Source organism: Brachypodium distachyon, chromosome 4 (genome assembly GCF_000005505.3).
Source record: "Brachypodium distachyon strain Bd21 chromosome 4, Brachypodium_distachyon_v3.0, whole genome shotgun sequence".
Lineage (NCBI taxonomy): Eukaryota > Viridiplantae > Streptophyta > Magnoliopsida > Poales > Poaceae > Brachypodium > Brachypodium distachyon.
In genome coordinates, this window is record NC_016134.3 from 10,923,376 (window position 1) to 10,984,323 (window position 60,948).

The 60,948-nt window shown below is 44.3% G+C and overlaps 4 protein-coding genes and 1 long non-coding RNA gene across 5 annotated transcripts; 2 read left to right on the forward strand and 3 right to left on the reverse strand.

Annotated features, from left to right (window-relative positions):
• The first annotated feature begins 738 nt into the window (after positions 1-738).
• Positions 739-4,910, forward strand: LOC100846127 (probable polygalacturonase). The gene is made up of 6 exons (XM_010239159.3): positions 739-1,022; positions 1,443-1,754; positions 2,569-2,689; positions 2,783-2,957; positions 3,050-3,120; positions 3,728-4,910. Exons 1-6 carry the CDS (start codon positions 1,008-1,010, stop codon positions 4,396-4,398), a joined length of 1,365 nt encoding a protein of 454 aa, XP_010237461.1. The 5' UTR covers positions 739-1,007; the 3' UTR covers positions 4,399-4,910.
• A 3,330-nt stretch (positions 4,911-8,240) lies between these two features.
• Positions 8,241-10,734, reverse strand: LOC100834843 (MADS-box transcription factor 7-like). Its single transcript, NM_001301384.1, has 10 exons — positions 10,550-10,734; positions 10,105-10,164; positions 10,004-10,022; positions 9,842-9,906; positions 9,719-9,734; positions 9,556-9,617; positions 9,185-9,281; positions 8,984-9,034; positions 8,388-8,891; positions 8,241-8,300 (listed from the first exon to the last, which is right to left on the reverse strand). Exons 1-10 carry the CDS (start codon positions 10,732-10,734, stop codon positions 8,241-8,243), a joined length of 1,119 nt encoding a protein of 372 aa, NP_001288313.1.
• A 24,358-nt stretch (positions 10,735-35,092) lies between these two features.
• Positions 35,093-36,835, forward strand: LOC112268849. Its single transcript, XR_002960338.1, has 2 exons — positions 35,093-36,105; positions 36,558-36,835. It is a non-coding gene; the product is annotated as an uncharacterized LOC112268849 (long non-coding RNA).
• A 9,458-nt stretch (positions 36,836-46,293) lies between these two features.
• Positions 46,294-49,535, reverse strand: LOC100846434 (E2F transcription factor-like E2FE). Its single transcript, XM_024454534.1, has 10 exons — positions 49,312-49,535; positions 49,061-49,181; positions 48,843-48,920; positions 48,477-48,539; positions 48,265-48,358; positions 48,100-48,167; positions 47,759-47,831; positions 47,597-47,658; positions 47,190-47,523; positions 46,294-46,499 (listed from the first exon to the last, which is right to left on the reverse strand). The coding sequence occupies exons 1-10, from the start codon at positions 49,533-49,535 to the stop codon at positions 46,414-46,416; spliced, it is 1,203 nt and encodes a 400-aa protein (XP_024310302.1). The 3' UTR covers positions 46,294-46,413.
• Positions 49,536-59,461: 9,926 nt separating this feature from the next.
• LOC106866674 (protein FAR-RED IMPAIRED RESPONSE 1-like) lies at positions 59,462-59,964 on the reverse strand. The gene is made up of 2 exons (XM_014902296.1): positions 59,711-59,964; positions 59,462-59,603 (listed from the first exon to the last, which is right to left on the reverse strand). Exons 1-2 carry the CDS (start codon positions 59,962-59,964, stop codon positions 59,462-59,464), a joined length of 396 nt encoding a protein of 131 aa, XP_014757782.1.
• Between the last annotated feature and the right edge of the window lie 984 nt (positions 59,965-60,948).

The following is a 60,948-nucleotide window of genomic DNA, read 5'->3' on the forward strand; positions in this document are numbered from 1 at the left end:
CCAAGATTGATGTTAGTGTGTTTAATTAATGAGAAATTACACACTTCTTCCTGCAGTTTGAGTAATAGCAATCACAAAGTGGAAGCTTAGAATAATGCTGGACATACTATTGACATAGCGTAATATTTTTGGGAGAAATTAGCAGTTCAATAACTTGAGGGAATACAAAGTTGCAATGCCCATCTATATTTCATTTTATCTAAACAGATGACATTGTCACAAACTGAACTGTGATGTCTGCCAAGTTAATGAAAGAGAATTAAATTTTTCGACCTGTTTGAAACAAGAAAATTTATGGAAATCCCATTATAGACAATAATTCTCACGGGGTCTTTTAAGACTAATAGTTTCATAACCTTCCTGCCATGCTAGATGATTGTTAAACAACTGCTCCTCTACCTCCAAATGCCAACACAGCACACACATGAACAAGAAAATACACCCAAAATAAAATAAAAAATCCTGCTTCATTTCTTTCTTTCCTTTGAATCATTCCTCTCCTTGCAATTGCCAGCTCATTCCAATTCATAGTCCATATGCTGATCCAGTACATACATACATACACCAAAAAATACTTTTCCTTCATCTCCTTGCAAATCTTAACACCTAACCAATAAGACCTTGAGTGCTGATATATCTTTAATTTGTTTCTTCTTTTATAATAAACAACGATTACAATAATAATAAGTATATATAGCAAGAATAAGAGGAGACACAGAGACTTGACAATAAAAAAACCCAAGGTGTCTTTGCTGCTAGTACCAGCAAAACCTCCCCTCCTCCTCTGCTCTCCCCCCCTGCTGTCCTCGCTGCTGCTGCAGCCGGGACTCCTCAGTCCTCCTCCTCCCATATCCTCCGCCGCCGCCCTCCAGAAATCCCAACGAATTCTACCCGAAAATTACTCCTTTCTTCGCGCCGTCTCTTCGCCTGCCGCCGCCACCGCTGTCCCGTGCCTCTCGCTTCGGATTCCGCTACTTCGTCTCTCGCCGCGGAAGAGGGGAGACTTCATGATGCTGAGGCTAGTAAGTACGTTGTGCCCCGGAATTTTCGCTAATTCGGTCGCCGTGGTGGAATTTTGTTTTGCCATGTCTGTTCGTTGTTGCGCAATTTTTGCAAGCTCTGTTTGGCTTACTGCCCTGCCCCGTGATGGGTGTCTAAGTTCGCTCTTGGATTCTTGTTCTGCTGCTTTATTTTGCGTTGGTTCTTGATTTGGGCCGTCTCCAGTGTGATCCCTGCCCGGCCTGGGATCTCTCCCCGGGGAATGGCGTGTCCTCTTCTTGCTTCCTGATCGCCTCCCGCTGAGATCTTGCTGGCGGAGATGCGTTTTCTCGTGCTTGTTGATGTGTGCCTCGCGAGTATGTTTTGGAGCAGAGTATGGGGCTGTGATCTGATTTAGTGTTGCTTAATGTGTTAAGGAGTGCTAATTTTTCCATGTTCATCAGGTGTTTCTGGCATTGACGCTCGCCGTCGTCCTCGGCTCGGCCCACAGCGGTGGGGGGCGGCAATGGAGGGAGCAGGCGCCGCCGGGGTCGCGGCCGCACAGCGTCACCATCACCGAGTTCGGCGCCGTGGGAAATGGCAGGACCCTTAACACTCTGCCCTTCCAGAACGCCGTCTTCTACGCCCGATCCTTTGCCGACAAGGGCGGGGCGCAGCTGTATGTCCCCAAGGGGCGGTGGCTCACCGGCAGCTTCAATCTCACCAGCCACCTTACCCTGTTTTTGGAGGAAGGCGCCGTCATCATCGGCGCAAAGGTAATGATGGATGGCATTGATTTAGTTAGATTAGAGTTCTTGTTTATTTTTTGCTGAAATTGTTATTGTGGTAGTTACAGAATCTGCTCTGCATTGATTTTAGGAGAGGGGGTGTGTTAGATGAGGGCTTTGGTTGCATGAATCTGAGGATACCTATCCTTTTCAGCTGCATTTGCATTGAATTGTTAGTGATTAGGATGGGCATCACTGATCAGTTCATCTTAGTTTGTTTGAATATGGTTGGTGGATATACCTGATGAAGTAGTGATTTTGACATGTGCAATGTGAGGTCACAGGGTATGGATTCATCCAGAAGGCTGAGTTTTGTTTGATCATTTTCTTTTTTGGTGCTTTGGATGGGAAGAGGAAATCCTAGGCAGATACCCTGATCAGAAGGGTTCAAGTTGGCTGAGGCTTTTAGTTTTTTCCTTCTCCTTTGCCCATAGAGAGGGAGTGTTTGGAAGGTGAAACTTACCTGTTTGGTGCGAGGGGCAGTGGCTACAAAGAGACAATATCCTTTTTGCATTGTTTTGAAGTCAAGCTGCATCCTTAGGTTATGCGTGAACAAAGCATGGGCGTGCTGCTATGCATCTGCCACAGATTACGATTGCTTGTCTGTTATATATAAATTCTTTTCATGCCTTGCGGCTATCTTTTGTTCTTGTACATAATTTGTTAGAAGAAAAAGATCTTTAGTTATTCTCAATTAAAATGCATATCCTTTTTTTTAAAACAATTCTTTGTTCTTCATATGTGAAGATTTTTCCATCTTTTTAGTACTAACGGCATGCATTTATTTTTGCCGTCAATGCAGGAGTCATCACAGTGGCCAATTGTGGAACCTTTGCCATCTTATGGCCAGGGACTAGACCTTCCAGGTCCTAGACATCTCAGCTTAATAAATGGATATAATGTAACCGACGTCGTTATTACTGGTAATCCTTCTGTTACATATACGGGCTGCACTACGTCACACATGTGTTTTTTCAGTTTTGACGAGCTTTATCTGCTTGATCCACTAATTCCAGGGAATAATGGAGTTATCAACGGCCAGGGCTCAATATGGTGGGATTGGCTTCACTCCCATGAGCTGAACCATAGTCGGCCTCATCTCGTGGAATTTCTACATTCTGAAGAAATTGTTATCTCAAACTTGACATTCCTAAACTCACCAGCCTGGAGCATACATCCGGTGTACTGCAGGTGCATTGGAATTGATTAGCTTCATGAGCGAAATGTGATTTGGCCAGTGCTAATTGGGTATGTACTAATTACTGTTTGTTTTTGTTGTCCAGCAAGGTAAAGGTCCATAACGTCACAATTAAGACCTCGTCGGATGCTCCACTCACTGATGGTATAGTTCCAGGTATGGTTCATTCTAGTCTGGATGCATCGTTTTATCTTCACTTACTGTTTGATGATTGATCACATATTTTTTTTCTATTAGGTATGGTTAGGCTCAGTAGTGGGTACTAATTTTAAGATTTCATATCCATATGAGTTTATTTCCATTTGGTACTGTACACCAGCATTAATATCCCAATGATGAGAACTACTCAATCTTTAGGATACCGATGTCATATCCATATGAGTTAATTTCTAATTGGTACTGTGCACTAGCATTAATATACCAATCTTTTTAGGAAACCGGCACATGTTTTTGCTTTCTGCCATTTGTCGTTGCCAGTATGTAACTTAGATACATATGTTGATTTTAATCATTTTTCAAGAAACATGAGTATTCAACTATTCTTAAATCACTTGTATGCACCAGATACTGACATTGGCTTTTCAAATTATAGTTTTAATTAATTTGGTGTTTAACTGTTGTCTTCCTACTCTTTTTGTCTAAATAGGTCCTCATAGCCATGACAAGTATTTTACTCATTTTTGTAACTGCATCATTCTGTCTCCAATCATAGCCACCAGAAGCAAATTTTAGTTCTTTTACTAATAGATGATTCCTTATCCAGATTCGAGTTCAAATGTGGTCATCGAAGACAGCACCATTAGTGTCAGTCATGATGCCATCTCAATCAAAAGCGGCTGGGATAAGTATGGCATTTCTATTGGAAAGCCGGCCTCGGACATTCATATCAGCAGAATGGATCTGCAAGCATCATCCGGAGCTGCACTTGCATTTGGCAGCGAGATGTCTGGTGGGATCTCAGACATTCATGCTGATAATATTCAGATCCATGGTTCCAATAAAGGCATTTCCTTCAAGACCACCCCTGGCCGTGGAGGTTACATAGATGAAGTGGTCATCTCTGACGTAAAAATGGATGATGTCATTGTGGCCATTGAATTCACAGGTAACTGGTCAAGCCACCCTGATGAGGACTTCGATCCATCTCAGCTCCCTGTGATCGGTCAAATCACCCTAAAAGACATGGTGGGGACAAACATCTCAGTTGCTGGAGTTCTATCAGGAATTGATGGCGATCCATTCACTGCTATCTGCCTCTCCAATGTCAATTTCTTGATGGCTGAGTCTGCTCATTCCAGTTCCTGGTCTTGCTCCAATGTTTCCGGATACTCTGAATCCGTCTTCCCTGAGCCTTGCTCGGAACTTCATACACCATCCTCAAACTCTTCAATGTGCTTCTCCCTTGTTAGTTACAGTGCCCTTGCAGTGGCGTGATTGCATATATAGAGTATTCATGTGTTCATCCTTCCTTTTTCTTGTCGTAGTCCTTGTACAATTTCAGAAATATCGAGCCTCCAAATCACCTTCTTTTTCTCAATTCTTTCCCAATAAATGCATCCAAAGAGAATGATATCATACCGCCCCCTTCCGGGGCGTTGCTTGGATCACCAGCTGCATAATGATCATGAGGAAGAATCAAGTGGGGTTGTGGACAGCGAGGTGCTTGCTTGTACAGTTGCATTTCTTGATTCAATCTGTAAGAAGTTTTTTTTCTTTTCGGTAGGGTTTGGGTGCACAACAGTTGCCATTGTCGTTTGGTTATAAGTTATCCCATCAGGATTAAATTATCTCTCTGTATATTCCATCTCCCTGCGAGCATCAATCAATCTAATAAACAGAGTCGCATGTTTATCTTGGAATTTGGCAGCCTGTCTATGTATGTAGTAGAGCCAGAGGTCTCTCCCTGGTATAAATAAGTTTGCTGTCAAGCGAGTTGTTAAGCTGCTGATGCTGATTGCTCCTTTGTCCTCTCCTTTGAAACATTATTACTGGCTTGTCCTCCTCTTTGCCATGCTGTACTCCAATGGGGTCATGTTAGGTTGCCAATTGTGCAATCCCCAACAGCCACCTGCTGCTGAACAGCTGATACATACATGTTCTGGTGTTGATGTAGAGCTGGTCATGCTGGCCTTTTCTTGTACACTTTTTGGAGGAATCTCTTGATGTCAAAAAAGGTTGTTGGGGATTTATTATATTCTGTATGGCGGCAAGAGGTGTTCTATATAGTCCTCACCAAAAGTCATTAGGCCTTAACAAAAAATATTTATATTCTACAAAAGTAGCATAAGATTCCACTAGGGCTATATTGAAGTACATCCTTACTCTTGATTAAGTCCTTATTTGGCCGGTCAATATATTACTTTAGCCTTTACCTATTTTATAATGAGGAAGATACTCTTGATCAAAGCCTTGTTTTGTTCAAATGTCCTATTCCAACCAACTAACAGGCATAAATGTATACTCTCGATTTCTGATTCGATAGCCTGATCTTCTGAATGTTGCAATTCAGTTACTGAATGGCAAGTGACAATTCTGTGAACATATCTCTGCCAGTATTTACCCAAAATACGTTGAAATAAAAGTGTCTTGTACAAGGTTGTTGTCATGATTTGACAAATAGATGTGCCAAAAATGCTTCTGAATTTCCATTCATCAGACAGACATAAACCGAATCTTTCCATCTCAATCAAATCCAGTTCCCAACTCAACTACCTTGTTCTGACATGATTGCCATGCCAAGCAGAGACAGCAACCAATACCTGCCTCCCATCCCCATGCCCAATCTTATAATACTTGTCTTTGCCTGATAGGTTAAGCTTAACCGTCAAGCTTTTCGGGCTAGCTTACTGACAACATCATAAATCAACCGATACTTGCTGAATAAACAATACAGTGTATTTAAACCGAGATAAGCGTATTGGATGTCATTTCTTATACTATGTTGGGTTTCTTCTAGAACCTTGTTCCGCCGGTATTTTCTTATGGCAGGACGTCCATTGTGCTACCACACATAGAAGAACCATCTGACGAAGTAGGCCCCAGCTGTGTGTGTGGGAGAGAGGGGGAGAGATGTTGGCTTTAGGCCTGAGATGACGAGCGTTTACCAGCCACGATTTGATCTGCACTGTTAAAACAGGGAAAAACATACACGCGCGCGCGTACAGCTTTGGCCAAATTTTTTTTTTTTGTTGCCTCTCAACTTATCAAAAATACATAAATAGTCTCTCATTTTTCTTCTGTGTGCTTTTAGATTCTAACGGTCCCTCATTCCTACTGAAGTGGTATTAGTGCTGACATGGTATGCTTTGGCGTAGGACTTGCCACGTTGCCGGGTAAGGTGGCATCTGATTGACTAAACAATTGGAGGCATGTCATCTACTCAGTTGTGGGCAGAACATCAGCCTCAGTTATGAGCTCAACAGCAACGACCAATTGTCGGTTCGACCACAGCCAGGGGTGGATACAGGGCCGGGGCTGTCGGGGCTATAGCACCGGTCCAGTCCATCATATCTAGGTATATTTACATGGCTTGTTTGAAAGATTGAGACTAAAAAATGATAAATATGTTTAATCAGCCCTCTCCACACAATATGTATTGGATTAGATTCCCTTTAACCCAATTTCTAGATCCGCCACTGACCACATCGATCGGGATGGCGGCTGCGACTCAACGGCAACGACTACTGGAGCAGTCAATTAGTAGGTACTTTATTCAAAGCGTGTCATGGATCTCCTCTGTTGCGGTGCCACACCCATCGTCGAAGCTATCGTTGCTGGTGCCGCTACCCATGCCCCTGCCGAATTTCTCTGTTCTTTGCGGAAAGAAATCACGACAGGGGCTAAAATAGAAACTTCACCTTGACGGACAAGCAGCAAGTCCCAGGCCAAAACCATGACATGTCAGCATTATACCACTTTGCAGGGGAGGAATCTTAATAAAACTCGGTCACAACCTAGAGGTGATCTCTTCCATGATTGCTCCAAATCCTTCAGAGTGTTTAGGTTCCCAAAAATAAACTAACCAACAAAAAAATAACACAAAATGTAATTACTTGTGTCCATAGAAAAAACAAGAGAGGGACGAACTTTTCACGTTCTTCGTGTTCCATGAAAAGAAACATGGCATAGATGATATTTGTTTCCACATTTTTTGTGTTCTACAAAGACCTAGAGTTTGCTAGAGTCCAGGTAAGATGATTTTATATAAGAGTGTTTATTATAAAGGGTTCGATAGTTTAGGATTCAAGTAGCACCAAACACAATCGTTCAAGTTTCAAAATTGTTTCTAAAAAAACTCAAAGTAACCGGAAAACATTAACTAGTTAGTAAAATTTTAAAAACTAATAAGTTTTATTACAAAATTCAGAAAAATAAAATTATCATATGACAATTAACAAAAGGACCTAAAAATCATAAAATCGTAGTTACGGCAATAAAACTTAAAAATGTTAAACTCAGCTCTAGTTTTAAAATACTAGAACAATAGGAACAACAATCTAGAAATATTCATAAATTATTTGTAAATTAATATCTTATTTTAATGATAATAAATGATTTAACATGTATCATGTAATGCAAAGAGAAAAATATATTATAATCTTTTAAAATGGTGACACACACGCAACACACATGAGAAATACAAAAAAAAACACATGTCTACGGTGGAAGGGCAAACGATGACCAGTGGCTATAGCCGAAAAGAGCCAGCATGATGATCGGTGAAGGTAACCGACGGGAAATCAAGCGGCGTTTACGTAACGGATGTGAATAACAAAGATGACCGTCGTGTTTTTGTTATCTCCGCCAATATTTGAATTGCAGTTCGATGTGATCTCCATAGTCATCCAACACTTCACATATCATATACAAATTTTGTTTTGAGTCTGGGTAATCTTCAACCAATTATGTATTAACATAACTGTGCACAATGATACATCTTTTATGCCTGTTAGGCACAAAACTTTTCATGCCGAATCCATATTATAGTTTACATTAGAATTAATAATCAATTCATCATATTGTACAAGTTGAATTGGCTATGGTCAGTATATAATTTACACTGACAATTCAATCCCTCTATACATCATATTTCTTTTCCTACAAAAATATGTTTGGTGATAAGTAAGCCGATTCAAGAAATTTCTTTTCTTTTGTAATCAGCGATGATAGTGCACCTTTCATTGTTGATTCCATCGCTAAGAGATGATCAAATCATCAACATTTGATGGCGAGAATACAGCAACGTTGGAGTAGTAGTTGAATGTTGTTGTTGCTAATTAAAGTTGTTGTTGTATGGAGCCGACGGTCAGAGATTCAGTCATGTTCTGAACAATAAGCTGAAACCAACAAAGATCAAGGTGTAATAAGTTTTGACAAAAACATAATCATTTCATACTACTACACATCATTGTCCAAAAGCTCACTTGGGCAGATGCTGGTTGCTGCTGGTGGTCGTACATGGTGACGCCGCATGTCGCCGAGGCCCAGTTTTGGAAACTGGCCTCGTCCCCGGGCCTCGGCAAGTGGTTGTAGTGGCCGCCAAAGTCCATTGCAGCAGAAGCATTGTCAACGTGCAGCTCCATGTCCGGTCTGAAAAGCCTATCATTGAGCAAGCTCGTATGGTCAAATGAAGACTGGTAGGGGAATTGCCCCGTCAGGTGCAACGATGTCAGGCAATCGGCCGCCTGCTGGCTGAACTCCGGCTGGTGTTGCGCCGCCACCGCTGCCTGCTGCTGGTGCTGGTGTTGCTCTCCCCCGGTTTCTGTGGACTGCTTGCTCATGCTGAAGTAGCCTGGGTACCTTTGCAAGCCGGCTTCGTCAGGTAGCATCATGGTTTGCTGCCCATCACTGTTGCTGCTGCTGTGGAACCACGACGAAGAGTTCGGGTCACCGGGTATCCCCAGAGGCAGTTGCATGTCATTCTGGAACTGAAATAAAATGGCAATGGGCAAAAATGTGATAAGATACTAATCTGAACCTGAAATTAAGATGTTCTGAAGTTTAAGCTCAATCTTGCTACCTGAGCAGCAGCACACTGTAGGCCCATTAGATGCTGCTTTGCAAAGTTTTCCTAAACATATCCAAACATTGCATTATGAGATTAGATTCTTAGTTCAATTACATGATTTTACTATGGGTTATACTTTGGAGGCTAAACATCATGCTAATTGCATATTAAGATGGAGCAGAGTTAATTAGAAAGGTTTAGGGACATCTCTACCTTATGAATGCCGATGCGATTAAGAGATTCTTTGAGAGACTGCTCCATCGCTCTTATGTGGTCAATATTCTCAACCTTCTCAGGTTCGCTCCAATAACTGATGAAACAGTATGCCACACCGATTACATCCTCACTTTTCTTTGTGAAGGGCTACAATTAACTCTACCATGAATGCAAAATATGTGTAAAGAAGGCCCCTTATGAAGATCATGTGCCATGAAAACAATACTATAGACAGCACTGAATGAGAAGATTTCAGCAGATATGCTCTTATTTTAGACAAGCAACAAATATTCCTCTACTTATTACATTGAATCAATAATGCAGCCAAATAGTGGTGCTGATTAAGTGAATTGATGCTAATTAAATACCTGAGACGCTTTTGAACATCTGCCATTTGACATTGCAAAGCGCCAAGATGGCTCGCTAATTCCTGTAAAATAATTGAAACAATGAGCCTCAGGTACCAAAGAACAGAAAGAAGAAATTCCATGAGCTGTTCATCGTTCTAGCTGTGCATATGTCGAAATGTACCTCGACCGTCTGACCCCTGCAATAGATCAAAATAAGTGTAGAGTGATAATCTTTCTTTACAACAATGCAGTTCTGCTACTATGTATCTCTCCTGATAGACCATATAAATAGTAGCAGAATTACCCGGAGCCTAAGAAGTCTTGAATATTGACATCATGGTCCAGTTTTTTGAAAGTCTTCTTTAGGGCCTTTTGAGAACAAAAACAGTCTGGTCAGCTCATCTAAAACTTACTTCGCTAAGCAAAAATGTCTTGATAAATAAATTTAGTAGTTGAGACAACATACTTCTAAGCTCTCCAGCTTCCTGCAGTTCATAGAAAGGAAAATTTCCAGTTTATTTATCAATTAAGAATATAAACAGAAAAAGGATACAGCCCAAGTACTACCTTTTAGCCCTTTCCTGAGGAGTTTGTTGTGCATATTTTGCTATGACTTCCTCCAAGTTGCTGCAAATGGAACGATATACAGTTCTGATTAACCTCAGGCATTTTAAATATCATTAGTATTAGTATCGGATATGTGAAAACATGTCTAAACTACCATTGCAGAAATAAGCTAATAATTCAAATGGCAAACTTTGTTAAATTGAACAGGGCCCGATTGAGAACTTGGTATCTATAAGGTTTAAATTCAAACGGGAGAAATGCACCGAAAGCGAAATCGACCGATTAGAATAACAATTAAGTAAAAGCATGATGATGTTGATAAAGCACCTACATATTATGTTCTAGAAAAATAAAATAAAGAACAGAGGTATGGATTTGTTGGTCTGAAAATTAACCGAAAGCACAATTGAGATGGATATATATATTAAAAAATAATCAATTTTACCTTCTGTCGCCGACGCATATGGTGGGCCTCCCGCTGGGGGAGAACATGAGGAGGATGAGGTCGATGTCGCAGAGTATGGAGAGCTCCTTGGCCTTCTTCAGGATCCCCGACCGCCGCTTCGAGTAGGTCACGTGCCGCCCGCTGATGTTCTCCAGCTTCTTGATCTTCAGCTTCACCCTCCCCATCGATCCTCCTGCTAGAGCACAGAATCCTCCTCCTCCTCCTCTTTGTCTCCTCGTCCGTCCTCAGAGATCACCAGTTATACGATGCAATCCGGACGGGGAATCAATGTCCCTATGATTGAGAACACGGCGTTCAAATCTTGCATGCATGGGGGAGTCAAGGACGGCGGCCGGATTAATCGCAACAAAAAAGAATCCCCCTCCTTGTTCTCCTCCTCCTGCTGCTGCTCAATTAATCGATCGATTGATCGAATCAGAACCAGGAGACGCCGGGGATCCGGGGATAATTAATAAAAATCTTTATGGCCAAACAGAAACAGAAACAGAAACAGGGGAATTGGTCGATCCCCAGGAGCTGGGGGCGAGAGAGAGGGAGAGGGGAAGGGGGGGTATGATCGGGCCAAGAACCGGCGCAGTTCTTGGGTGGATCGGGCGGGAGAGAGAGAAGGGGGCGAGGAGAGAAAGAAGGAGGGAGAGAGTGGTGTGTGTGGAGAAGAAGGGCAGAGAGAGAAAAGCGCGGGATGGAGGTCAGGGTCCAAACGAACCAACCGGCCGGCGCGAGAAGAAGGGCCCAGGCGGTTGGAAATGTTTTTTTTTACACGCTCGTTTTGTTTTCCCTTCTCTCGCGTTTTTGTTTTGTGAAGCAATTGGTCATTGTATCTCGATTGAAACTTAGATCAGATTGTGTGAAAACCCAATGAAACTGCTCAATTTGCGTCGCGATCTCGGTGTATTATTGTGCCGGATAAATATTTGGAGTAGTAAAGACGCGTCCATGAGTAATTAATAGTATTAGATCGAGCGATAATATTAGTTACAATAAGCAGGTAATCTGATTTACTTACTGCAGATTGCCACATGTGTGTTTTTTCGGAAAAGGGGAATGTCGAGTCCTTTGAATCGATTGATACCATTTTTATTACAATGAAGAGAGAGAGAGGAGGGATGAAGAAGAAGAAGCGAACTGCATCGGCCGGTGACACCTGAATCGGTGACATAGCGTGTGGATCAGCATCTATCGCTGATCAAAGTGGACGGCCCGGATGCGGCACATATACACTTTCGCCCAGTGTCATTTTTAGACACTACACAAACCAATTGTCGTTGTCGATTGTCCCAATTAAACAATCCACATGCCAATCTTTTGTTTTTAAATTTGTTCATGTATTTACTTGGCTAGATAGTGTACGTTTTAAATTGTGTATTGAGTTGTACTATTTAACCCAAACTTATGTACTCATAATATGGCAATATGCCAAATGTTATTATTTTTGGATAATTTTTAATTATTATTTTATTTTACTTTATTTCGTATTAAATAGCTCTAGAAAAGTGTCAAATAATTTTTTTACAAACAAATGGTGATTTTAATTCACATTACTCATCACTAATGCTAAATGAAGGCATATAAAAAATTCTAACTCAAAAAGTGGCCAATTTGTTACAAAACTATGTTAGGTCTTCAAATTTTGTGTTAAACAATAAGTTTGGGTACGTATTGATTTGTCATATTTTTTGAAGTTCATGCAGATTTGGTATTCTGCTGTTTCGTCACCAGACATTTGGAGAAATGTTAAGATACGAACGACGCAGTTAGAGAAGTTGGATTTAAAGGTTTTTGATGTAATTTTGGTTTATCTGAAATATTTATTGTCGTTTTTATTTTTTTGATCAATTGTACTCGGTTTGCTAAATAAACAAAGCCAAATAGTCATGCTAAAAATAAAATAAAAAACTGTGTTTTCCGGTAGGAATGAAGTATAAACCTAGAATCAGGTAATGTGCGTATCCTAACTAGATTGGCATACAACTATTTATCTCATTCTAAACGAAAAATGGTGATTTAAAAAGTTCACGCTCGGTTCCAGCCTTCCAGGTAACTTAATTGAAACTCATTCCCTGCTGCTCGTGGTCCATATAAATTGGATAAACCCCATAAAACCCTAACTCTAACAGAAAAAAAGAAAGAAAAAGAGCTAGATCCCAATCCATGGGCGCGCAACCCAGAAGCACTGGTCGATGGACAACCCATGCGCGTTACAAAGCACTGAAGCTGAACGGGTCGATGGCCCAGGGCGATTTCTTCAGGCGCAGGGACTCGTCGGCCCAGAAGGACAACCCAAATCCCAGGCCCACAAGCCGTCGTTTACCCAAGTGATTTCAGAACCCGGCCCAGATCCAAGTAGAGGCAGATCAGAACTTGGGCCAGGAATACTTGCTGCTTTAGCTATTCCCAGACAGATTCTACCATACCAGACAGGCCCAGGATTGCTGTTCGCAGCTCGCCTGCATAAATCGAAGGCGCCAAGCCCCGCTCAAAAAATAAATAAATCGAAGGCGCCAAGCCAATCAGCAACAACGCTTGGCGAGATCCCCATCCAGAGCTTAGCTTTAGCTTAGGGTTCCAAATCGATCCGCTTTGTAACACAGGATCCTCCACTGTCAATTTCGAGGAGGAGAAATCTCAAAGGCTATACGCTCCGAACAGACTCAAACATAGAAGGTTCTGCTGTCATATTTATAGTAAATTTCACATACTCACAGGTTTTAGACTTTCTTATCACTGAGCCACCATTTTTGCTAATTTGTCCACAGAACCACATGTTGCGCTTTTAATTATCTCACATCACCCAAAATAACGATTCAAGCCATTTTGACAGTCATTCTTACGTGTGGATCTGCTTGTCAGGTCCCGTCTTTTTCATTGGACCCTGTATTTTGCTTTTTTTTCCTCATCGCCTCGTCTTCTTCTACAGATAGCAGCAACAACAGGGCGGGAGGCGCAGGCGACAATGCGGGCCGGCGACGCGGGCAGGTGATAGATAAAAAGGGCCACCGGATCAATCGAAACAGCAATGTGCACAAGTAATCGAACAAAAAGGACCATAAAGCGTGGTTTGTAAAATTTAGTCTTAAAACTAGAATCCATATACAAATAAACTAATGTCTCGAAAGTAAATTTCGAGAACAATTTCTCCCTCAAAAAATAGTTAGAACGGTAATACCAAAAAAAATTGATCTTGTCACAAAAACCGAACAGCTCTACGTACGTACGTGCACCTCCGATGCCTAGAAGCTTGCTAGAGTATCTAGGAGTATCTGGACTCATATGTGCAGGGGCATAAACCCTCTCCGATCTTGGCCTTGCACACAAGCACCGGCTGAGACGGTGGACAGACCATCGAATGACACGGTGGTTCGTCATGGGTCATCGTCGCGTCGAACACCGCCTCGCCGCGCTCCAGCTCCGCCGCCAGCTGCTCCCGGAGGAATGGCGGCACGCCCACGTCGACGGCCCACGCCGTGACGTTGAGCTCCTGCGACGGCCCGTCGGCGCAGATCTCGGGCACCAGGGAGCCCGCTCGATCGGCCAGCAGCGCGCCACCGTAGGACACGGCGAGTTTGTTGTGCGGCCCGCCGATGCACGAGTGACAGCTGCAGTCGTCACGCTTGGTGATCCGGAAGGCGAGCTTGAACACCGGCGTGAGCGTCGTCGCCGTCGTTGTCGGGTGCCGGATGAGGTCGGTGGCGTTGTCGAGCCCGTCGGTGCCGGTGATGGTGACCGATAACTCGGGCTCGAAGCAAGGCGGGATGGAGCAGATTAAGTAGACGATGGTGCCGAGGATGGTGAGCGCGGCGAGAGCGCCCGCGATGTGCTGGGCGCGGCGGCCGGTGCATCGGTGGTTGGAGCGCGCCAGCAGCGGGAGCCGCTCCGTGGCGCCCATGATTTTTGATTGATAATTGATTGGTTTATAGATCCTCTTCATGGATCTCTACGTATATATAGAAGGTGGCTAATCGCCTGTCCTAACCGGACACGAGAGAGCAAAAACGAAAAAGACTCCAATTTCGGACAGTAACCAACTCCAACTCAGAAAGAAATTCTAATCTTGTTACTTACGAAAACCTAACTGCTGTGGGCCTTGGATGCCTAGGTAGCAAGATCTCGTATTCGCGCCGCCCGGCCCATTATCGGTCACCACCACATCAAAACACCGCCTCGCCTCTCTCCAGCTCCCGTAAAATCCACGGCAACGCCACGTCGACGGCCCATACCGTGGCGTTGGGCCGGCCCGGCTCGTCGTCCCATTGGCGCCGATGCACGCTTTGACGCAGTAGTCGGCTCGCTTCTTCCAGGCCTTGCTACTAATACGTAGTTTGATTTAGTTTCCTGATCTCTCAATCGACCGATCAGAATATACTCTCCATGAAAAGAGATTCAGAACGTGAGCAGGAACGAGACGGAGAAACCCTAGCCGCAGGAGAAAATCTCGTTTCTATCTTTGTCGGTTTCCCTCGCCTCCGATAGCCTATTGGCCATCAGGAGATGAGGGAAACCACGGAACAACATCTGGCATCGTTTTAGTATCTTCTTTGTAAGGTTTTTTTGTGTCCTTGGCGGCGGCGACGACATGCGGATTAATGGTCTCCCAGCTCCATCTCCGTTCTAGCGTGGCTATCGTGGTCTACTTCATGGAGTTTTGGGATCTCACGGCTCGTAATTTCGTGATTTTGGTCATCTTCCTCATCGGTTTGATGATGATTTAATGGTTCAACAACCTGTCTTGCGAGATGTGTGCCCCTGGCCATCACGCGTTCAACGATATTAAGTTCTCACCCGTTGGGATGGGCAGCTCATGCGGCTTAGTAAAACCTACAAGATTAGTCCAGCTTATGCAGGTTTGGTCTTCTACTGTTTTGTAACCAAAGATTTGGAGAAATATCAAGATGCGATTGGCGCAGCTAGATAATTTGGCTTTAAAGATTTTTTATGTGACCTTCGGTTTATCCGAAATCTTTGTTATCGTTTTAGTTTTTTCGATCAGTCCTAATACGCTTGTTGAATAAATAAGGCCAGATCGTTGTTTAAAAAATAAATACTCTCCATGCGTATGCGTGCATTGAAACGTGCTGAGACCACACCGAAAGTCGATCCATGGATATCTGTTCCCCGTTTAAACGAAGAGATAAGTGTTTTTTTAACAGATGCTAGTTGCGTCCCTTTTGTCGGTTCAGATAAGTAAGATATGGTTTGTGCTTTTAACGTTCGGAACGATCGATGAAAAAAGAAGAGCGTCCAAATAATAATCCAAAGCATCTAATATGTTAGCTGAGATTTAACCCTCCTGTATACTAATCAGGCAAATGAGATATATCCACATCTTTTTCTCTCTCTTGCTTAACTATTGTGTGTGTGCTGAGTTTTGTTCGTTAACTAATTTTTTATTCGAACTCCGTCCTTCCACTTGCAAAACCAGATCAATCTGATTTATAGTGCTCAAACCTGGATTTGACTTAACGTGGCAGATTATAGGCTACTTTGTTACAAGTCTTCTGAGGCCTGCGATCCCATACCCACATACACACTCTCTCCTCCCGCACGAACTTCAGGGACTGTCGCTAGTTATGCATGGTTCGTCACGAGAAGACAAGGAGAAGACTGTGATAGAGGGGGAGAAAGAGATACTATGAAACTTGTTTCTTTGATTACAATCAAGATGTCTGTAAATTACAAATGCCCAATAAATCTATATATATACTAGTACTAATCTTCAAATTTGCATGGGAAAAAACCGTCCCCAATCTTAACCTTGCACACGATGGTGGACCCCACGCCAATCAGGGACCCACCAATCAGTCGTCTGCTCGTCGTCGGTCACCATCACGTCGAACACCGCCGCGTTCCGCCCCATCTCGGCCGCGAGCCTCTCCCGGAGGAACTCCGGCACAGGCACGTCGACGCCCGACGCGGTGGCATCGACCCCACCCACATGCATGCCGGTGTTTGATGCAGGACCGGGGCAGCAAAGAGGGGCCCTCGCCGAGGAGGGGCCCAGCGTAGGACACCGTGAGCTTCGTCTTGCTGCCGCCGATGCACACAAGATGTCCGGCGTCCTGGTCGGCGCTCTTGACACGGACGGTGAGGTTGAACACCGGCGAGAGCATCGGCCAGCCGCGCCGGAGATCGGCATCGACGTCTAGCCCAGCGACGCCGGTGATGGCCGCCGAGTACTCGGGCGGCCTGGGGTCGGTGCAGATTTGGTAGACGAACAAACCAAAGAAACCCAAGCCAGCAAGTAGCATCAAACCGAGAACGGTGTTCGGCACGACATCACAGCAAATTACCCGTGGCCACCCTTGACAACCCGGCGATGCTCGTGCTGCGGGGATCGCCTACGGGAGTCGGCCTTCATCCGGCGGCGGCCATGCTTCGGCGGCGAACATGGCACTACGTTGCTAGCTTAATTGGCTTGTTCTCAAGAGGGCTAGCTCTGCCAGGTACCGTAGGACGTGCTGATGGTCCAACTTCAAACTTTCTCCTAAGGTATTACGTTAAGAAGTATAAATTGTGTATGGCATTATCGTTCAAGGATTCATAATATATATGTACCAAAATGATAATGAAGTATTAGTCGTAGACAGCATGTGCATATTCATAGAATTTTAACATACCTACTATGTATTCCGTCCGTTCCAAAATAATTGTCGTCGTTCTAGTGCAAATTTGAACTAAAACCACGACAACTATTTAGAAACGTACGGAATAGGAAATGTACAGTACGTGCCAGAACTACAATTGTTCCTAATGTGTACTAACCTTCAACACCATGTACATATTGATATAAATCGTACGTACATAGCATGTACCAAATATAAAATCGAACTACAAGTTACTCCTAGAATTCGTACATACATAGTATGTACGTACCAAACTTAATTTTATGTACAAGGGGCCATACAAAATAGTATAGTTGACGTGATTCTACGTACCAGTCCTAAATACATGACAGTACCAAACTTTAATACATGTACAAGGGAGCATAATAAACCTCTCATTGGCACATGCTATACTTAATAAATAGTACTCTTTGTAAAATAAATCAGGGCCAACAATGTAAGGTACATCGCCTTACTAGCCAAAACGATGCAATGAAAGAAGTATGTACCCAAAAAAATATGCAAAATCTGTTAAGCTCACCTTCTTGAAGATGCCGAGACGCCGCTCTCATCCACGGATGCCCCAACCTCGCTCCACTCTTCGTAAGAATCTTCAAAAAATGGTGGAGGATGAGCGCTGCCTCCCGTGAAATCTGTTCGTCCATGGCAAATGTTCACGTGAGAAGGATGAGCAGCACTACAGGCGGAAGACTCTTCCTCGGGCGGATCCATGAACCTGAATAACATGAATGTCAGTGATCTTGTACCAATATTTCATCATGCAACTTAGTGTCGTGGTCGTGTCACGGCAGATGCCATAGGATGCCTTAACTTGGAGCCGATGGACGATGGTGGATCCGGAGGAGGGAGGACGTGAAGAAGAACACGCACAAAACACGCAAGAACACCCATATCTACCCAGGTTTGGAGCCCTCTTGTCGAGGTAAAAATTCTACTCCTGCCTTGCGGTATTAGCCGAGATAGAGAAGCTCTACAATGGTGCTCCTTGAGCTGTATTCTTGGGGAAAAAGAAGAAGAAGAAGAGAATGAAAACCCTAGAACTGCTAAGCTCCCCTTACCGCGGGGGTAGGGGTCTATTTATAGGCGCCACATGGTACACTGCTATGTGGGCCAAGTCCGACGTCGCTATCTACGGGCCCTGCCGGGCACGCGGCGTTGCTCCCTCTAGGCAGTACTATGGAGGACAAGACAACTTTACTTTTACTGTCTATCGGCAGCAGGTACAGCTATCCTCTGCCGGCTTCGTCAGGAAATCTCCTTTCGGTGCTTCCAGCGCGTGGTCACCTGACACCGTAGTGCAGGCACTGACTGCTTTTCCGGGGTGATGATGGCTTCGCTTTACTCCGCACCGCTTGGTCAGGATAAGACCGTTGAGGGATCCCGGCTCCTACCGAGGTTCCCGTAGTCATCTTGATCCTGCAAGCTTTACGAAATATAACAGTCGTGCCGGCATACACTGGGTATGCCGGTTTAGCCGACTTAGCGTTAGTCACACTCGGAGATGCCGGCATGTTTATCTAAGCCGGCCTAGCCTCCGTTATTTCGGCTAGAACTGTCTTTGTTAACTCGGTTAGAGTTGTGTCGACGTGACCCTACCCGGGGTCAACCCCCCGACACTTAGGCTTCTAAATTATGTACCACAAAGTACAGTATCAAGTTTACAAAAGAAAAACTAAGAGATCATCGGACAGATCTTCAATGGTGGGCGGCAACAATGGCTTCCAGTCCCGGGACGGGTATAACTTGGGAGGAAGAAGAGAACTAGATATTTCTTTCTCGCTCCTCTCTCCGTTCGTTCAAGTCAAGTCACGCAAGTACAGTGCAGGACAGGGGTGGGCCACCTAGTCTACTACTTCTGCTCTCCCCACATGTGCTGACAGCCTAGGACGTGACATATTAATCCTTTTCTGTTTTATCCGATCGTTAAATACATTTCTGACACATATCCCAATGGAGGATCGTGCGGTTATGAAGATACGGCGAGATCGCGTTATCGGTACCATCTCCGTGTTAAAGGCAAGGGGCCTTGGTGTGCGGGAGAAGATAAGGCAAGGGAAGATATTTTGGTGTCGTTGGAGTTTTTGACCGCACGATGAAAACCAATCTAACGGCCAATGAACCGGCCGACGCTAGGTATGTATCTGTCGGGCGGATAAGATCGTTTTCCATCTATCTTATGTGTAAAAAGTGTCAAGATATATGTAATATTGTGACAAGAAATTAATTCCGGCCGGACGGAGTACTATATTTACTTTTTGACGGAAGATTTGTGATTATATAGACGGCACCCAATGCATCGGAAGTGCTCCGCGTACGACGAACCAGTGCGTCCGACGGTCGTACGACGTGATATCAACCACAAGATGATTTGATCGATGGTTCATGTTTTGCGTCGGACGAGAATCGTACGTGAATCTGCCGTACGTATAGCAGTGTGCTCCCAATGCATTGCCCCGTGCCCCGTCCTGATGGGCATGCAACTCCAAACCGTCGGAGTCTCAGGAAAACGAGCAAACGAGAAAAAGGAGGAATTTTTTTTCCGGTGGTTAGTGGGCTGCGTTTAGAGGCCCAAAGAGACGGCCCAGAAAATTAAACCCGTTCACAAACCCTCAATTGCGTCGCTGCGCGAGGAGAAGGGGCAGCCGCCGCAGCGTGGATCTGGGCCAGGCGGCGGCCGTCCGTGCCAAGTTGGGCTGAACTCGGAAACATGGGTCCGGGCCCTCCGTGCCAAGTTGGGCTGAGCTAGGAAACATGGGCCTCGGCCCTCCGTGCCAAGCTGGGCTGAACTCGGAAACATGGGCCTGGAGCCCAGGATAAAAAATCCTGATCTGTGGCCCGCGCTCTAAACGCGATTTCCGGCGATTTCCCCACTTGTTCGTCGTCGTCAGGCAAAACCCGGGGCAGATCGGCGCCGCCGGCGAGCGCCATTGCTCGGTAAGCACGTGCCATCCTCTCTTTATTCGATTCCTCGTAGACACATTTTAGAGATCCCCTGCGGATTTCACAACCCGACTCGGAATTTACTGCAGATCGACTTGCACCAACGATCCGACTCGGGGTCCGTCTCGTCTTGTTGTTGCCTGTCATAAATACGTACAGCGCCTAGCCAAACTTGCTCGATCAAATCACCACACACGTACCCTGAACAAGCTTGCACAATGACAATGGAGGAACCTTTTGAGCTCAAGTGGGTGCCCAATTTCACCCAAGAGGAGGAAAAATGCTTCGACTGGTTGACCATCGGCAAAGGATGGCCAGAAGGGTATGTGGAGAAAGAAGAGGATAGGTTGAGACAGGACAAGGAGCATAAGCCTTTGAAGGCGTGGCAAGCCGACATGAATCGTTTCCTTTCCTACAACGTGATGCCTACTTCGGCCCTAAGTGTGGCTGGACGGGAGCCCAAGAGGACGGGGGAACACCATGAGGAGATGATCAAACTGGAGAGCAAAACAAGGGTAGAAGTAGCGCGGGCCGCCGAGCCGAAGATGATGGGGGAACAAATTCAGGCCTCCCATGAGGAGATGATCAAACTGGAAAACAAAACAGAGGTCACCTTTACAACAGGTAGAATTAGCTGCAGTTGTAGTGACAGCTTATCCACGAGGAAGAGGCCGAAGAAGATTTAGTCTTGCTGTCTTGTGTGTGTGTCTGTGTATTTTAGTTTTATTGTTGTATTAGTTAGTCGCAGCGTGCCGGTGCTGTGTTTAAAATTTACTATTTGGCAGACTCGATTGTACAATAATATATACTGTTTGTAAGGCAGAGTGTCCATATTTACTTTATCCTATATATTGTTTTTGAGAAATAAATCCGTAAGTTGGGAGAGTGGGGGCTTGGAACGTAGGCGTTTCAGGCTAAGGGTCAAGGTTTTTATTATTCATGATTCGGATCCAAATTAAATACTTTTGAATTTGTAAAAATCTTTCAACGTTTGGATAGTCATATTAATCCACTCTTTTGTTTAAAATTCAAACTTGGTGTCAAAATTTCAAACAAGTTCTGAAAAATTTAAAATTTCTCAAAATTCTCAACCAGAATATGTTCAAATCAAACAAATTAGATAAAATAATTAATATTAATTAACATTCCAAAATGGGAAAGATATTTCCTCCTGTCGATGCCGGCGGAGATGAAGAGCGGGCAATGTCGATGCCTGCACAGCTCAAAGATAGCCAGACCACAGGGTCGGCACAGGCTGGAAGCGTCCCTCCTATCTTTTCTCTCTTGGGTGCCGCTGAGTCCATGGGTGGCCGCAAGATCGATGACAAGTACAAGGCAGAGGAGCAGAAAGCATGAGACAATAAGAGGAGGCATAAAAAGAGGAGGCGCGGCGGCAAGACCATCAAGGAGTCCTCCAATGTCACTCAAGATGAGATGCACTATGTGCTTGACATAACTGAAGTCTGGGAAGACAATAGGCCTGACATTCTCATAAAGAACCCCATCAAGGCCAGAGATTCGAAGACGGATCCTGTTTCGTGGCTAGAGAGTTTGACCGGGTGCTTATTTTACTATCCTGGAAGACCGATGGTCACGGAAAATTCCCTGCGTGCCGTGTCCAAAGAGATGCAAGAGCTTCATCAGTTCTACATGGAAGCATCAGCTGGTTCTCAACAGTATGCCCAACAGATCAATGTTCGAATCCCAAAAGACTACGGCTTCTTTGACCAAGAACCGGAAACATTCAGGAACGTCCTATCACCTTTGGTGTGGAGTTCAACGAACTGTTCCACTTCTTCAACCACCAAAAGCTTGATATCAACCTCTTAAGACTGTGGTCTTCCTATCAAATAAGAGAACTGCGGCGAATGGAGGTAAAAAAAATAGCCATTCTAGACCCCGCGATGTTCAACTACGGTGACATCGGTCTTGAGCCAGAAAAAGATGCCTCAAGAACCCTTGCATCTAAATACTTGGTGGCATGTCTCGAGAAATATGCGGACCATGACTTTATCCTCTTCTTCCTTTATTTATGGAACTGTTTGTTTTTTCTAATTCAGTCTTTCTTATACACCCTTAGATACTAAAGTCTTTTGAAAACAGAGACCATTCGGTCACACTACTCATTTGTTTGCCTTGGTCCGTGGTGTAATACTTCGATTCACTACTTCTGAAGAAAGGTGTTCGAGGTAGGTTCTGGAAACCCATCAAATCACTCACTAACATTGCCTGGAAAGTGGCGACCAAGGGAAAACTAGCTGGTAAAGGATATAAAGATAAGCCTCATCACAACCACAGGTTTCCTTGCCAGCAACAGCCGCCCGACAGTGTGTTCTGTGTCTACTACTGCTGTCACATCCTTATGGAGAATGCCAGCATGTTCAAGCCTGAGTGGAAGGGGTTAGTCGCGGCGATGAAAGAGTACTGACGGTCCCGAATGACAATGGGACACCGACCTAAATGGGTCGTCTATAACATTCAAAGGGAGTTCTCCCATCTCATCAACAGTGATGCCATTAAGCCTAGTGGGGACTTCTACGAACGCGTGGAACAAGTGGTGTTTAGGGTTCACCCACAACATTAGGACCTAGCTTGAAATGAAATACATTTGTATTCTTTATATGCTTCTATGAAATTTTGACATTTTGTAATTATGCTTCTATGAAAATTTGACACTTTGTAATCAATGTCGTGAAGTGAGATACTTTTGTATTCTTTATATGATTTAAATGATGCGACTTTATATACATTTGTATGGTTTAAATGATGTGATGTGATGTGATGCGGCTTTATATGCATTTTTATGTACTGTGCTGTATATACAATTCTGTGTATTTCCTCTGTATTTTTTGTGGTTTTAGTTATTTTTTTAAATATCGAAAATGACGTGGCAACGCGACCGTTACTGATGATATATACATCAGTAACGGTCGTGTCAGCCCGTCCGCCACTGATGTATATATCATCAGTAACGGTCACTGCAACCGTTATTGATGATGGCACATCAGTAACGGTCGTAGCAACCGTTACTGATGATACCCATCATCAGTAACACGAAGTTAGCAACGGCAGCCCCGACCGTTACTGATGTTGTTTTTCGACCGTTGCTGATAAGCCGTTCTGTAGTAGTACAAGAGTTGTTGGATTCATCTCCTATTTTCTGTCCAGGAAGCTGCGTTGGTTGTGTACTTCCTATCCGTGATCTACTGTTCGGATGACGTTTAGCCTGCTGAAGTCTTCGTCATCCCCGAGGGGTTTTCCAATGTCAATATCTACATCAATGGAATCAAACAATTAAGATCATACTACTCCAATGTTTGTACTGCTAGTCTTGTACTGGCACCCATCCACCAATGCCCCATATAGGATGTCATGAACAGACAGCTGTTGCACAACTGCGTCGATCTGAAGCACGGCCAGCTTGGCCTGCTTGACTAGAACAATCTTTTCCGTGCGAATTGATGTATTTTCTCCTGATACCTCTCAGGCCTAACATATAGATCCTCTTTGTGTGGATAGAAATGTTGGCGTGTGGTGATACAATGGCATGTCATTAAGTTCCCGCGACCCCGTTCTCTTCTCAGATGTGTATTTATATATGCCTGAGAACCCATGAACATCACAGCATTTATCCTGCACTACGTACTACTATCCTAGGCATGCACTTCAATGCTTGGTTGGTCTTAGGAACCTTCAGCAAAGAGCACATGCATGCATATATATAGTATCCTCCTTTTTCATTCGTTTGGCAGGTTGTGTGCTACAATGAGGAGTAATCATGTCGTGTCCAAATAATCAAGATCAGCTAGCTAGCTACAATAGCATAACTGAATTAGCATGATATATCCAACAAATTAGACTTGATTTGTAACATGTAAAAGCTCAAGTTGAAAAATGTTAACTCTGGATCTAGTAGTTATAATTTACAGAACATATGCATGTCACAGCTGAAGCACCATTACTTGCAGCCGAAACAACACCATTATTTATAGTTTTAGTTACTAGCTTCGTGTCAACACATATACTATCTGTACCCTATGCAATCAATATTACATCATACAGGGCTATGGCCCGATGCATTGAGACAAGTTTACTTTAGAAGAAACTCATAGACTCAAATTATATTTTAACAAAAAAAAATAGACATGGGCTCGATCCACTTGATGGGGACGGCTCGGCGAAGACACTGCTACAAAAGAACCCTTTCACGCACCCCTTTAGGCCCTCTTCGGTTCTACCCATCCCTGGGGGGATTGAAGAGGATTGGCAGCGATTTAACCTACAATCCCTGCCAATCCCTGCCGGAATTTAGCTAACCAAACTAGACCTTAGCGGTGGTGTTCAAACCATCACCAAAGTACAATTAATATGGTTCAAAATGACACCCATCCAATTTCGCACAAAGTACATGGTGCAATGGCTGCTATCCAAAGATTTTGAATTTCCTAGCTTTGTAGTTACTTTTTTTTTCAAATTCAAATTTAAACTACAAGTGTGGTAGTTTGTTCCTAAAAATTTCCAAAAATGATTTTTCTCGATATGATACAAAGTACATCTAACATCTGGCCTCGGTAACTACGTGATGTTAAAAGCCTGTCAAGACTCAAGACAGCTTCTGTAATGCTGCTGCCGGATCAAACCATTAATTTCCGGACCACGAGTTTTAATTTCACCTTAAAGTTTCAAATTCACTGAAACTCGAGAGAGTGCCTTCAAGAAGGAGTCAATTGTGGCATGCATATGCAAGATGCCAAGATGTTGTCATTTGTATGCTCGGCTATTTTGCCCCGTATTGAGAGTGCCTAGTGGTACTCTACAAAAAAACAAAGGTAGAAGTCAGAAACACACGAAGTCACGTGTATTCTCGTCCGTCCGTCCATCCATTTACAATCAGAATCTGCGCCAAGCATCCAGACTGCGCGCATGGGCCTGAGCTTGCCCTGATTGGACTGCAAGCCCATCCGAACCACACACCTGGGCTGGCCCAAGCTTCTGGGCTGTTTGGACTGCTGGGCCACATGATCCATCATCGAAATGGAACCATCTGATTCATGCTGCTTCCAATCTCGCCGAATTTGATTGCTGCTGCTTGTCCGATGTCTTTGTCTACAAAATACCGCCAATATCATCTTTTACGCCTATCAGTCAATTTCCGCCCCCTCTTGGATCTGTATACGGAATCGTTAACCAATCTGAAAAAGACCAAACAAATCCAAGAACTATGACGACACTAAGGTTTGTTAATCAGGTTCGGTGAACTAGAATACTCTATGGTGAACTATGCCTGGGAGGTGCCACCGTACTTGCATCAGAACCAAATTCTTCATCACCGCAGTCCCGATACAGAAGTCCTTACGAAATTCCTTATGCCTCTCATACCAACTCGGCCGTGATCAAGCACTACCTGTGCTGGTAATCTTTGGACTAGCTGGTTGGGTTTCTCTGGTCTCTCCGCTATTTGTAGTTGAATTATTAGATGATGTCTTTGCTCTTTATATAAGCAACTCCGCTAGTTTTGTCCAGTTGGTTTCTCTTGTGTAAAAATGTGGGAATTAGATGCACCTTCGCGTAGGTGGTACGTATCCGGGCATGCCGTCTTGCATTATGGCTAGTTTGGTGGTTGTTGATAGTTCAGTATTGTTGTCACATGAATGAGTATATAAAAATGATAAATAGGCACACATACTTATGTAGTGTTGAGCAAGTTAAGTCTCGCAAAAAAAAAAAGTGTTGAGCAAGTGATATTTTTCAAAACACCCTGTGGTATATATGTGCCTCAACAAATAATGCAGATATATTTTGGAGTATTTAATTGAATAAGGGATTATGCCTAAATATGCCAACTTTTTTTTCAATGGGACCCACATTTTCTTAATTCAACAAAGGTTGTTCAGTACAAACGCGTGTATCACCTAAATGCCAACTTGACAAAGAATCAGCTGATCGAACTTTCTTTTTTGTTGAGACATGTGTCGAATATGTGTACGCGTAGGGTTACAATTTGACTTGTAGTTAGCGGAGGGTTTGTTGTTGGCATCGAACACCTATAATCCAGGCCTAATATATGGGGCAAATTCTCCCGTACCTGTTACTCCACTAGGATCAAACGGAGTATTACACATGGGCATTTTTGTCTTTTCACATTTTCGCATGGATAAAAATAAATTTAGAATTATTTCCTTCGTCTCTCTCGTAGTCCCGAGGTGCCTGGCCGCTGCCGCCCTTCCCGCACGGCCGCCACCTTCCTTGCCCGGCACGCCGCCGCCTTCCCTGCGCGCGGCCGCCTCTCCCTCTTGACAGATGACGTCGCCACCGTCATCCTCGCCGCGCGCGGCCGCCGCCGTCCTTGCCCGGCGCGCCGCCGCCTCCCCTGCGCGTGGCCGCCTCTCCCTCCTGACAGATGCCGCCGCTGTCCTCGACCAGCCCTCGCCCTGCATGCGCCGCCCCGCCGTCCTTGCCCTGCGCGCGGCCGCCTCTCCCTCCTGACAAATGCCGCCGCCGTCCTCGACCAAACCTCGCCCAGCATTCGCCGCCGCCTCCGCCCTCCACTCCCTTGTCCGGTTATGATGTCAGCGCAGTGGATCAGCGGGAGTTAGCCTCCGGTGTCAGTCCGCATGTGTTTTAGGGATTTTTTTGACGAAATTACGTCTTTGCCCTTAATTCTGATTACTCCACCCTACTACTCCACACTTCACTATTGGAGTATTAGGGAGCCCTTAGATCTAAAAAATGAACGGTCCAAATTAATTTTGAGGTACCGTAGAAGAGCTCTATAAACAATACCGTCGCATCGATCTGGTCGATGGATTCAGAAGACCTAGCTACATCCAAGTATATCCGCAAGGATTCGACTCTCTTCTAGCTCCACCTCACGTGCAATATATCATCACTACGACGGCTGGTCCCTATATATATAGGAATAATATAGGAACGAGTAGGAATAAGAATTTTCGATTTAAGCATGGCAGGCGTAGGGAATCTTGATTTGCCTCCAAACTGCTCTGATTCGGCTATCCATGTTCTTGGCGCGTTGCCCACGCCCTGCATAAGGCAGCAGCATGACAGCATTGCCGTTGTACTCGTCGACCCGGCCCGCTGTTCTTTTAGGCCAGATCCTAGTCAGTCTGTGTGCCTGTTCGATCCAACAGGTCTGCACGATATGATCCTCTGGTACTTCGAAACAAGTACCGTGTGTGCTGGTTATGATCACTATTCCGCTGCTTGTGTTGTGGTTGCGTGGCACTTGTGTGGTCAGCCAGCAATTTTATATGTAATCGGCAGCACGTAACGGTTTTGTTTATCATATACCGTGCGACACAATATGTACGTGCGGCCAAAACTCTAGATCGGCACATACAAAAAGTTTCGCGATTGAATAAAAATTTGCCGGTGCATATAAGTACTGGCATTAACAGGCAAGCATTTATTATTCGTGGCTTCTATTAAGAGTCTAACTCTCGAAAATAACGAAATTCGACGGATGCACGATCAAGGATGACACCGATGCACGATACTTGTTAATGAGGTTCGGCCGAATTCTACATCCCGGCCCCTGAGGCATAACTACGGGCGCTTCTCCCCCATAATACTGCAATACCGTCCACCCTAGGCGGTGGTACAAGACGCTGGCTCTCCCTGCGAACCTATTGCTATTATGTTCTCATGGTCTTTATGGGCTATCATGCGGTGCCTTTATATATGAGCTCTTCTCCGATGCCCCAAAATTAATTTGAACCGTCCGTTTACTTTGATCCAAAGGTGCAGATGACTTCATACTCCCAACTACTCCAGCTTAGATGAATGGAGTATTATCTCAGAAAAAAGGGAGTAGCCAACCGGCAAGGGTATAAACGTAAGAAAAAAACGTCAGTTTCATCCTCCTCTCTCCTTGGCCGGAGTGCTCAGAGAAAGGTTCCGACGGTGGCGGCGCGGGCTGGAACTGCGGCGGTGGCGCGCGCGGGGGGACCGACGGCAATGGCGGGGGTCGGTCAGGAAGGGCGGCGGAGGCGCGCGGGGAGGCCACCGGCGGCAGCGCGGCGGGAAGGCTGGCGGAGGCACGATACGAGGCGGGCGGCTACGCGACAGGAAGGCTGGCGGAGGCATGCTACGAGGCGGGCGGCGGCGGTGCTGGCCGGAAGGTCGGCGGGTGCGTGCAGGAAGTCAGGCGGCGGATTCACGCGAGGACACCAGCGGTGGCGGCCCGGGCTGGAAGGCTGGCGGAGGCGTGCTTGGAGACCGGCGGCGGCTTGGCTTGGGAGGCCGCTGGCGGGAGCGCAGGATGGGAGGCGCTGGGAGACCGGCGATGGCCTGAATCGGGAGAGAGAAACATAGTTCTGATTTTTTTTATTTTATTACTAATGTGAAAAGTCAAAAATGCCCTTCTCTAATACTCCGTTTGGCTTCAGTGGAGTATTGGGTACCGTAGAATCTGCCATGTTAGGAGCAGAGTCCTACTACTACTATATCCACTGGTGTACTACTAGATTAATATATACACTGAGACCATGTTTAATACTCCGCAATAAGATCTGTAATCCTCAAAGTGCGGGTATCTCGTCCTTAAACTCTTTAAGGTGGGTCAAATAAGTCTAATATTTCATTGGGATCTGCTCGTTGAGGTGGCCTATATAATTTAGGGATTTCAAAGCATTTTAAAAGGGCAATTTTGTATTTTCACCTCAAGCATTGGATTATATGTCATATTGTTAACTTCCGTGGAAAAATAAATATTGTTAACTTCCTGTGTTCGTGGAAAAATAAATATTGTTAAGCTCCTTACCGAATTAATTGCCTAATTATCTGTTGAGTGAACAAGGTTTAGGATCAAGGATCAAATAAGATTCTTTAAACGGAAATGGAGGGTACAAATTAGCCAACCTGAGTGCCGATTTCATTAAGACATGAACAATATGTGTTGTTAATAATGTTTGCAATTGACCTACGGTTTAGAGTAAACAATGCTTGCCGATACCATGAAAATAAAAAATGAGTTTTCTCTAGAAAACTTCATCGGATTAATGCAGAGCACAACCAATGAGAAGCACGTACACATGCATGTAACTAGGTCCAAGGGTATGTTGGAGCAGCACCGAGCAGCTCCTCTTCTCCCTCCTCGAGCTGCCTCACGCAGCTGCAGCCTGCAGCTTGGTTTTCTGCCGCGGCAGGAATCTGCAACACCTCTCTCTCTCTCTCTGCTGCTCCTCTCTCTCGATCTCTTTTTCCTTGGCAATACACGAACAGAAGGAAGACAAGATATGGGCCTCGAGGCTGCCTCTCACAGCCCGAGATTTTCTCCTTTCCTATTCCTCTTTCTGTTAACAAACATGATTACAATCCTTATATAGCCATGCACACGTTAGGAAACTAACTACCTACCAGGTCTCCTGCCCCAAACTGAGCCCACGTCGATCTCGTTCCTGGAATCTCTCCACAACGGCATGACTTGGCCAACTAATTGACCGGCCGGTAATTAAGTCTCCATGCAGCCCTACTACTTTGCCTCATGCGCACCTACACACAAGGCAGCTAACTACTTCATGCATGCATCTAACAAACTAATGCATGGGCACCTCAACCGAATCACTCGGCACACACTATGCAGGCCATCACCTCCAAGTCTTCCACGCGCGGTGCCGGCTGCATCTCACGTTGCTTCATCGCACAACACGAGCACGTTGGCATCTCACCTGGCACACCATCATCTCATGGCGGCTTGGCATCTCGCCTCACGAGTGCTCAAACGAAGCTCCAATGGCCTACAATCCTATGAGCTAAACTACACGCAAAACGAAACCTAAACATCTAGATACAAGAATCAAGATTAAGCTAACAATCACCCCCCTAATCTTGATTGTAGCTTCTTCATGGAACTTCAATGACCCCCGCGTCGCTGACGTCTCCTTGTGACGGCATCGCACCGTCATCTCGTTGTGGCGCATCATGCCGCCATCTAATCTCGGCAGCATCACACCGCCACCATCCGCCACCATCCGCTAGCGGCATCACACCGCCAACGGCACACACCTCGCGCCATCCTCCTCAACCTCGCATGGAGTCCACCGCCATGGCCTTAGAACCTGAGGCTCTGATACCAATTGCTGCTCCAACATGGTAAGGCTTAATTAAATATTTACTACTAAGAAACCATGTGTTGCTATGGTCTGTTATGTTTCTAATAGATCTTTATCATGTGCTGATCAATTCATTATATTAATTTGTATGCTATTTCGGGGCTAGGGTGCCTCTTGCCTTACCACCTTACAAACATTGCCAATAATAGTTCAACACTTTCTCAGGCCACGAGGATAGACTTTTAACATAGTATAGGCGGTCTTAAAAAAATATTTAATGACTTTTGATTAATTCACATAAGAACCATTGCCATCTGATTCAAATCTATCCAACATTGTCCAAAAATAATAATAATTCCGTTCAGTAGAAGATTTTTTTACAAAAAAAATCTCTTTTATACTGTTGTATTTTATGTATATAGAGTTCTATAAGTTTACTAGAGACACCAAGCAATCTGATCTACTACGCGAGCTACTTTATCTACTGGGCAAAGAACAATGATATATGTGTTGATCAGAATAATAGGTATACTCCACGTAACTGAAGAAAACCGTTAAAATTTGTAACATCCCAATTTTCAAAACCCTCCATATGCATTGCATTTCATAAGAATCATGTCAGCGTTGCATTTAATCACATTTAAAACCATAAAGTTTAACTCAGAGAAACTCATCAACAAAGGTGTTTATTTGAATTTGGCCTTTTTACATTTCTTTTGTTAATTGCATTTTAACCCATGAGGATGTTGACATGATAAGGGGTTTAATGCAGTTCGATTTTGGATTTGAATCGCTAAAATATTTTATTAACTATAAAGTCCTAAAGAGTAGTTTATAGGCAAAAGTATTTTTAAATATTATATTTTGAGAGAATTCTTGTCCCAAGAGTTGAATCATATGAAGATATGATTTAACAAATTTTTTGTTGCATTTTATTTGACTCGATTTGGAGCTCTAAATCAAAAGTTGTATTCAAAAGACAAAAAATAGAAAAGAAAAAAAAAGAACAAAAAAAAGAGAAGAAATGGCCGGCCTGGCCAAATGGGCCGAACCGGCCCGTTCACTTCGCGCCGAGCCAGGCCGCAGCCCAGCACGCGCCGCCCGAGCCGCTGCCATGCGTGCCCCGCCCGTCAGCTTCGCCTTCAACCTCCAACCGCCAGGCCGATTCTTCCGGCCATGAACCGCGCGCGCACGCCACGGCCACCTCCCCGATTTGTCCGCGCCACGACCCCCTTTACCGAAACCGAGCGCATCACTTTTTAGGCCCCGAGTTCCTCTTCTTTTTCCCCGTCCTCTCCCACTCGATTCGCCCCCAGGCTGCCCGAATCTAGCCGCCGCCGAGATTCGCTCGCCGCCGGTGACCAAAAGGTTCGAAGCCGCCGCCACCCCCCTTTTCCTTCCTCCCTCCTCTTTACGAAGCTTTTGACACGGTTACTTTTTATTTTTGGAGCACCGAAGGCCGTCGCCACCAACGTCGCCGCCTTCCCGAGCGCCTAGGGCTCGTCCCCCCCCCCCCCCCCCCCCCCAGGAGAACCGCGGCCTCCATCGTCATCGCCTAAGGTTTACTGTAAGGGAAACAATTTTGTGTTGATGCTTCATGGTGGTGTAGAAGTTAGGACTGTTCAGCTGTGAATATGTACTGAATGGGCTGCCAATCTATCAATTTCTTGCTTTGAAAGGCTGCTCTTCATATAGGAGTTGAAGAGCTGTGTGGCAACTATAGATTGTTCAGCTGGGATGGTGCTGGCTGCCTTGGGTGTTTCTGAAGAGCAGTTGTTTTGGCGCCATCTGAACTTTGAAGGTCGTGATTCTCTTTGGTAGCATGCAGTCAGTGGAGGGGGAGATGGGCCATGGATCAGGGAGGTTTTGAGAGATTATTGGGGATCATTTGGGATAATTTTATGACCATGTCATTTGAATTAGTATTACTGTTATGATCACACTTTGCTCTTCTTTTTTCTTTTTAGAGAAAGAACCATGCCGCAGTTACCAAGATGGAGAACATGATAAATTTATAATTGTGGACAAATGTTACAAGTCTATGTATCGGATTTTTTTTTCTGCGGGTTATGTATCAGAATTTTGAATGCCACCTTTATCTTTTTGTGCTATGGTTTTGAAAACTGAACTAAATTAGAACAAATGTTTTAGACCCTCATTTTACATCTTAGTATCAAATTGGTATGATTGATGATGAGTCATCGGATTCGAGGATAGTCTTGTGTGTTTACTCAAATTATAGTAATCGAGAAACGAGACGCGCGTGCGTGTGCAAGATTACTAGTTGTTTTAAAAATTCTTTTTACTTGAAACCAACTCTCAAAAATTAGATTTTGTGTTCTCTGTCCATTAGGACCAGAGAAATAAAAATTTAAAATTATTTTATTATTGGTTTCTTATAAAACATTGTTCTCTGCTTTTAAAACCCTTATTTTAGAACCTTACTTTTAAACCAGTGTAATAGACTTTTATTGCTAAATTCTTTTGGATCTGAGATTAAAACCTGTGAGTTATGTAAAACTGAAATCCCTTTTGTTAAATAAATACCTACCAACTCATGTCACATGTTGCATTGCATCATGGCATAATGTTTCCTTGTATTGCATTGTGTGTTTATATTTGTATATGTTTGCTTTGTTTAGTTTTTCCGGAGTGCGATCTTTGTTCGTGTGACGATTGTAACCCATACTCCGGTGAAGAAGGCAAGTTCACTTTGATCATAAATGCCCATTACAATTCCTTATTTTAAATACTTATGCACTAGTGTTGTGTAGTTTGCATTGGTAGGGATACTATTCGTATCTATGCTAGCTATATCTTTGTCCTAGTAGAGTAGGATACCTGTGCCATTACCTTTCCACCAATTACCATCGTAAGTAGTTGAATGATATGCTATGTTAGTATACGTGAGAGGGAATCTCAATTACCATGAAACTGATATTGTGGAGTATTTTGGAAATCTGGCAAAAACAACTTTAATGAATCATCCTGGGTGGGCGGCTTTGAGTTCTTGAGATGTTATGCGGCATCAGGTCCATTTCTATGGGTCCCTCTGAGTCGTCTCTCCGTGGATTCAGGGAGCGCTTGCGTCGCAAATGTGGAATGCCACCCGGGGTATCCAGAGACTGGACTAGTTTCCTATTTAGTAGCTTCCAGTACTGCCACATGCTAAATGGGCTCTGGCTTGATGAAGTAAGACATATGATCCTGAATCCGAGGGATTGTGCAGATGTAGCCGTGTAGGTGGGAACGTAGGTCCCTCAGGTGGTCGGGATGATTATGGTCTGAAAATTCTTGTAATCGATGCCATTGCTACTCTACCCTGAGGACAGCAAGGGATTAACACGTCGAGAGTGTTAAACTAAGTACTTAGGAGTGTCCCCGGTCATGGACATTTATGAGCAACTGGATAGTGGAGCTGTAAAGATAGTCTCACTCATTCCAACTTCATAATAAAACTTGATGGGTTGAACTTGGGATAGGAGCACTTGTTGATGTCAATCCAGTGTTCTTAGTTTAATAGGAGCATGGGTGTGTCTATCCCATGTCCAATAGTGATAAAACTAGTTTGTTTAAAATGATAGGATAAAATAATGATGCTTTTATGCAAATAGCCTGAACTCCACCTTGCCAGATTATGCATGTACTTGGTAGGTTTTGATATATCAACTAGTGAACTTGCCAATACATTCACTGTATTGACCCTAGTGGCTGCATCGTTTGATGATGCAGGAAGCTCTGACAAAGAGTGAGGGTATGTAATTGACATGGGGTTACGGGACTACATTTCAACATGCTCTCACCGTGGTGTTGATGTGGCCTTGTATCTTTCGCTTTTCGCTGTTGAACTTTTGTTTTAACTCGAGCTAACCCAAGTTGTTATGCCAGTTTGTAAGTATTCTTAAATTCTGGATATTGCGTTGTATTATTTGAGACCTTTGTTCTATGATATTATATCTCGAAACTGTGTGTGCTAGTGAGTCGATCCAGGGACTAGCACTATAAGCACAGAGATCAAATCCTTTTATGACGCGGTCGCTTCAAAATTGTAGTGGTGTGTCTGCCATGTGCTGGTGTTTCCCTTGACAGTGTACATTTGAAAGTGTTCCAACATTGAGTACGTACATGATTGCATTCTCGGTCTCGGTTGGGCGGCTGTTCTGATATTGGTCGAAATTAACTATTTGTTTACGTTGGATGGTTTGATGACAATCTGGCTGACTCGAGCGAAAGCAACAACTGTGATGATGATAACTGATGTGATCTGGCTGTTTATCCTTTTAACATGGGGTTCATTCTGCTATTATTCATAGGTAAAAATGATTTTAGTGTCTCTTTCAGATGGTGTAATAGGTGTTGTACTAAGCTTTAAGCTTTGCAATTGCTGTTTTTGAAGTGTTACTGCTGCTCTCGTTGCACATGTTATGATTTTGAAGCTCCATACGAAGTTCACTCTGCGAACAACATTAATGCAAGATATTGTACTCGTACAAAATCACGTCTCACATTATACGTGCTTTGCATTTTAAAAATTAATATTGTCGTATTATTATTCTTTGTAGGAATCATTTAATTGTATACGGAAGTACACAAAAAGTACCGCTTTTGTACATGTTTTTTTGACACATTAATACTTTGTATTATTTCTAGTTTATCTAGGCACACATTGACTATGGACACCTACACCATTCGGGAGAGCAAACTATCTATTATATACTAAAAGTATATGACGAAGTAACCACAAAAAAGATAGAAAAGGTAGAAAATCTCAAAAAAAAGCAAAATATCTGGCCGTCAATTTGACAAGTTCAAGAATCATAACCTTTAGATCTAGAAGCACTTGATGTTAAAGGAAATTACCCACCAATGCCACCCTAATTAAGCTAACTTTCCTCACGAGTCACGTCCCTTTCCCTGCGGTGACCCTCCTCTCACGTTGGAATCCACAAACATCCACATCCACATGACGAATCCCTCAATCGCTCGTGGTAAGATCGATTTCTCAACTCCTGCAGTCGCCTCCGGCTTTGGCGATCCGTCCTTCTATCTCTTCCATCTGCTTCCGATCTACTCGATATGGAACAGATCCGTCTCTTTGCTCGGGTGAAAAGGTTTTGGTGAGCCCCATCGGTCAGATGCGGGCGCAGATGGAGGTCTGGAAGGGTGCCGCTGCCGCCTATGGTGGTCCAGAAGGGCGCCGTTGCTGCTGCAGGTGCCGGACGGAGGCAGCGCCGCGCTGCCGCCAAGGGACGGTTGAGAAGCCACCGAGGTGGAGAACCCATGGCTGGTATCGACGGCGTCATCTTCTATATTCTTGATCTTCTCCTCTTCTTCATCTTCTCGGTGCATGCTATGGTTAATTCCTGATCGGTTTCTTGATGCTTTTTTTTGCGAGGTCTTGATGCTTTTCTATGGGATTCTTGATGTGGAATCGATTTCTTCCTATTCGTGGCCGGTAGCCCTGCCGATCCGCATTGCCCATTGGACAAGCCGGGCATCCTGACTAGCAGCAGCGGCTCCGATCCTCTCCTCCCTAGCATTGTCCTTGCAAGTTCTCTTCTCCTCTCGAGTTTCTTTAGATGATCACGTCCTTTGTGAGTGCACACTAATGTCGTTTAAGCAGCCTGCGAAAGTGCTCCTATTAGGTAGTCCCTGCGTGCTCTGCATAAATATGAAGTTCAGGTTTTTCTCCCGCTTTTATTATCGCCCGCAAGTACTGTGGTTAGTGTGCATGGAACGAAACACACAGCAAGAACTTCACAAACCAATTTCTTATCCTTCCATTGGCCTCCACTATTTTTCTTTTATTTTTTGGTCTGCAGGTATACACTGTTAAACTGAAGCCAAATACTTACCATATCATTATCAACAACTCCCTTCAGTTTGGACATTATGGTCTATGAAGGTATGTAGGACAGGCACCAACATTTCCTGGTGATAGAGATCTGAAACGCAATAATCTATTGTGTTGTATACAATCTGCAGTAGGTACAAACAACAACAGTAGATATAACAGTTGATCTTTTGGCATGAACACATCAGCGAAAGACAACCATGTAGACCGAGAAGACTTCACTATGGCTTATATGAGTTGTCCTGTAACTGATACATAAACCACTACAGATATTCAATGGAACCATTTCACCGTGATGACAATTAATCTAGATAATGTTAATACTAACCACGGTATTATAGGCTTAATTTTTCTGTTCGAAGTACTTCCATAGTTGTTTGTTTGATACTCTAAAAATACATATTTTTATATTATTAATCGGATGATTTTTTTGGGGCAAAGATTACGTACATGTTTATATGTTGTATGGTATAATGACCCTTTCCTCTTCTTTGGATTACCAGTTACATGGATTGACAACACGGACATAGCTGAAGATTGCAAACAAAAAGTTGATGATCACAGTTGAGATTTCAGACCACCATCGCCTATTCCTCACCTACCCAATCAACACTTTACATTTCTATGTTTTATATATGTACACCCTCAAATCCATAAAAAGTGTCGTCCATTTTGTACCGACATTTTTTATGGATTGGAAAGAGTATATTAGCTACGTCTAGACCTGAAGAATCTTTGCATTAGTTGTGTTAATTATTGAAAATTTATGTTTGCTGCTTTATACCCAGTTTGATAGTATGTTGCTCATATAGTTTCCTTCACTTCATTTATGTCTAATCCTATTCTACTTAAAACTTGCACCAGAGTTCATTTGTAGTCAAATTCGATCTTTTACCCTTTAATTTTATAGTATGATCGAGATTCACGTGTGCAATTGCTATTAAACAACAACTATTTAAAATTTGTTTTTCGGCATTTGCCAATTATACATTGCTAAAATATGCCGAGCGGCATGAAACATGCACATCACTTATGTAACTACATAGTGGCGCTATAGAATTCTTTCATTTCGCCTGTGTTTTATTAGTTCTCTTTTCGTTCTTTTTGGGAACAATAAATCTGCCAACCGGAAGTGTTTCAGTACTCATGAAACACCATGGGCAAAGAAAGCTAAATCTTATATGATAACCAAGTGACTCAGGCGAGGAACACTTTTCCGTTCTCTGTTTCCACCTATTAAACAGTACTACAGGGTTGTCATAGCCATGACAATCGTTCTACTCTGGGACAAACGACAATCTGTTTTTGCATTTACACTTGGTGGGCATAAGCACAATGTGAGAAATGATGATTCAGAAACTGCTACTGCCCCTAACCATTATCCTACATTGTAAAGATGGAATAGATTAAAAAAAGATAAAAAAGAGATAATTGGAGTATGATAAATAAAGTTATGACACGGTAATGTCGTCCTCAACAACAATATTTATAAGTTTAAATCAGTAACGTAATGGCCTCTGTTATAGAAAATTCTGTCAACTTTTTAAAAAAATAACAGGGAAACTTTCTTAATTTTTTAATTCATAAATGAAGCTTGTGTAAAAATTTAAAAAATAAAGGTTCCAAATCTAACCTTGGAACAAAATAAGCATTAAAATTATGTTAGTTACATAATTTCTACTAGCAATTTCAGCAAAAAGTTAGAATTACATGATTTTGTTTTCATCTTAGTTACCGATATATTTGAGAACAAATTAAACTACTATGATTTTCCATTTACTACAATGAAAATGACAAAAGAATGTTGATCGGGAATATTATTACTTATTTTTAATTAATAATCAATACATATAGCATGACAATCGTAACCATAAATAATGTAACGTACATGTATACTACGAGAATAACGATGTAGCCTGCACACTTGTGCGGGCCGCTGTCCTAGTTATGGAGAATAAGCCAATTCTTTATTCACGATTCCAATTTTTGGTATAACACTTATTTTAGTTGCTACCCTACTACTAGTATAGCTCTAACCTCACTCACGGTAGCTTATTTGCCATTTTTGTATAGTGCTATAACTTTTGGTTATATACAGTACATTACTTTTTCTTATAGTGGTGGTACACTCATGGGAAGGGAAAATCACGTACCCCTATTTATAGGATTAATTATAACACCGTTGGATTATTCTCAAGTGACAACCATCCAAACCATACACCTATGAATATCTTTATTATAGAATATACCATACAAATATCTAGTTTTAGAGTTTTTCTAGCTTACCATGAAGAATTATGTTAGTGTATTCCGTGGTAAATGTTATCATGTTTGATGATACTCTCAACCTTTCTAGAGTATTTCTATCTTTGCCACGGCGGAGTTACAATTCTAGGAGCTTTACTGACAAATATCTCAACTTTCATGAAACCTCTCAAGTTTTCTACAATATTCCAATCTTATCATGACAAACATTCACTACAAGGCTTTCTGTGAATATCTTACTCCTCCAATCGGTAATCTTCTCAAGTAGGCATTGCTAATGTTGAACACAAAAAGCCTACAAGCGGGAGGCACAAAGTTTAATCTTGCGTGAGAGTGGCTAACTAATGACTTCCGCAACTGATACAAAATTTACAAAAAAAATTAAGGCCCCTATGCTAAATCTAAAATGGGGCCCTAAAATTTGGAAATGCCAAAAAGAGAAAAGGGAAAAATGCTAACCTTGACTGCGTTACCAGTGTCAACAGTTCAGATCGAGTCGGCAAATTACGCTTGACTACTTGAGCCATACGGTGTTGTTTTATCAAAAGATATTGCCGATCATCGTCTTGACGTCTGGGAGATTTTTTTTTAGCAGACGAAGTCTGGGAGATGAACCGATCGCTTTTCATATATCGACCGAAGAATCAAAGATCGATACGATACATATATGGGCTTTGTTTTGTTTTTCTCCTTGCTGGGTGGGCTGGCTACAATGTGTGATTTTTTGTGTTTTTCTCTGGTTGTCTGGCCTTCTATTTCAGTATTCACGGTAAATGGAATAGTAATTGCATAATTAGTACTAATTGGGGGCCCTGTGCCATCGCCCCTGCCAATGTACAGGCCTGCTGGTCAACACATGGCAAAGTCGTTTACACACGGCAAACTACATTTTTTCAGTAGTGAATCTAATTGAGATATTACTTAAATTGATCAAATACAAATAAAAGTCATAGAACCAGTCTGATCAAGAAGAAAACTAATCCTCAATTAATATGTCAGATCTGGATGAACCAATTTGAGACATGACATGAAGAGAGGACAAACTCACAACAGGGAGTCGGAAGAAAATAGAGCACAAAGATGAATACTCTCGGGGCGATGAAAACTATAGGTGGCTATCGGGCCGGCCCGGCTCGTGTTATTCGGGCCAGGCATGGGCCCGGCCCGGCGAAGCCCAGTATTAGAGGGGCCGGGTTGGGCCAGCACTTTAAGGCAACCCTGAGGCCCAGGCTCGGCACCAGGCTCGGGACGGCCCGGCCCGGTCAAGTCCCGCGAGCCTGAAGAAAGCACCTGGGCTGATGGCCTTTTTATTTCATGGCAGCCACATACAAAAAGGTCAAAAAGAACATGGGCTTTCTACTAAACAGTTCGGTGAGTGTGGCCTAGTGGCTAGCAACTGCATGGGTTGAAGGAGAGGTCTGGGATTCGATAGCTGAGGCGGTCACTTAAAATTGTTACTGCTTTGGACCCGTTGTATATTTATAAATTAGAAGGAAAATTACAAAACGGGCCCGGGCCGGGCCAGTCCGAGGGCCTCAGGTTGGGGCGCAGGCACAGCACAGATTAAACATGTGCCGGGCCTGGCACTGTTGGGCTTAGCCCGCCGGGCTTCCGGGCTTTTGGAAAAAGCCCGGCCGGATAGCCACCTATAATGGAAACAAACACTGAGCGAAATAGATGTGCACCTAAGTTGCCAAACCAGAGGTGAAGTGGCCCTGTGGAAAAGATAAATGGGCAAAGGGCTTCTCGGCTTCCAGAATTTCAGGTCAGCTGTTGCTTATTCGTTGATGAATATAAGTTCTTCTTGTAGTCCCAATGTCAATCTGGCAGTGTCATCACCAGCCTAGCAACCGGTCGGCTAAGCACGACCACAACAAGCTTCCTCCCTAGGCAGAGCTCCCCGTGGGGGACCCTGGGCTTTGCGCGAAACAGAGTTGGCTAATGGAGTTTAGGAGAAAGATTTCAGCAGCGGATCCCATGCTCTAACCACAGCGCTCCTACCAAATTCCTTATGCCTCTCATGCCAATACGATCGAGATTTCTATATCTTTGCTGGTAATCCTTAAGCAGCTGGTTACCATCTTGTCTCCACTATCTACATTTGAATTACTGGATGATATGTTTGCTGTTTCCCCCCATCTCTCTGTTATCTCTCTCTTTATAAGCAACTCTGTATAAATGTGTCCAATGATGGGACTACTTTTGTCCTCTTGGTTCGTCTTGTGCAAATGTGGGAATAAATGCATCTTAATTTTCGCAAGTGGTACCTCTCCGTTGCAGGTGATCGTTGATTGTTGGACACAGCTCCTCTGACGTGGCTGATAGGTGGGCCCGGTCAATACTACTGGATTTTTGAAACAAAGTAGGCACACATACTTATGTGACAGTAGTATTGATCGAACAGTTGGGTATTTTCCAATACACCATATGGTACAAGCATCAACAAAGTACATACACTTTTCTTTTTCCGAAAAGAACAAAGTACATACATATATATATTGCTACTACAATATCACAGACTCCGATGTAAAGGTACTTTAATCAAACAAGTATATGTTTGAAATAAATTCGAACCAGCAGATCCGGAATTAGGCATTCTGTAAATATTTTCAAAAGGGTATTTTCTCCAATCAATGTTAATTATTCAAGTTTAGAGTTGGGGACAAGAGCACGTGTGGCCATGCTGCTCCGCGTGGTTGTCGCCATGTCCTCTTAGGCACGCCCCTCAGCACGCTCCCACTGCTCCTCTTGTTGCCCACCCTCTTCCCAGCACCACCATATCACACTGTTTGCATCAAGGAGCTAGACGGTGCACTTTACAACCACATTTCTCTTTTCTCTTTTACAACCACTCTGTCATTTTAGCCCATAGTTGTTTTGTTCGGATCGCGGAGCCTGGAACGAGTAAATTGTGGAACTATTTGATTAATAAAGGCTATGTTTTCCCTCAAGCACCCCTCTGCCCCCTTTAAATCGGTCGCTGCGCCTCGGGAAGGGGTATTTTGATGATGTTTCATAAGCTAGTGCTTCTCTCTCTGAATCTTTGAAATAACTCTGATCCTCTTCTGTCTAGCTTTTTTTTTTCTTCTGTATTTGGCTATGTACTTCACGGGTCAATCCTGTATCGACCCTCTTGACAATAAATAACATGTTTTGTTGTTTTGTGGAAAAAACCAAAGAAGTTTCGTGCCACCAAAACTGGACTGTTGGAATCAAATAAAACACACAGAAGAAAAGGACCGAGTCTTATCTAACAAAGGTATCAATCTATCTAGGCGAGATTGTTGAGCTAGGGAGACTCTCTCTCCCTGTTTCTCGCTCTCAGCAGGTAGGTTTCTAACAAAGGTACTAGTTTATAGGCTATAGCTGGGCGAGACTGGTTGAGCCAGAGACTCCCTCCTTGCTTCTCTCACTTGGCATTCAGCTCTCTCAAGCTCCTGCCAATTTCTCCTGCCACCTCGCACAGAGGGAGCAAAAAATAGGCCCCGTGGCCGTGACTACCTTGCCAGAGCATATGGACTGATATTCTTTTTTATCCCGATACCTCTCAGGCCCAATAATCTTGTTTGTAACACATGGTGTGGTGGCAGTGTTATCTCATTGTGCTTGACCAAACAGACGTCTTCTCAAAATGCATAAACATTCCTCGAGTTGTATATTTATATACACGTGAGGACCAAACAACAACTATAACTATATATGTTAAATGGTCAGGACACGATCGTAATGATGAGCATCCCAATGTACGCACGGGTCCTCCGGTCTCACGAATGAGCATCCCAATGAGCTGTCCTTTTAGGATGTCCTGTTCGTAACATGGTCAGCTTGGTTGGCCATATATAAGAGTAAGACAACAAGCAATAGTGTGCATCTATTCACATAGACCAATGTAACATTACTGCTAGCTGTCGAAATCACAAACAACCTGCTGTGACATGGATCACACGAGTATTAGCTTAAGCACTCGTTTGCTCCATTCCTGCTGTCGAAATCACAAACAAGCTGCTGTGACAAGGATCGCACGAGTATTAGCTTAAGCAAGCGTGCGGCTACATTATAGAGAAGAAGCACTGTTTATACGGTAACATACTCCTCTGAAAGGGAACGATTCATGTCAGCTTGCCGCGCCCTCAAAGTCTTTGTCTTCTCTTCTTCGGTAGCAACGGGCAGCCACTCGCCCGTCTCCGGCCTCTTCTTTTGCAATCTAGCAAGCCCATCCGAGCTCAACTACTAGGATGGGCCACTTCTTGGTTCCCTTCCTGGGCCGCAAGCATCCTTGCGCGCATGGGCATCGGCTAGCCGGTCCTGGGCCAGACCCGCCTGGATCTACCGCACGCAGGTCACTCGATTGGACTACAAGCTCACCCGAGACGCACCTGGGACTGGCCATTGCTGGCCCAAACCACCTAGGCTTGTACCAAGGCCTAGGTGGTTTGGGCGAGCTACAAGCCCACACGATAGATCCTCAGAATTCTATCGAACGATTTTTTTAAGGCAAACACACGACTGACTTTATTAGCTTGCTAAAACTTGGCTACAATCAGTCTTTGAGAGAGAAAACTAGGCTGAAGACTCACCACTAGCGTGAAATATAGGGAAAAGGGTTTTAACCAAATTGAGATTGGGATAAAAAGGAGATGATTCCCCTATGAATCTCTATGAAACTTTCAAGAACCAAAATGATGAAAACAATATCATAAATATGAGACAAGTTTATAACAACATTAATTAGCAAGCAAGCTTGTCATCATTTCATCTGAAGCAGAAATAGACATGACATGGCATGGCAATCATGATGATGATGTAATTAACTTACAAAACAGTTCAAAAAGCTAGTTCTTGCTTGGGATTGTTACAGACCCCCTCCCTCTCCACCATATCTGGCCATCCTGGGCCGGATCCGACGGACTGGGCGGCGAGGAAGGCCCACTGGGTGCCCCACCTTCCCCTAATGCTAGAGGATGCCAGCCTCAGGGCACCAGTGGACCTGGCCATTTCCTACGTACATACTCCAACGTGGCGGTGGACGCGGTGCTGGCGTGATAGACTTGGTGGTCCTGATCCGCGGCTTCGACGGCCGCCACCCGCTGCTCCTCCTACCACCGCCTGCTGCTCCAACTGAGGGTGCTCTGCCGATCGCTAGCTACTCCAACGCTCGTCGACCGCTGATCTGTAGCCCGCTGACCGCTGTCCACTGCTCACCGAGTTAGTCGATTCCCCTACTGTTGTTTAATCCAAGGTTAAGATCTGTGTGATGGGATTTATCCAAGGAAAACATCAGACCTTGGATTTCAGTCTCTATGTGTGATTTGATTCAAGTTGAGATGTGTGATTTGATTCTATCCAAGTTGAGATCTAGCTTGTACATAAAGTTTTACAGAACATGAAAAAATGTATCATTCTCTACGCGTGATTTGATTTACAAAAGATCAAAATGTATGTAAGAAATAGCCAATTCGAATTTGTTGCTCAGTAGTCTCGTGTCATTTCATTGCCTAATCTGCCAGCAATTTTGTATTATTATGCCCTCATTTTTATTGAATTAGATAAAAAAAGGAAAATAAAGTTTTTTAAATCCTAAAATAGTTATCACTGACGGTATTGATTTGGATTTTGGACCCGCCACTGATGTACCCGTTCAGTGGCGTCCAATCAGTGGCGTTCAACAATTAATCCACGACACTGGTTGTGATTTTGAACCACAAATTTCGCCGGCTGGGCCAGCGGTTCGAGTTCTAACTCTATTCATTGAGCCTCCCAGTCCTAGAAAAACTATGACTACTTTGGATGTATCCTTTTGTGACTAGCAAGCTCGACACAACATCCTAATAAAAAAAATCTAGCACTCATGTACATTTTCCAAATTACAATAGCCATGAGACTACTTAGGACATCTAGTAATGATTTATATTGGTCACCGAAGGTTGTCAATGACCGAATATATAAATAGGAAGCAAAGTGCACATGCATGCATTTCTCTTAGCCTGCCAACAAGACGTACAACAGGTCCCATTGTTTACATTTACTACGCAGCAAGAATGCTACAGTACCGTATAGAAATCCTCCTATAAAAGTCATACAGTATTTTTACAAGGCCTAACCGGAAGACTTATATGAACAAAGTAATAATATATTGATTTATGAAACTAGTACAAGAGAGAGCATACACACCTTGTTCTCCACCTTCTTTGCCTCCTTGTTCTCTAGTGCAGGACATGAGGCAAGAGCCTTTATTTATAGGGCTACATGGCCATTGGATCTTTGACATGTGTCAAGATCATAACCATTGATACAAGTAACTAAAACCTTCCACACACTTCTACCTAAATATCTTCCTAAAGTCATACAGTATTTTTACAGCTCATTTGAAACTATGCAACCATGGGCTAAACCAGCACAATTCGGACCAAAGATTGATAGTCTTCCACATCTTATTTCAAGACATGAATACACTGTTTGAACATTTCTGAGGAGCCTGTATAAGATAATCTCAATCAAGGTGTAGCAAACATGTTTCTCTACACGGCAAGAAACCAAAATGTTGCTAGATGTAACATTTTTAGGTTGAGTCAACTGGAAAGCAAAATCTGCTTAAGGCCATGAACAGATCCACCATCGCAAGATTCACGTAGAATTCCAGCCGATGCTTCTCGATCGTGCCTAGCGATGCTTCTCGATCGTGCCTAGCGATGCTTCATTCACGGAGCTCATACTTGAAATAAACGCTCCACTCGTACCTATGGTCTATTTTCAATCCCGTGTAAAATCCAAGAACCTATACCTCTTGATCGATGCTCTCTCACGGAGGCAAAATATAGTTTGTGCCATAGTTTTGTGCGGCTTCAAATGAATGAGAACGTGCCTTAATTGGCAAGTCATCTGCACTTTTCTCTTCTTTTTTTAGTATTGCTGGTACATATTCCACGTCCTGAAAAAAGGCACCACGTCGTCTTTGGAATTTGAGAATCAGAGCTAGCATGTCTTGAGAGCACAGTCATGAATTCATATACTTTTTTATTCGTTCCCACGTATCACTTCTCGTTCATTTTTCAGAGCACACTGGTCATGAATTCACATGCCTCCGCATGCCTATAGTGCCTGATTCATGTGTTTTGATTTATGTAATGCATGTTCTCTTTTTATTTCTATTGCAAGAAACAACGTCTGAAAATTAATTTAATACACATCTTAAAGCTTGTTGATTTTGCTTGTGGTCTTATTCCATTCAGATGCCCAAGGTGCACATGCAATCTAATATTAGTAGTCCCACTATCAATCTAGCCTTCAATTAATTTAGCTCTGGCGTCACACCTCAGTTGTGGGGGAGGCCAAATTTGCGAGGTGGACGGATTCAATTTGCGCTTGTGCCAAGCGAGCGATTCCCCTAAAAAGCTAAGGCCTTTGGTTCAGCGTGGCATGCAAAGATTGAATCCACAGACGTATAGTTACTGCCTGGTGACTGCAGCAGCACTGGTATGCATATGTCCACTATTATATCTCTCTATGTAGTGTCCCGATGCGTGTCACCATCTTACTAAACATAGGATATAAGTATATCATATTTTTCAGTAGATATAAACCATTATAATTTTGACCCACCAGATGATTAACAGTAGAAATAATTGGCGAATGTAGTGACTTGATGTCATTTATGTGGACGAACAACAGCAGAAACAGATCGATATATAGATGTTTGGTTGCGAAAAATAATCTCATATCTCCACCAGTAATTCAAGCATTATATATTTGCATACTAAAATAAAGAACATCCAAAAGAAAATTGAAACTGATCGAGGAATGGATCCAAAACCAGTTAACCGAAGAGCATGCAGTGCCACGACGTACACTTTTCAACAGTGAGTGGATATGTAACGGAGCCTAAACATGAGGTAAGTAGAAATCTTGTGTTGACAACAAATGACAATCAGGTGTATTATTTTTCTGCTGTTTCGAATTGAGTAAATACATCGAGCAAATGCCAAATCAGCCTTTCTGTTTTTGTGACATCTTGTACAAATCGAATTCTTAATTTCATCCACGCATGAATTCATCGGCCTACAAGAATTGGTTTACACAGAGCTGCGTGAACTGGTTTCATGGATCTGATGGAGTACCCCGCATAAAATCCGAGTGCCATGACTTCCATACGTCCACATAATTACGGAAAAGATCATTCACAGCTGCATTCAGAAGATGTAGAGGAAACTGTGTAAGTTCATCCAACCACGAAACAGGCTAAACAGTATATATTGAACAGAACAGCAACACAAGAGGCAAACTTCTTCTACCTGGCCGTGTTAAACAATACTTTGGTTGTGGGAACAATAGTACTGACAACTGGATAAACTACAACTGATTGACTGAATTAATAATAATTATAATTTAAGTGGGAACGGGCACACTAAGAATGACTTAAAAATGGATAGTAGTGAAATTTGGATCACTGACTGCTGAAATGATTTCTCTATCCACTTCAACTTTTGTAACTACTCATGTTGAATTTAGTTTCATAAAATCAAATGCCCTTAAAGTCGTCCATCTAGTGCTTAATTTGTACAATCGCATACTAAAATGGTATAACTCAAGGCCTGAAGGGACTTAACATTCAAGATTATTCCGAAACTATATAAATTTCTCGTTTAATACTGAATTGTGAATTCCTAAGTTCCAGTTTAACTTCTTCTTGGTCATGTTCATATATACACCAGTTCATGCACATCACCTTTGATGTAGAAAATAAGAGAAGTCCTAGACAGTAGATTGCGAGTAACTAACGGAGGATTGGAATGTTAAAACAAAATTCTGCCAAGTGCAATTTTCTAAATCTTAACCATATATACGTGCAAATAAAAAAACGTAGAAATGCTTACCTTTATTTTCGTACCGTGGACGGTGAGTAGTGGCAAGGCTTTCCCAATCTTCAATGCTCTTCCTCTCCTTCTCCGTTATGTGATTACCAAGTTCCTGCTTCTTAGAACCAGTAGGGTGCGAGGCTCTGAAAAGAAAGCCACTACTTTTCGCTTGCTCCTGGGGATTCCCATAAGTTCTCAACCCAATTCTGGGGATATCGGTACTTTTTAATGCCCTATTTCTAGATAATGTCTTCCTGGTTGGTAGTAAGTCAACCGTGACATCATTCCTTTCCTTTTGCTTGGATGGTCCGAGCCAACGGATTGTAGGTTTTCTTGTGTCCTCTTGTGATTTCTGAAACAAACCCCAGAAGGAATGACACTAAGGAAAACGATAATTTCATTTGAAATCTCATGTTTGAGACTACCTTCTCAATAAGTTCCAAAGAAGATAGCACATTGGCGATGTCATACAGTCGTCGAACTTTAGCTGTATTATCAAGAAGCACTATGAGTTCCAGTTGGATATGGGATTCAGTTGCCACAACTAAGTATAGATCCCATAAAATAGAAGAAATACAAGTACTGACCTCTCATATTGCCCTCGGCTTGTCCCTCTCCAAGGAGCAGGCTTGCGACCTCATCAAGTGAAATGGTCTCAATCTGTGCCAGGAAAAAAATCACATTGTAATCAACCACAAAGGAGAGAACCAAGCATAGCTTGGGTGGTCAGCCAGCGAGGTATATGCTGGCAGCCCACCAGACTTCGATCCTCGAAGTCGCACTTTGATGTCTCACGTTGTAAAAATTATATATGTATATACGGTCTATCGGACTGCAATCATGCAGCTCTTACAATTTAACTTAAAAAAATCAACCACAAAGGACGCTTAAACAAGAGTACAATTCATGGCGTGCTCAATCTGTTCACCTCCATTGTGAGGAAGAGCTTGACAAAATTCTGAGTGAGCCGCCCAAGGGACTTCGCCTTCTTATGATCTTCAATTTAGGAAACAGAAACAACAATGCAGTACATAGCATAATTAAGAGCAGGTAGTTACAGCAAAACAATAAGAAAACGACTAATCAATTGTACCGGATCTACGATGGCAACAGCATCTGTCTGGCTTCTCCCTGTCAGCATCCCAATCAGAATCATCTGATTTATCTTCTTCATCATTATCTGATACCTTTGCAATATGTAAAGAGAAGAAAAGATGCCTCTTTTATCAGTAACAAGGTCTAATTAACCCATGTCACAACCAAGGTGAAACAAACAAAAAATCAAGTTGAAGAAATCGATCGAACATTAGTAGCAGATGGTTCCTGCGGCGGCGGCTTCATCTCCCCCAATGCCTTCTCCTGACCAAACTGAAAGAACATAAAGGACAGAATCGATGTAAAGCAACGGCAAAGATTAGAATATACCCTTTCGTTGAAAAGGTTACTTTAGTCAATTTACAATTGGGCATCAAATATGTTCTCTGGAAATAAACATCAAGTTGGCTTGAGCTTCGTCTAATTGAAAATATTGGATTAAGCTTGACCATTAGTTAGCTCGTGACAGTCCATTTTCCCTCAATACAGAACACTAGTATCATCATATGACTAACTAACTGCACCGCATGGGAGGAGCTAGCCCACAAGTTAAGAGATTCATAAAATTTGCTATACCTTGATTTCGTTTAGTGCTGCAGGGATGCCCTGGAAGCCAATCCATGTGTACTCGTTCTTAGCCCTCCTGACAAGCATCTGCGTACATGTGCGATGTATATCCAAGAAGAATTAAAGGATGAAGACCGAAGAAGTAACGCAACAGAAACCCCATGCAAACATGTCAAAAGACAGATCGAAAAAGAGAATAATCTTCAACGAATATATGAGAGGCTCACCCCGACGCTCTCTAGCACGTTGACGATGTCGTAGATCCGGCGCCTCCCGACGCTGAGGCGCCGGGCGGTGTTGTCCAGCCCCACCGCCTCCACGCCCTTGTCGTCGTACAGCGCCACGAATCTGCGAAAGGAGACACCATAGCTAGATCAGTACAAATGTACAATAATACACCGATTGAAGAAGAAACATATGTAGGATCGAAGCCCGCAGGAGGCAATCAAAGGGAGGAAGAGAAGAGAACAAATCCTACTTGGTGCAGAGCACTTTCAGGGACTGCTGCTTGCGGTCGTACGGGCGCTCCTCGCCTCCATCGCCATGGAGCTGCAGAAGCCGGCGGCTGGACCGCGCAGCGCTGCTGCCGCCTCCATCAGCTTGTTGGAGCTGCAGAAGCCGGCTGCTGGACCGAGCAGGGCGCGCGCGCAGATGGTAGGGCTTATTTGCCTGTGCGGCGGCGGCGGCTGCCGGAGTGTCCATGGGATCTCGGTCTGGAGGAATGAGGAAAATGTCGGCACGGCAGGTGGGGATTTGTAGAGGAAGCTAGGGGGAGCGGGATCGGGAATTGGAATTTCATGGGTTTTGGCGCCCGTGGCGGCGGCGGGCGCGTCTGTCGAAATTTTGGACCAGGTGGCCTGCGCTGTGCTGCGCGCGGTCGGTCGGTCGGTCGGTCTCGTTAGGGCAAAGTTTTACCAAAACTGTGCTCCCGCTGCAGCTCCTGGCCGTGTGATTCTGTGGGTTGTACGTGGGCCTGCAGGTCGGTGGGTATCGACGCTGGGTCTCGCTTTTAGGCCTAGTTAGGGCCTATGGGTAATGGGTTAAATATAATCATACTGTTATTCTTCTACTCATCGTTGGAAATATGCCATAGAGGCAATAATAAATATGTTATTATCATATTTCCTTGTCTTCGATAAATGTTTATTATCCATGCTATAATTGTATTAACAACAAACTAAATGCATGTGTGGATAAATAAACAAATATTGTGTCTCTGATACGCCTGTACTAGATTAGCTCGTTAATTAAAAAATGGTTAAGGTTTCCTAACCATACACATGTGTTGCCATTTAATAACGAGGTCATATCATTAGGAGAATGATGTGATGGACAGACTCAAACCTAAGCATAACGTTTGATCGTGTCTCTTAAGTTTAAATTACTAATGCTTTTATTATGTCAAATATCATTTCTTTAGACCATGAGATCATGCCACTCCCTAGTACCAGAAGTATATTTTGTGGATATCAACCGTCATCTCGTAACTGGGTGATCATAAAGGTGTTCTTCAGGTATCTCGGAAGGTGCTTGTTGGGTTGTATGGATTAAGACTGTGATTTGTCACTCCATGTGACGAAGAGATATTTCTGGGCCCTCTCGGTAGTATAACATCCTAATGAGCTTGCAAGCATGTGACTAATGTGTTTAGTCACAGGATATTATGTTGCAGTACGAGTAAAGAGAACTTGCCGGTAACGAGATTGAATTAGGTATGGTGATACCGACGATCAAATTTCGGGCAAGTAATATATCGCGAGACAAAGGGAATTGAATACCGGATTAATTGAATCCTCAACATCGTGGTTCAACCGATGAGATCTTCGTGGAATATGTGGGAACCAATATGGACATTCAGGTCCCGCTATTGGTTATTGATCGGAGAGGTGTCTCGAACCCGTAGAGTCACACACTTAACGCTTAATGTCGTTAGAGTTCGATGAGATAATAGATGGTGATATCGAATATTGATTCGGAGTCTCGGATGGGATCCAGGACGTCACGAGGAGCTTCGGAATGGTCCGGAGATAAAGAATTATGTATGAGAAAGCTGTTTCAGGGTTTCAGAAAAGTTTGGGATATTTTCCGGTATCGACCGGGAATGTTCTAGAAGGTTCCGGAAGTTCTCAAAAAGTTCTGGAATGTTTCAGAATATTCCTGATAATTTAATTGGACTTTATAGTAATTAATTAGAACAATCTAATTAGTTATCCCCTAATGAGCATAGTCCCATTTAGGAGGAAAGGGGAGGAACAACTCAACCGTACGGTGGAGTACCGTACGTGGGGGAGTTCGTGGGGAGGGAGTCCTTCCGGGACTCCTTTCCCTCCCCTGACCGGCCCTAGCTCTTTCTTGAAGGAGGGGCAAACCCTGGCCACCACCCCTATATAAATAGAGGTGAGAGGCAGGGGGAGAGGACATACCAAACCCTCAGCTGGATCTCTCTCCCTTGAGGTCCTCTCTCTCACGAATATGTGTTTTCTCTCTCTGTTGTCTATCAAGATATGTGTTTTCTCTCTGACGAATATGTGTTTTCTCTCTGACGAATATGTGTTTTCCCTCTCTAGTCATGACCATATATACTACACGTGTGGATGACATTTTGACTATTCTGAATAGTGTTCTGAACAGTAGAAAAGCTGTTCGCTTCTGGCCTTACGGACTGAATAAGTCGACCCGATCGAAACATCGCCCTAGATCCCACACTCTCTGCACGCCACAGCATAGTAACTGAACAGCGAAAGAAATTTCCTGGAATAGTACAGTTGGCTTTCGGCCGTAAAGACTGAACAACGCACGTAGCAAAGTTGCTGCTGTGGGGACACGAGCTGTACCTTCCGCCCTTCGTGTGCCTTCCGTCAAAGACAATATTCCATCGCCGTCTTCCTCACGTGAACTGATGGACGGTGCGAGATATGTGGCGCAGTATGCTCGGGAGCAGTCCAAGCTTTCCCGTCTCGCTTTTAGGCCTAGTTAGGGCATGGATCTTGCCTATGGGTAATGGGTTAAATACAATCATACTGTCATTCTTGTACTCCTGTCTATCAAGCAACAACATTAGGCTCTCCCGTCACCGCTCCCATCAACCATCACGGTGTTCAGCCATTGGCGTCCAGAAGTCTCTTGAATGACAAGATTGCCGGCCAGGTTGCAGGTGCCATTTGTTCCATCCCTTCCCCAGACCTGAGAACTACCGCATCATCCAGTTGATCGGGGAAAGGTCAGCAGTGGTGGTCCGATTTACACACCGGTGGCGGTGAGGTGGCCCGCCACTAAGCCTGCGCCATTGGTGCTCCAGTGGCGGTGCTAATGAACAGCAGTGGCGGGTACCACCGCCGCCATTGGTCCGATACCAACATGAGTGGCCGTTCGCAGCACCGCCACTGGAGATCCGTAGAAGTTTCAGAAAGTGCACCGGTGGCCATGAGAAGAACAACCACTGTTACATACGAGTGGCGGTGCCGCATCACGGCCACTCGTACTATACCAGTGGCCCTGGTGCGGCACCGCCACTGGTATGCTTTCGTAGCGCCAGTGACGGTGGTGGTGATAAAGAACCGCCATTGTACTCTACTAGTGGCGGTGAGCTAGACCCGCCATTGTTGTTTTCCATTTTTTTTAAATAATTGTTTTATATTAGACAATTCCTGTAGCATATATCATATTCACAGCACATCATCGCACACATCAACAATATATATATAAGTACTGTGCGAGCCCGAAGCTGTTTGAGCTCGCGCGTCTGTGTCGGACCAGCTGCGGCTCTGCTCCTAACCGGCGGTGAAGCCCTGCCAAAATTGAGGGCGGCGGCTCGAAGGTAGCTCTCACCCCATATCCTTCTTCTTTCTCTCGCTTCTTCCTCCGCTTCTTCTTCTTCAATTTGCCCATAAAGCCATTAATGGCGCGGTGGCCGGTGGTGACAAATCATTCCCCGATCTCTCTTCGGTGGCTCTCCCGGGCTGCCCCCGCTGTCTCTGGAGCTCCCCCTCACCCTAGTGAGGGCCCTCCCTCCCAAACCCCTCTCTCTCTCGCTTTAATTTTGCTCCGATGAGCTCCCTCTCTCTCTAGCCCTCTCTCTCTAGCTCTCTCTCTGGAGTCCATGGCCGCTGCTGCTTATGGGGGAGCTTAGCCCTTGGGGGTTAGCCCTAGGGTTAAGCTTAACCTCGGGACCAGTGTACGTGCATGTTAAGCATATTAAATGTGTGTTGACACTGGCCTTCGTGCCATGTATTTCTTATGTGATGTGATACCGGCCGTCATGCCGATGTGGGTGGGGGTAATTTGTTTTTGATGTAGGCATCGAATTTCGTAGTGCAAAATGCTATTTTTTTTAGCAAAGGTCATACCAAAATTTTCCATTTTTGTCGATCAAGCTGATTCGTTTATTTTTTAAAAAAATTGTGTTGTAGCTCGATGGGCCGTGCTTGGATGTACGAGGACAGGTTACGTGTTGAGTGGATAGAGCGGCCGAAGACTTTTGTCGATGCCGGCATGGAAGATATGCATAGGAAAGGGGGTGATAGGATGTGCTGTCCTTGTGTGAGATGTCAGAACAGCAAGCTGTATGAGCCAGAGGATGTCAAGATGCACTTGCTCATGCGAAGAATTGTGTCAGGTTATTCAAGGTGGACTTCTCACGGGGAGGATGGCATTGAAGTCAATGACGGCATTGAGATGGAAAACATGGAGTCTGACGACTAGCCTGGTGAAGAAGCATACCATGGCGAGGATCCAGTACAGGACGTTCCAACTGGTAGGATGGTTGAAATGCTGGACGATCAGCATCTGCAGAATCAGTTGGATGACCCCGAGGATGAGAGAGTGTCCCGTAAGTTCAAGAAGCTGAGGGAGGATGCTGAGACACCATTATATGAAAATGCCGGCGTGGATAACAGTGTGCTAGAAGTAACGCTCGAGCTTTTGCGTATAAAGGCAAAATACAACATCGTGGACTCGGGATTCACGGAGATTCTGAGTTACCTACGTACGGTACTTCCTCTGGACAACAAGTTGCCTAAGAGCACGTACGAGGCGAAGAAAGTTACATGCCCCCTCGGGTTAGAGGTCATCAAATACCATGCTTGTCCGCTGGACTGCATCATATATAAGTGTGACTACAAAGATATGCACAGCTGTCCAGTATGCAAAACATCCCGATACAGGAAGAAATACCCCAATCCTGACGGCAGCGAGGAGGAAGAATTGAAGCATGGTGTGGCGGCAAAGACGGTCTGGTATCTCCGGTGTGGCACTAGGCTGGAGCGTTGGTTCCAGAACGAGAAGGAGGCCAGGTGGTTCATCTACCACGACGCGACTCAGGCGGATATCGATCCTGAGGGCGTGTACCGCAACGATGATGGAGTCATCAGACACCCCGCAGATGCGGCTCAATGGAGGACTCTGGATGACGAATTCCCCGAGTTCGGTGCACAGGCCAGGAACATTAGGTTCGGGATGAGTACGGACGGGATCAATCCGTTCGGAAACTTGAGCAGCAAACACAGCACATGGCCGGTGATCCTGTTCATATACAACCTCCCCCCGTGGCTTCTCATGAAGAGGAAGTACATCCACCTATCAATGCTCATACAGGGCCCTAAGAAGCCTGGAGCTGATCTGATCGTGTATCTGGAGCTGCTGAAGGATGAGCTCAAGGAGCTTTGGGAGAAGGGTCGAAAGGTTTGGGACGCTCATAAGAAGGAGTTCACCCTTCCTGCAGCTCTCCTGACATGTGTGCATGACTACCCGGCAAACGGGAACTCATCGTGCCAGTCAACACATGGGTATAAAGCATGCACAAAGTGCGGGGACGAGACAGAAGGGTTGTTCCTGCCAGAATCAAAAAAGATTGTTTACATGGGACACCGTAAGTGGCTGGAGATAAGATAAGAAAAACTTCAACGAGAGGGCAGAGAGGCGGCATAAACCAAGGGAACTGACTAGACACGAAGTATACGAAATTGTGAGGGACCTCGAAGTCGTGGCCGGGAAAGCACAGCCGGCTGCTGGTCCAGATGGCGGCCGTAGGTACAAGAGGAGGTCAGTGTTCTGGGACCTGCCTTACTGGAGGTTCTTACAGAGCCGTCACACCATAGACGTCATGCATGTCGAGAAGAACGTGTGCGACAGCCGGTTGGGCTTGATGATGCACCACGCGGACAAGTCAAAAGATGGACCAAAGGCACAGAAGGACCTGCAGTGGATGGGAAGAAGGGAGAAGCTGTGGCCGATAGAGGAAGAGGCGCCGCAGGAAAGCAAGGATGGTGAATGCACCATATATACGCGATGCAAACCTGCGTGTTACAGCCTGAGCAAAGCCGAGCTGCATAGAATGTGCGAGTGTCTCTATGGCATCAAAGTTCCATCGAACTACTCATCCAGCATCAAGAAACTCGTTGACATGAAGAGCCACAAGCTGGTTGGCATGAAGTCTCATGACTGCCACGTGATTCTCACGCAGCTACTTTCGGTTGCAATAAGAGGCTGCATGGAGCCATGGGTGAGAGAGACGGTCATGAAGCTCTGTGACTTCTTCGACACGATCAGCCAGAAGTCCATCGCGGTGGACCATTGCCTGCAACTGAGGGACGCAATGATACAGATATTGTGCGAATGTGAGATGTTCTTTTCCCCAACGTTCTTTGACATTATGGTCCATCTGATGGTCCACATCACCGATGAGATCTTGTTGTTAGGGCCATTGTTCCTGCACAACATGTTTGGGCCCGAACGATACAACGGGGTGCTGAAGCGATATGTTCGTAACAGAGGGCGTCCTGAAGGAAGCATCATGGAAGGCTATCATGCAGAAGAGTGCGTTGAGTTCTGCACTGATTGGTTGGAGGACTGCAAACCCATAGGGGTCGAATCACGACATAAGGGGAAGCTAGAACGTGAAGGTGGGCTTGGCCGGAAGGATCTTGATGTGCATGCCCGCCAAAGAATGGACGACTTTATAAGAGCACACACAATGGTGCTGCAACTCACGCCAGAGGTTGAGCCGTTCATCGACATGCACATCGAAGAACTTCGAAACCTCAACCCTAACAAGAATGATGATTGGATCCAGCGAAAACACAATTCTACATTCTCCATGTGGCTCAAGGATCTTTGGTATCCGAGGGCTGCGGCGAATGAATATGAGAAGATTGTCCAGAAGTTGTCACGGCTTCCCGACCGCAACGTCGTGACATACCAGTCGTACACCATGAATGGGTATACGCACTACACCAAGGCTCAAGACCATAAGAGTACGTACCAAAACAGCGGTATATTGCTCGTAGCTGAGACGGGGACCGACAGCGAAGGCCAGACTGAAGCGTACTACGGCGTGGTCGAAGAGATCTGGAAGCTTGACTACACCTTCACCACCATCGCCATGTTTCGCATCAGATGGGCACGCGATGTCAGGCATGAAGATCATAGGTTCACAACAATGATTCTGCCAAAAGAGGTTCCCCGTCATTAGGTGAACGTCAAAAGAATCTCGGCACTGCTTGAACCATGGCAGTTTGCTTCCAAATGCAAATAAGTCTTCTTCATAGAAGACCCGATAGCGAAAAACCGTGTAGTCGTGAGGAGAGGTAAAAGGAGCATTGTTGGGGTCGACGGAGTAACTTCACAACAAGACTATGACGGTTTCCCCGATCCCACGACCAGGCAAGAAGAAGAGATGTCAAGACTGACGATCCAGACAAGAAAGAAGTCAAAATTACCCACACAAGACGGGGCCTATGCCAGAAGCAGCCACGATGAGGTCCAAACGTATAAGAGGAAAGAGAAGACAACAAAGAAAAAAGACAAGATTGTCCAATAGAACTATTTGTGTAATTTTGATCAATTATACTCGTTGATGAATTTGAAAACAAATGCCGTAAATTTGTTCGCAATATTTTTCTACTGCGAATGCATATTTTATTTGCTTGTTTCGATTTCAAAAACAATTAAGAGATATGGATTTTTTTTAAATCTTATTACATTTTATTTTCATTATAAAGGAGAAAAAAAAGTTTTTAAGCCCTGAGTATTTCGGGTTCGAGCCCAGCTAGGCGAACCCGGGAACAGCATACTACCTACTAGGCTATTTCGGGTTCGGGCCCAGCCAGGCGAGAACCCGGGAGCTGCCTACTACCTACTAGGCCAGAAGAGCATGTGGTGAACCCTCACTGCTGTTCCCATTACCAGTGGCGGGTCCACTGGTGGGTCACCACTGGCGGGTATCCGGAAATCCCCGCCACTGGTGGTCTCTTGTACCAGTAACCCTAGGAGGGGTCTCGAGTGGCGGGTATCCACGAAATACCCGCCATTGGTGATGTTCCCTATATATATTACAGAGCGAGACTTGATGAAAATTTCGTATCCGAAGCAGCGCTTCCTCTTCGTCCCCGACAACGAAGCCCTGCCGAAATTTCGCGTCGCCGCTGCAGCCGCTGTCCTTCTCCCTCGACTCCCCTCCCCTCCCTCGCGCCTCCCTCGCCGCGGCCCTTCTCCTCGCCTCCTCGCCGAAAACCTAACCCTAGCCGCCGTCGCCGCCATGTCTTTGCAGGACCTGAGCGGGGGGTCGCATCGGACGAGGAGGAGCGGGAAGCCCCTCGCCCCGCAGGCCCCGCCTAGCCGCTGCCCAGCACGCATCGCCGGTGGCACGGCCGGCCTGCCTCGACGCTGCCACCTCCACCGGCCGCCCCGGCCGTCTCCGCCCCAACCCCGTCCACAACCACGGCCCCGGCCTCGACCCCGGCCGCCCCGACTCCGGCGATGGTACGGCCTCTCTCTCCCTTGCTGTTAATTAAATTAGGTTGAATTAGACCTAAATTAGGTTGAATTAGGGTCAAATTAGGTTGCTGCCTAGTGTTAGGGTTTATAATTTTTGAATTTTGAAGTTAATTAGCCTTTTTAATGTTTAGTTCTAGCTATTTAGGGTTTAAATGTTGCTGTTTATGTTTAGTTCTAGTTACTTAGGATTTTTAATGTTTAGTTCTAGCTATTTAGGGTTTAAATCTTGCTGTTTATGTTTAGTTCTAGTTACTTAGGCTTTTTAATATTTAGTTCTAACTATGTGGTTGTTGTTTAGTTCTAACTTACTGCGTAAAAATGTGGAGATCATGCTGTTCTCTCACGAATCTCTTCTTCAGCACGTGGTTCATGCTCTCGCTTCGCTGCGTAGATGTCATGCACGCACAGAAAACATCTTTCCAGTAAGCGGAGACCCATGTCTTCCTCTCATTCCAAAAGTTAACCATGATGTTGACATCGTGGAGATTATACTTGTTGACCAGTTCATGCCATGCAGCCTCAAACTCCGTCGGCATAAGCGGATGATTCAGCACCGCTGCCAGTTGATCCTTTAGGTCAGGGAACAACTTGTACAGCTTCCCCAGTGAATCCTTGTGTTTTCTCATAATGTGCCACCTGCACAGCTTATGAAGAGATCGCGGGAATATTTGTGGTATAGCCTTCGCCATCGACGGACACTGGTCTGCATGATCACACAAACAGAGAAGTACTTTTTAACTTTGTTATACTAAATCAATACAACAGAGTAACAAGATTGTACATCCCTTTTTTGTGCATTTCTACCAGCTAGTGAACTCCCAAACCTTCATCATGTGAACTCCCCGCAAAGGACATGTGAACTTCTAGACAGGGGAATAGGTAACTCCTACCGCGTGAGAATAATTGAACTCCCACACAAAGGACATGTGCAATTCTGACAAGCAGGAAACATGGGAAGCAAGAATATTGGTCAGGAAGTTTTCATAACCCAGATTAACAAGACCACTACACCCCTTTTTTTGCAGCCTACCAGCGAGTGAACTCCCAAAAACTGAACAAGTGAACTCCCACACAAAGTGCATGTGAACTTCTGCTACCAGGGTATTGATCCTCCAGATTAACAAGAATACTACACCCTTTTTTTGCAGCCTAGCAGCTAGCGAACCCCCAACCCGAACATGTGAACTTCTACACCTTTTTTGTTTTGCATCATGCTAGCTACTGAACTCACCAAATTGACCACGTGAACTCTCATAAAAAGACAAGTGAACTTCTCTTTTCTTGGCAGCCAAAACGATTAACAAGGCTACTGCACCAATGTTTTTTGCAGCCTATCAGTCAGTGAACTCCCCCAAATTGAACATGTGAACTCCCATTAAAGTGCATGTGAACTTCCGCCAATCATGAAAATATGAGGAACAAGATTTTTGGCCAGGAAGTTTTGTCAAACTAGATTATCAAGGCTATTACGCCCCTATTTGAAGCATACAGCTAGTGAACAGAGAAGTAGATAAATCTGAACTTTCAGGTACATAAAACAAAAAATCAATTTGCACTATTCAAAAGTAGATGGAAAAACGGGGAAGTCATGTTTTTTTGGGTTTTGCTGTCTAACCTGTCAGCATGCAGATTGGTTGCTTCCCTCGCATGCATTTCAAGAATGTGCTGAACACCCACTTAAATGAATATACACTTTCATCACCCATTAATGCAACACCAAATATCGATGAGAGCAAATGGTTACTGACGCCGACAAATACCGCAAGGGGTAAGTGGAACTTGTTTGACTTGTATGTAGTGTCGAAAGTGGTGCAGTCGCCGAAATCAGCATAGGCAGCTCTGCAGCTTGCATTTGCCTAGAAAATGTTATTTAGTCTGTTATCTTCGTCGACATGCACATCGTAGTAGAAGTTTTCATTTTCTTCTGTCATGTCATCAAAGAATTTGAAGAGTTTTTGCACATCATCTGCAGACTCTTTGCGTGCATTCTTCGCTTTCCTGCAACACATGTGTGCACAAAATTTTCAGTCATTTGCTAAAAGTCAAAGTTCAACAACTAAATAATCATGCCAGCAAGGGGGGGGGGGGGGTAGAACCATACGTACATGTTCAACACATCTCTATTATGACAACCCAGCTTGTCACGGCCACCACTCAGCCTGGTAAGCAAACTCATGATGTTAACATGTTTGACGTTGCTCAATTGGAGGTCTTTTATGTAGTCCTGCAAGGTTGGGTTGACTCTTTTGTGTGAATGGAGGAAAACTAGCATTGACGGGCTGAGGGTCAGCTGGTGGTTGTGCTCAAAGTGGATGCCTTTTATGACGCAACCACCATCAGCATTCATCTTCACGCCCATATGAGCCTTGCACCCAATTTTTTTACTTGCTCTGCCACGCTGCAGTTCGCCATCATGAACACTTGTCGTGTACTTACCCTACCTGGTATACCTCACGTAGCGACGATACACGTTGCGCTGGCTCCTCTTCAAACCGAAGCCTGTGTGCTTGGCGTATGCATTGTAGAATTCAAATGCTTTATCAAACGTTCTGAAATGCTGCCCAATGACTGGTATCAGATTTTCCAGGAGCTCTGGTGCCTGCAGGTTTTTAGCAACAACAAAAAAAAATTCATGCGTCAGTAACGTAGTTACACAAAATTGTTTTCTTTTTTTCTCAGCGAATTTACAGTGAACTTCCATTTTTTTACGCAACTGAGATCACTTACGTGTGTGTAGCATTGTTGGGCTCTAGGAGTACCTTCCCGAAGATTGATGGGACAGGGAGGTGTGACATTTGCTTTGTGCAGCAACAGATCCCTAGGAGGCATATGACTTGAACCTTCATTTCTGCCTGCATTTTCTTCTACTCGACTCCTTTGCGAAGGATGCGTGTTTGACTCTTGCTCCTCGTCAGCGGCGGACTGCATAAATGTTCCGTATCTCTTTTTAATTGGCAAAAGAACAGTTCTGTCGCTGTCTACGCCATTCGACCATCTTTCTGGAATGCGGTAGTTATTTTCCCTTCACACGCAATAGGTGAGCATGGTGTCTTAGCGGGACCAGACCAAAACAACATCTCAACTTCCTCTTGTTGCACGGGCGACGTGGCTGGCTGCATGTGGACTGTCTAGGGGGGAGAGTGAACATATTTTTTTTGCTGAATGTGCTTGTATGTTGCCACACCCTCTGAACTTCTTCTAGACCCAGCCTGCTCCCCACTGGGATCTCTATTTGCTTCTCACTTCTGTCAGGAACTCGACATCGCGGCATACGCATCACAGGTTTAACAGCAGTTATAGGGGCAGCACAGATGATTGGAGAGCGTGGGGTCGGTGGAGGTCC

Bases quoted from the DNA above. Each gene is read 5' to 3' on its own strand.
- LOC100834843 (NM_001301384.1), bottom strand. From the start codon at position 10,734: ATGGGGAGGGTGAAGCTGAAGATCAAGAAGCTGGAGAACATCAGCGGG. The intron at 9,282-9,555 runs GTATTTAATTAG...CTGTTTCATCAG, and splicing joins GATGTTCAAAAGCGTCTCAG to TTATTGGAGCGAACCTGAGA. The intron at 9,035-9,184 runs GTAGAGATGTCC...GGATATGTTTAG, and splicing joins ATCGCATCGGCATTCATAAG to GAAAACTTTGCAAAGCAGCA.
- LOC100846127 (XM_010239159.3), top strand. The intron at 2,690-2,782 runs GTAATCCTTCTG...CACTAATTCCAG, and splicing joins AACCGACGTCGTTATTACTG to GGAATAATGGAGTTATCAAC. The intron at 3,121-3,727 runs GTATGGTTCATT...TTCCTTATCCAG, and splicing joins CACTGATGGTATAGTTCCAG to ATTCGAGTTCAAATGTGGTC.
- LOC100846434 (XM_024454534.1), bottom strand. From the start codon at position 49,535: ATGGACACTCCGGCAGCCGCCGCCGCCGCACAGGCAAATAAGCCCTAC. The intron at 47,524-47,596 runs GTAGTCTCAAAC...GGTTTGTTTCAG, and splicing joins CTTTGGAACTTATTGAGAAG to AAATCACAAGAGGACACAAG. The intron at 46,500-47,189 runs GTAAGCATTTCT...TTCTGAATGCAG, and splicing joins TCCACGGTACGAAAATAAAG to CTGTGAATGATCTTTTCCGT.
- LOC106866674 (XM_014902296.1), bottom strand. From the start codon at position 59,964: ATGGGCGTGAAGATGAATGCTGATGGTGGTTGCGTCATAAAAGGCATC. The intron at 59,604-59,710 runs GTACGTATGGTT...CATGTGTTGCAG, and splicing joins AATAGAGATGTGTTGAACAT to GAAAGCGAAGAATGCACGCA.